Source organism: Malus sylvestris, chromosome 13 (genome assembly GCF_916048215.2).
Source record: "Malus sylvestris chromosome 13, drMalSylv7.2, whole genome shotgun sequence".
NCBI lineage: Eukaryota > Viridiplantae > Streptophyta > Magnoliopsida > Rosales > Rosaceae > Malus > Malus sylvestris.
Window position 1 is genome coordinate 37,368,072 of NC_062272.1, and position 72,089 is coordinate 37,440,160.

At 37.7% G+C, this 72,089-nt stretch overlaps 1 protein-coding gene across 2 annotated transcripts; it reads left to right on the forward strand.

Annotated features, from left to right (window-relative positions):
- Positions 1-13,906: 13,906 nt before the first annotated feature.
- LOC126596425 (histone-lysine N-methyltransferase ATX2-like) lies at positions 13,907-33,018 on the forward strand. Of its 2 annotated transcripts, none has more exons than XM_050263012.1 (25): positions 13,907-14,770; positions 14,884-14,935; positions 15,058-15,132; positions 15,264-15,483; positions 16,338-16,461; positions 16,578-16,682; positions 17,272-17,477; positions 20,664-20,756; positions 20,887-20,984; positions 23,240-23,416; positions 24,197-24,340; positions 24,575-24,622; positions 24,806-24,923; positions 25,006-25,071; positions 25,150-25,211; positions 25,433-25,489; positions 26,642-26,710; positions 26,881-27,079; positions 28,130-28,405; positions 28,749-28,810; positions 28,882-28,959; positions 29,797-29,892; positions 31,855-31,958; positions 32,036-32,183; positions 32,629-33,018. In XM_050263012.1, the coding sequence occupies exons 1-24, from the start codon at positions 14,175-14,177 to the stop codon at positions 32,175-32,177; spliced, it is 3,267 nt and encodes a 1,088-aa protein (XP_050118969.1). In that variant the 5' UTR covers positions 13,907-14,174; the 3' UTR covers positions 32,178-32,183; positions 32,629-33,018. The 2 variants fall into 2 exon arrangements, with proteins under 2 accessions (XP_050118969.1, XP_050118970.1); XM_050263013.1 differs by having other exon boundaries at positions 14,622-14,770; positions 14,884-14,946.
- The last annotated feature ends 39,071 nt before the right edge of the window (positions 33,019-72,089 follow it).

Below are 72,089 nucleotides of genomic sequence, written 5' to 3' on the forward strand. Positions count from 1 at the left end.
GGTGAATGATGGAGTGACACCCCTTTGTGGCTGAGCTCTTTGTCCTTTTTACATTAATTCTTCTTTCTCTTTAACACATTCCTAGCCTCTTTAGTCTTCAATTTCGTCCATCCACCTTGCTCCATGCATGTGCTATTCATTCCAAGCCCAAAACTGCTCCAAAATGCACCAAAATGCATCTTATTGCTTTATAAGGCATATGGACCTACAAACACACGAAAATAGCTTAAAATACATAATTAACTAAGAAATAACAACATAAATGCATGAGAACAAGCTAACTCAGTTGCATAAATATACTCTTATCAACAGCCACAACTTCTTGGATTTTCTATAACAAATTATCTCCATGCCCAAAATCTACTTGGCTACCCCTAAGTCCTTCATGTCAAAGGATTTAGATAACTCTTCTTTGAGCTTTTTAATCATAGAAGCATCTTGACCGGCAATCAACATGCCATCAACATAAAGCAATAAAATGATGAATTTACCTCCAAAAAATTGTTTGATATAGACACAAGAATTAGCATGAGTTCTCTTGTACCCATTACTCACCATGGATGAGTTGAACTTCTTATTCCACTGTCTCGGAGCCTGCTTAAGACCATATAAGCTTTTCTTGAGCTTGCACACCAAATTTTCTTTACCTTTGACTTCAAAGCCTTTGGGTTGCTCCATATATATCTCCTCTTCTAAATTGCCATGAAGAAATGCAGTTTTAACATCTAACTGCTCGAGTTCAAGATCCATGCTTGCGGCCATACCAAGGATAACTCGAATGGAAGTCATCTTCACCACCAGTGAGAAAATCTCATCAAAGTCAACTCCTTTCTTTTGACCAAAACCTTTGACAACCAAACGAGCCTTGTACCTTGTCATGTTGTTGTCTCTTTTCAATTTGAACACCCACTTGTTTTTCAATGCTTTTCTTCCCTTTGGAAGCTCTACCAGCTCATAGGTATCATTATTTAATAAGGAATCCATCTCTGACTCCATTGCCTTCATTCATATGTCACTGTTGTTATGAGCTCTGGCCTCCTTATAAGTTTCAGGCTTTCCATAATTAGTCAACGTGATATACTCTGATGAAGAATACTTGGTAGATGGTCTTCGACTTCTGCTGGATTTTCTGACTTGGTCTTCTCTTGCGGGGCTGGAGGCTCCCCCTAATTAGGTTCTTTTTTAATATGCTCTTCAGGGTTCCTCTGATCAGCAATTTCATGGTCTGGCTCATCTTGATCAGGGTCCCCCTGATCAGCATTATCTGGTTTTGCAGTCACTTCATTGGCAGTTGCTTCAGAGATGTCACCGTGACTTTCTTCATCTGAAACTAATGGATCAACTCCTCTGATTGCACCATCTGGTTGTTTCTTTTTATTTGAATCCCCAATTGTTTGATCTTTATAAAAGATTACATCTTTGCTTCTGATAAACTTCTTCTAGTATGGGCCCATAATCTGGAACCAAAATCTTCACCACCATAACCAAGAAAGATGCACGGTGTAGCTTTGTAGTCTAACTTCGATCTCTGTTCTTTGGGCATATGCACAAAAGCTTTGCAACCAAACACCTTCAGATGAGAGTAAGACACATCATTACCAGTCCATACTTTCTCTGGAACATCAAGACCTAATGGTATTGATGGAGATCGGTTGATCAAGTAGCATGCTGTCCTTACAGCTTCACCCCAGAACTGCTTAGATAACTTTGTAGTCCTTAGCATACACCTGACTTTCTCCATGATGGTTCAGTTCCTTCTTTCAGCAACACCGTTAGGTTGTGGAGTTCCAGGAACTATCTTCTCATAACGTATGCCATGTTTCACACAATACTCTCTAAATTGGTGAGATATGTACTCGCCGCCGTTGTCGCTGCGAAGGCACTTGAGAGGTTTCCCAGTTTCCCTCTCTACCATGGCATGGAACTCCTGGAATGTCTGAAACACCTGGTCCTTTGGCAAAGGGAATGTGAGACTTCTTTGCCATAACTTGTAGGCCTTTCTCGCTCATGTGGCCTAGCCTCTTATGCCACAAGTGTAGAGATGAGTCATCCACATCATTCAACTCACCTTTCAAAACCTTGGCATTTGACCAGTACAACGTACAACACAGTCGTGCTCTTGCTACCACCATTAAGCCTGTAGTAAGCTTCAATTTTCCTTCGCCAATATGGTGATAATAACGTTGTCGATCAAGGGTACCGATGGATATCAGATTAAGACGTATATTAGGAATATGTCTCACATCTTTCAACATCAACTGGCAGCCGAGATTAGTTCTTAGGCAAATATCACCAATTCCAAAAATTTTGGAATAGCTTTCATTCCCCATCTTCACTATGCCAAAGTCACCTTCTTTGTATGTACTGAAGAACTCCCGTTTGGATGGAGCATTGAATGACGCTCCATTGTCAAATATCCATTCAATGTCCCTGTCAGAATCACCCATATTCAGACATTCACCAACAGACAATATTTCTGGTACATCACCACATATGACAACTGTGGTATTGCCAGTATCATATTTTTTCTGATTGTTTCCTTCCCTTTGTTCTCTCTTCCAAACTCGACAATTTTTCTTCATATGGCCTTCTTTACCATAATGGTGGCATGCACCGAACCTTGACTTAAATCGGTTAGGACTCCTGCCATGACCTCTAAGCCCTCTAATTTTGCTTATTTTGCGGTTCTCTATGACAAATACTTGGCTGCTATCTGTGCCAAAAGTTTTTCTCCTTGTTTCTTCATTGCTATTTTTAACATTATCCAGAGTAAGAACACCATTAGGAGTAGAGTTACTTACACTTACCATAAAGATCTCCCAACTATCTAGCAAGGATCCAAGTAACAAGAGCGCTTGCAGCTCGTCCTCAATCGTCATGTTCATAGTAGCCAATTGGTTGATGATATTTTGGAAATTGTTATCCTTGTACTTCACATTGATGAGCTCTTTGATCAAGAAGGCTTTCTTGGTTGGGGTCTTCTTCTTGAACAAGGACTCAAGCTTCGTCCAAAACTCGCGAGCATTGGTTTCATTAGACACATGGTGAAAAACACTATCGTCCATCTATTGTCTAATCATGTTAATTGCCTTGCGATTCATCTTCTTCCACTCAGCATCAGACATGCTCTCGGGCTTAGCGGCATCTCCTTCAAGTGGCTCATATAGATCTTTGCAATAGAGAATGTCCTCCATCCTTGGCTTCCATGTTACCCAATTGGAGTTGGTGAGTTTGATCATAGTGCCACTTCCTTCCATCTTGTAGTACGAGCCAACCGGGCTCTGATACCACTTGTTAGGAATGTCGGTACAACAAGATAGAGAATGCACAAAGTAAAGTAGAAAGTGGATACCAATAATTTATGTGATTCGGCAATTTATACCTACGTCCATGAAACAAGGATCAATCTTCACTATATGAAAAAGATGAGTACAACAAGAGTAGTGTTACTAAGCCAAAGACAAGGCTTGATGGATACAAGAAAGTATAACACACACTTTCTATCACTCTAAACTTCACTCACACAATGTGTAGTGGAACACTCCCACTCTCACTCTTGGAGTGGAACTCTAGCTTTGGACTTGATCCTTTTCTACTCACTTCTTTCTTGATTGGTTACATCACTTCAACATCACACCCATATTTATAGGTGAGGACTTGGCACTCTGCTAGTTTCTAGTTCCTTCTACAAACTATAACTAGTTTCTAGTTTCTAGTTTATTCTTCAAACCTCTAGCTTAATTCTAGACTAGCCACAAAATTGTAGCTTTTAGATCTTTCCATTTGCAACCAAGGAAGCTAGTACTTTCTAGCTTCTTCCACCAACTTAATAACTTGCTAGAATTGTCTAGCATGCTCCAGCCACCTCGCTTGCTTACTAGAATAATCTAGAACATTCATCATGGATATGACCATATACCAACATAAAATTCACTCCAACCGAATTGTTTTAAATCTACGTGGATTGACGTCTTTCCTCTTGCTGTCAATTTTGACAGCAACGTCTTTTTATTTTTATTAACCAGAAACTCCTCATGTTGCTTCTTTGCCATTGATTTCATACCATCCATGTTTGCTTTAATTAATACTAGCATTTGTCTACATACTTTGTATGTACGAACATAGTTTTTAAGAAAATGAGAATGAGAGAGGGAGAGAAAGAACGTGGGGGGGAGGAGTGGAAGGTTTTTTTTTTTTTTTTTTTTTTTTTTTTTGTAAATTTTTTTTTAAATATTGGAGATAATTTAATATCACCTGTAGGTGAGGTTTCAATAAAAAATAGTAAAATCTGGACCTGTGAAATTACATTATTGCCTATAATTTTTTTTTTGTGTGATAGAAGGTTAAATTGTCTTTTCACCCTCTTTTAATTGACAAAGAGGATTTCATTAATTAGTAGAGATAAAATATAATAGTTTGGCATATGAGTTGGAACCAAGGTATTAAATATCGGTAATATCGGAAATATCGGTTGTCCGAAAACACGGAAATATCGATGGAAATATCGGGATAATATCGATATCGATAAAAATTACATGGAAACCATGGAAATTGTAAGAAAAACTTGGAAATTTTTATTGAAACTTTGCAGGATGTTTATTTAGTCAATTATCTATTAGTTTATCACAAAAAATTGGAAGGAAATGCATTGCATGATGGATTTAACATTATCAAGTTGATTATATAGCGAGCTGACAAACACTGTGAGTGTAGAAAATATGTAGTAATTAATGAAAGAAGTCTAAACACACCATAATCATTTATATATAATGAATTAGTACAATATTTTACACTTTATACATTGCCTGGTAAGATACATGAGTGACTTAGTACCACATAGAGTTCCTATAAGGTTCAAATTTTTCACTATCTTCATCAACTCTATGTGTAGAGTGAGTGTATTGTGAAGAGTAGTTATCAAATGATAAATCCCTAAAATAGTTTTGCATGTAATTGTTAACATGCCACCCATATGGATCCGAGATTGGTTGACGTTGTCCATAAGCAAAATCATTTGAAGATTGAGTCTCGGATTGTTTCCATGAGTCGCTCGATTCCATCCCAACAGGAATGAGATATGAAAGGTAGGGAAATGGTTGGTTATGAGTATTACCATAGTTACTACTTCCCACTCCAACAGAGTCTGAAGTTCTAGATAACGAGTCATCTTCTTGACTTGACAAAATCCCCTTGCCTCTTTCTCTACGAGTATAGTCCTTCCCTATGACACCAATTCCTAGTCCTGCTCGCCTACTGCCATGGTCATCATCTTGTGTTGCATGCGTGAAGATTACCTCATCAGTGAAGGGGCTTATAAATCCAGGAGGTGGTCCAACATAGTTTCCATATCCACCACCACTACCTCCAGCTCCACTATATCCTTCATCATTCCCACCTCCAGTGGTAGGTGAGTCTCCTGATCTTGTACTAAAGCTATCATTAGTATCAGCACGATGTTGTGGTTGTGTAGGATTGGAAGAAGGTGGAATTCCAGTGTTTCTTGGTCTTGGGCGCAAAAGTTCTTCCAAAGAGTTAGCGCTGCTAGATCCCACCTCCTCCTCTAATACTCTTTCTACATTTATCCCTTCATTACGTGCTTCTTCAGCAACTCTAGGAGTTGGGTTGCCTTCATCATCATCTAAATGAAGAGGTCTAATCCATTGATAAAGTTGGTTACCATCTGTATCATCATCTTCACCAACAATATCAAACACATCTAGTGGGTCACCACGGTCGACATGATCTATTTCTGCTTCCTTATCTCGAATTTGAAGCTTCATGTTGTAGTAGCAATAAACTAATTTTTCCAACCTACTATGAGCCAACCTATTTCTTTGCTTTGTGTGTATGAGTGCAAATGTGCTCCAATTTCTTTCATAAGCAGATGAGGAAGCTGTTTGTGATAATACTTTGATTGCTAACTTTCTCACAGTTGGTGCATCGGTCCCATACATGATCCACAATTCAGCTACAATGAAAAACAATGTTGATAAGCCTAATAACTCCAACAAATTCTATTATAAACTTATAGTGAAATATGTTTACACTCACTAGGAAACATTGTTGTTCGAGCAGCAATTGATGTTGGTTCTCCAAAAGTTCTTCTTGCATCTTTAAACCATGTTAGCTGAATTCAATAAATCGTGTTAGTTTAATCCAACAAAGTAATTATTATAATTTAAGTAATTGTGTACCTTATTTCCAAATTGGCCAACTGCTGATGATACAGGGTCTAATTTAGAGTATACATTATGTACAACACGTATAAAGGTACCATCATCTCCAACACCGGGTCTGTATTGGTATCGAGGATTCAAATAATATGCTGTTCAAAGAAACACATACTCTAATAAGAGAAATAATACTTATGCAACTAAAGAAATGAATTGCAAATTATGACATAATTTATACCTGCTGCATGCAAATCGTGGTATAATGTTTTATACCATCAGTCTTTAATTATCTTTATGACCCACCTTGCACCATGTTTTCTTTCCAATTCATCATTCACTACACGCATCAACTCATATACTGCCCCCCATAGTAGGATACACTTCTGTGTTAACGATCCGTAAAACTTTGTAAAGAGGTTCAAACACTTGGCACACATGTTCTGATTGAGTCCAAAAAGCATAATCAAGCAATATACTTTCCACCATACGACCTGCATTTGAGCGGCTGAAATTGTGGTTGGCCCAATCGTCACTTGTGAATAGTTGCTTCAACCCTGCTTTCTTCTTAAGTAGGCTGTCTAATGCAATATAGTTGGTGGCGAATCGAGTGGTAGCTGGACGAATAATTTCTCCTTTGCAAAATTCACGCATCTTTGCCAACAACCAACCGTGATTGTAAATATAATTTGTGATTGTTCTAGCTCTTTTGACCATAGTAGCAACATTCTCTCTCTTCCCTATTGCCTCAAACATGAGATCAATACAATGTGCTGTACATGATGTCCAAAACACATTATGATGCTTCATTAACTTTTTTCCAGCTTTGACAAATGCAGAACCGTTGTCGTGAAGGATAAAATTTGTCCTAGCTAAGAACAAGTAAGAACATTTGAATACATATGCAAACTATTAACACATTAAAGTAGGCATGCATTAAAAAACAATTCATAAAACCCATGACTTTCAAAGCCTAGTAAATGGTGAACCATAAGATTCTTTAACAACATTAAAGAGAAGGTAAGATTTAGAGATTTATTACCCTTGAAGCTCATCCTTGTTTACACAAGGGATTCACCCAAGTGGAGGGCCTTCAAGTCACCTCCTAGTTCCTTGGATCTTCCTTGTGATTTCCTTCCCTTTTGTGCTCCTTTGCTCCTTGAGGATGTAAGGAAAGGATCTCCAAAAACACCAAAGGTTTGGTATCTCTAAGTCTCCACACCAAGGATGAGGTGTGAAGATGAAATGGATGACTTAGAGAAGAAAAGATTGCTAGCTAAATCCTCTCTAAGTGGTCGGCCTCCTTGTAGAGAAAAGAGAGAAAATGTTTCACCTCTTTGTCTCAAAGAAAACCCTAATGAGAAATAAAGCTATAAAGTTGATTTTATACTTCATTTCAAGTGAGTGGCAAACTTGTAATTAATCCAAGTTTGCAACCATCACCCTTATAGCCGACCTTACTTAAATGATTGGGCTTATTGCCCATTTTGTTTTAGTTGTCATACAACTTGAACATAATGGGCCTTGTGGACCAAAACACTTTTGGGCCCCAAAACCCAAAACCAACTTAAAAGCCCAATACGAACCTTTCATTAAATTAATTAACTAATTAATTAATCTTGACCATTTTTCAATTAAACCATTTAATTGCATATCCATTTCATTTATATTTCTTCACTTTCATCCTTACTCGGTGTACGATCCATTAGGTTCCAATTAGCGAGGCAGTGGGCGATTGTTACTCTTAACGATCGATTATGAATTGAAACTACATTTCAATTCTCCCTTTGATTAAGATTAGTGTTTGTTAATCTTCAGGGCTTCCACAAACCATGAGTGACACCTAGCAGCATGTCATGGTTACCCAAGCTAAGTAGAATTGGTTGGAGAACCTATCCAGTTACAACTACAACGCAATACGGTCCTTCTCTAATACAATACTCTTAATCACATTGTTTGAATGATAGTTTGTTTCATGTCTACTATCCAATGTGATACTTCTCTATATGATTCAATTGAATATGATTTGGAACAAATTTCCTAAGTCATATTCATATGCTTTGGCCAAAGACTCTCGAATCATATCTTAGAGTATTCTCCTTCCACCATGGAAGGTTAGAAATCCCTTGTTGTGCATTCATATGCTTACATGACTAGATAGCTTGACCCCAACAATGCCGTGGACACTCTCAATGGAATGCCTTTGACATGATCAAAGATCAAGGACCTAACCATTAGACATCTATGATGCCTCAGGTCAAAGGACTACTTTGCATATTGCAACTTACGAGTTCTTACATGACATGTATGTTCGAACTCTCTTTTGATCGTTGTTCAGTGTACTCGATTACTCTTTCGAGCACCTACGTGTTTGTCTTAGTGTCAAACACTAAATGACTTGAGACTAGTCATACTCACGCTTGAGTCGACATAACACATACTAACCTTAGCGGATTGTCAATGCCCAATTGGCAATCCTATGGCTAGGAATGTTTTAGGAATGAACATAAGAGAAATGTCTCGTTAATCTAACTTACTTAAATCACTTATCTCTTAGATCAAATACATTCCTTGGATTCCCTTATTGCTTAAACACATGATACAATAAATAGTGATTAACAATAAGCTTTGCCCTTCATTAAACATTTAATGGTTTAATACATTAAGTATTCCAAAAGCTATTACATCAAATGAGTGGCTTTGTGGGCATACTTCCAACATGTCGGTCACGACTTGGACAACATTATGCTCTCCCACCTCCATGATTACATCCCTCAATAATTTGTAAATATACTTGTAGTTCTTTATATGGTCTGAAGCATCAACAGACTTCAAAAAAATTGTCTTTCCCTTGGAGTAAACCATGAAGTTTATGATAGAAAATCTGGTCGGGCCAGTCCATCCGTCACACATGATTGTGCAACCATTAGTTTCCCACTTTGACCTCAACTTGTTAATATACTCGCCAATGTCTTTATACTCCATATCCAAAAATTTGTTTCTTATCTCATAGGGAGTGGGAGGTTATACTCCAACACCGGCCTGTTAACATCCCACTACCATATTTTTGAAATGATGTGATGATGCTTTCTCAGCAGGGACATTTTCATAGATAAAAAACTTGCTAATTAGACGCCCCATTCCCTCCTTCACATTACCTCCAGTGAAATAACTCCAAACACTCTATTGACGTGCTTTGGATGACTTATATAAACTTGGGGCTATTGGTGGTGTTGGTTGTGATTCTCTAAGACTGCCTCCCCGTCTCATTTGTGCACCACCACTTGTCCCGGAACCTTGTGCTTTATTAGGAATTTTATGAAGGTGTTCTTTTTCCCATGCTGACTGTTTGGAGGCACGTAATGCTTGTTTCAAACTGCGTCGTTCTTCAGGTCCGATGTCATCATCACATTCGTCCTCATCGTCATCATCATCACTGTCAACCGCTTGGCCAATGACTTCTCCTCGTAGCCCAGCTCGAATATTTTCCATTCCATTTGTTATCTTTTCCTTCTGTTGTTTTTTATTTTTTAATAATGTGCTGATGAATGTCTTCACTTTTGGGGGACATTATCGCATCGTTGGACATTTTTTGCTGGATCTAATCAACGAAGATGGTACTTAAGCCGTGGCAATCCGCCACTCTTCATTACCCGACCACAATATTTGCAAATTGTGCCATGTTTGTTTCCGTCTATTAGGTCTCCATGTTCCCAAGCTGGATCACGTTTAGTAACTCCACTGGACATCTTAAACGTACCTATATTTATTTTTCATGAAAATTAGACAATTATTTTTTGATAAAATAAGAGAACCTAAATAATAAAGTTATTCTACAGAAGAATTAAATACGAAGTAAAGAAAATGATTGTAAAAATTTAAGTAATTATACAAATAATATGGAATAATAAAACCTAATATTAATGAATAATAATCCAATTTGATAAAAAAATAATCCTAATATAAAACATGGTGATGAATAATAATCCAATTTGATAATAATCCAATTTAATGAATAATCCAATTTGATAATAATCCAATTTAATGAATAATAATCCAATTTGATAATAAAAAAACCTAATATTAATGAGTAATAATCCAATTTGATAATAAAACCTAATATTAATAAAATAATAAATAACATTAAACATATTAAAATTATCCTAGGGAATAATTATACAACATTACTTAATTACTTAAAAAAATTAACATGTAATTGTTAACATTACTTAATTACTTACAAAAAGTAACATGCAAGTATTAATTACTTAAAAAAATTAACATACGAGTCTACACAAATTTATTTGTTGTTGTATAAATTACAATAATATAAATATAAGTTTGTAAACTTACCTTAAATATGGAATCCTTTGTGTTCAAGCTTTGGAATGGATCTGAAATGGCTTTGAAAGGGGTAAGGGAAGAAGAAGAAACGAAAATTCTCTGAATGGCTCTGATACTCCACCTCTAAGAATGTGAAAGAATAGAATAATTATACAACATTACTTAATTACTTAAAAAAATTAACATGTAATTGTTAACATTACTTAATTACTTACAAAAATTAACATGCAAGTATTAATTACTTAAAAAAAATTAACATACGAGTCCACACAAATTTATTTGTTGTTGTATAAATTACAATAATATAAATATAAGTTTGTAAACTTACCTTAAATATGGAACCCTTTGTGTTCAAGCTTTGGAATAGATCTAGAATGGCTTTGAAAATGGTAAGGGAAGAAGAAGAAACGAAAATGCTCTAAATGCCTCTGATACTCCACCTCTGATAAGGTGAAAGAATATAACATACAATGGCACACTGTTTTGCATGTGAAAGAATATCACGGACTCACAGTGGCACACGATTTCATTATGAAAGCACTATTATTTGTTGTCCATGGTCTGAAATTGCAAAAAGTTATTGACATATTGTAAAATCAGTCAGGTGAGTCAGATGAAATGACCCAACCACAGACTGAAGGAAGATTTTGTGAAAACAAGTTCATTTAAGCAACATCAATAAGCATGCAATTAACAATTAAAGGCAGAATCATGCTTGCATGCACTTAAAAACAAAACATTAACCATGAAATTCAAAGTCTAGTAGATTGGTGAACCAAAACTCAACTCAAAACAAAGTGAGTTGAAATTGTACCTTTGTAGATTCCTCTTTGCATAAGCAAAGGCTAATCACCCAAAGAGAGGGCCTTCATTCCTTGCATCTTAAATCTATGGATTTGGATGGAAGAATAGGGTTCTCCAAGTTCCCAAAATTGAGAACCTCTAAGTCTCTTCACCAAGGAGAGATTGGAGAAGAAATGAGTGACCTTGGAGTAGTGGGATTGCAAGATGCACCCCCCAAGGGGCCGGCCTCCTAGAGAGAAAATGGAGAGACAAGTTCTCACCAATTTTCTCTAAAAGAAACCCTAATGAATAAAAGGCTATAAAGTCATATTTATACCTTTATTCATTTGAGTGGCAAACTTGTAATTAAAGCAAGTTCACTACCCTTCCTCTAAATGGCCGGCCATGGGGTGTTGTTTGGGCTTTTGGGTCTTAGTGAATCATTATTCATTAAGTTGTCATACAACTTAAGTCAATGGGCTTGACGTTCGAAGCCCATTGGGCCTTAAGGTCCAAAACCTATCCCGAGATCTTTAACGAACTTATTCGTTTGATTAATTAACATATTAATTAATCTTTGCCATAAATAAATGATTAAACCATTTAATCATTCTTACTCATCTCCATTGTTTCTTCAATCTCCTCCTTACACGGTGAGCGATCCATTAGGTTCCTTTTAGCGAGGCAGTGGGCGATTAAAACCATTTTACATCGATTGTGAATTGAAACTTACTTTCAATTCTCCCTTTAGTGATTACACACGTTTAGGGCTTCCACAAACCATGAGTGACACCTTGCAGCATATCATGGTTACCCAAGCTAATCAGAAGAGGTAGAGAAAACCTATTCAGTTTGGGATTACAAATGCAATACGGTCTTTCTCTAATCTAATACTCCTGACCACATTGTTTGGTTTGATAGTTTATTTATTCATGTCTACTATCCAATGTGATTCGTGTGCTTATATGATTTCCTTGAATGTGATTTAGAACGACTTTTCTAAATCTCATTCATACTCTGGCCAGAGATTCTAAATCATATCATAGAGTATTCTCCCTCAAACGGTTTGAAGGTTAGAGATCCCTTGTTGCGCATTCACTTGCCTCCATGACTAAGTGGCTTAACCCCAATGATGCCGTGGACACCCCGATGGGGTGACTTTGACATAATCAAAGATCAAGGACTTAACCACAAGACAACTGTGATGCCTCAGGTCAAAGGACTAATTTGCATTATCCCAAACATGAGTTCTCATGTGACATGAGTATGAGAACTCTTCGTTGATCGCGTTCAGTGAACTCATTCTCTACTGAGCACCTACGTACTTGTCTTGATGTCACACACACCAATGACTCGAGACTAGTCACTCTCCCTGAGAGAAGACATAACACGTACCGATCTTGACGGACTGTCAATGCCCAATTGGCAATCCTATGATCAGGAACATTTAGGATGTGTCTACGAAAGAATGGTCTCATGAATCTAACTACATTAGATTACATTCTTCCAATCACATATTCCTTGGACTTTATCGTTTAAGCATATAACATTTATATGAGACGGCTCAAACAATAATCTTTGCCCTTTATAGTTAAACTAGATTAGTTTAACATGTAAAATGTCCGTAAAGTATCATCATATGATTGGCTTTAGGGCACATTTCCAACACAGACATGCCACCACACACGCACACAACACATGCACACTCACCTTACACGCATACAGTCTCTCTCTCAGTCTCTCGAACCTTCTCTCTTCTCTGACTCCCTTCTCCCCCTTCTCCATTCTCCCACACACACAGATCTCCCACTCCCACACACACGCACAGAGACCCAAGGTCTCTCGATCCTTCTCCCACACACATGCACAGAGACCCACATTGGCTTCTGCTTCTCCCTCGTCGCCGCCGTCTCTCTCCTTTCTCTCTGCACCGAGGGTCCGAGACCCACATACACACACGCACACCCATCATCATTAGCAACCTTGTCTTTCTCCCTCTCCTTCTCGTCTCTGCAACTCGGCGAACGGAGGAACTCCGGCAAGTTTCTTGAATTTCTCTAGTTAGGTAAGCTTTGGGTTTGCCTCTTTCTGTTCTAGATTGAACCTTATATGTGAAATTTAAGTTCAAAATCGTGTTTTTGCAAGGTTTTTGGGACGAAATCGGCTCGGGAATAGGCACACCCATCTTCGGCGAGGCCGTGGATGTCGACGAACTTTCCGAACACCTCCGACCGTTTCACGGCAAACAGAATATATAAAAACGTTCATCTCGTCTTATATTTCATTTTCATTCCTAGATCGGAGTCTAGGGTCCTGTTTTACAGTCGGCTGGAGCTGTAGAAGCTCCGGCGTTCTTCTCCGAGTAGCCCAGTTCCGATATTATCGATAATTTCGAAAATATCGCGATATTATCACGAAAACCATTTGGATAGTTAAAAATTATCGGTTCTCATAAAAACCGTTAATATCGCCGATATATCACTGATATTATCGATGATATATTTTGTACCATGGTTGGAACACATATTTGATGAATATGTCAAATTGCCACGTAAGCTATTAAATTCTATTTGACATGTTAAACTTGACATATCTTTGGAGAAGCTCTTGGAAATTTATCCAAAGGATTCCGTACATCGTTTTAACACGAGTTTCAGAAGTTAGTTCCATCTCTCTGTATCTCTCCTCTTACTGCAGGCGGGAAACTGATAGTTGGGAGCAAAACCCTCCCTCCCAAAAACTGCTGAGACACCTGTCAGATCCCTCCCTCTTCTTTCCTAAAATCCCCAACAACCCTAATCCACCCAAACCCACAAACCCCCCAGAGAGATTTAGAGAGAGCAAAAGCGAGAAAGCCCCCCCCTCTTCGCTCTCTCCATGGCAGTTCCCCTCCTGCACCAAAACGACGACGCCTCAACCGACATCCACGCCTCCACCCCCCTCCGCTACCTATCTCTGAACCACGTCTATTCCGCCACCTCTCCTTGCGTCAGCGCCAGCGGGTCCTCCAACGTCATGTCCAAGAAGGTCAAAGCTCGCAAGCTCGACGACTTCGACGATGGCGATGCCGGCGATCAGAATCTTCAGAAGCCCTCTCCCAAACCCTCACTTGTCAATGTCTACTCCCGCCGGGTCAAGCGGCCTCGCCATTGCTCCTCCTTCTTCGATGCTTTGCTTGCCCGGAATGAGCCGGCGGCGGTGAAGATTGAGGCGGTTGATGATGTCGATGGTGAATTCGAGAGGATTTCAGAGACCAAGAAGAAGAGGAACCTCGGCTTTAACGAGTTACTCAAACTGGGGGTTGATTCTAGTATTCTGTCTAATTTGGAGGGTCCTCGGTTGAGGGATTCTCGTAGCAATCCGAAACTTGATGGCAGTAAAAAAGGAGAGAAATTGGGCCTCAACAAGCGGAATTCTTCTTCTAACTGCGAGAAAATTCTTTCGGATTCGCCTTCTGTGAAGAAATGGGTCGGGTATGTGTTAGTTTAGGGTTCCAATTATTTATCTTTTTGTTATTTGGTCGAAAGGGTTTCTCTTATATGTTTGAATGATTATTGGGAGAGTGTTAAGGGTTGATTTTCGACAGGTTGAGTTTCAAAGATGTCGATCCCAAAACTTTTATTGGATTAGAATGCAAGGCAAGCTCTCTGTAAGCTCTTTTTGACAATTGTAATAGTTTTGATCTTTATTTGAGTATGTGAGGAGCATAGCATTGCTGTGCTTGTCGCAAAATTCTGAACGTTTGCTTTGTTGAGTACAGGTCTATTGGCCATTGGATGCTGATTGGTATTCGGGTCGCATTGTGGGTTACAACTCTGACACTCATAGACATCATGTATTGCTCTATCATATTCGTCCCATCCGGTTTTGTTTAATCATTTTTATGTTCAGAGCGCCCGAGACAATTTGCGAAAGTTAAAGCATGAAAACTTGTTTGAGCCATAACTTATGGATTTTGCAATGTAGATTGAATATGAAGATGCTGATGAGGAGGATTTGCTTCTATCAAGCGAGAGAATCAAATTTTATATCTCTCGAGAAGAAATGGAAAGTTTGAGTTTGAGTTGCAGTCCAAAGAGTACAAACAGTGATGTCTATGATTATAATGAAATGGTTGTGTTGGCTGCGAGTTTGGATGACTGCCAAGAACTAGAGCCTGGGGATATCATATGGGCCAAGCTTACTGGTGTGTGATTATCTACTCTTTTGATTTTGTTCTAACTTGTTATTATATTTCTTATGGCTTGAGGGAGAGGATGGTCATATATGATAACAAATCACAAGGTAATCCCCTTGCATTGGAAAAAAATTGTTTCTTGGGCCTTTCAGGCGCCTACACAAATCAGATGGTTTGTCCTAGATGAATCAGAGGCTCCTCTGTAGATAGTAGGTACCAGTTTTTTCTTAAGATTATGTTTTCTAATTTCCAATTAATGTAAGGTTCAGTGGACGAAAACAGGAGTTAAGTGATCTTTGGCCCGACTGAACATGCTCTATGTTTGTTTTTGATTTAGGAGCAGCATTGGGGCTCTGATTGTGTTAGGCCTGAGTGGTTCCTTGCCTTCTGATGTTAACCACTGTAGAGTTAATGTTAATTATCCCTGCGTTTTCTTAATATATATTTGTTTTTGTGGATAAGAACACAAACTTTTATTGAAAAGAAAGAAAGGAAAGAGTCAACGGTGTTCATCAAAATCAGAATCATGAAATAAATATCATATCCCATTGATTGAACTCAAAACTAGGTCGGAATTGTTAACAGTGATGTATCCAATTATCTGCATAATCTAATTTCTATTGCTTTGTTTTTGAGTGAAAGCGTAAAACTATGGCTATTAGATCATTTCGTCTTCCCTGACTGTTGTCTGACTTAATATAAAAACAATAGGTTTTTTGAATCATAGATACAAATATTCAGTTACATGTGTTGTGAGTTTCTTCCACTGTTGTGCATCTATTTTTTATTCCTTTGAGCTCAGACCAACTGGTGATTTCAATTATTGGATTTCACACAAGCTTCTATCAACTGCTGTCGTGCAGGTTATGCTATGTGGCCAGCAATTGTGGTGGATGAATCCCTTATTGGTGATCGTAAAGGCTTAAGCAAAATTTTTGAAGGAATATCAGTTCCAGTGCAGTTTTTTGGTACCCATGACTTTGCAAGGTAATTCTTTGACATCTAAGGAACTTTTATGTATATTTTGTGCACTTAATTGCATATTATACCTGAATTTTCCATTTTTAACATGACATTGTTTTTTACTGTTGTTATCTATACAGGATTAAAGTGAAACAAGCAATCTCATTTCTCAAAGGACTTCTTTCTTCTTTCCATTTGAAGTGCAAGAAGCCTGGATTCATGAAAAGCTTGGAAGAAGCAAAAATGTAATCTTATGTAATTTTTTACAATACGTTTTAATTTCTTCATGTTGCTAAACTCATAAATTTAATCAATTTATAATCATGCAATTGTTCTCATTTGTTAATATAACCTGCTTAAATTGTTCGCATTTGTTAATCACGCATCCATCCCAAATTGGGCATCTTGAGATTATTGTAGTTTTGACCCTATCTCTACACACTTTGAATATGTTGTGCAAGTATATAATGACCTAATAGGCTAGGAGGCAAGTTTTGATAGGACTCTGTGTACTCACTCTAATTAATATTTATGCACAAAACAATTATGTGTTTGAGACATTATCATGCATGCTTTTAGACTTGGAGGCTATGAGATTTAAATGAGTAATTTTTTAGTATGTGCATCCATCACCCTACATAGCTTTAAGTGGTAATGACTGCATTGAGTTTTTTTCTTATATTTATGTAACTTCTTGTGTTTGTAGTTTATACCCATTCAAATTCTTCCAATCATTTGTATGATACAGGGTTTAACCTGATTATATTTCTTTCTCAGTGCAATATGTAGACCTTTTAGTTATTGCATAACTGGGTAATCTTTTGTTTTCATCAGGTATCTCAATGAACAAAAGCTTCCAAGAAGAATGCTACGGCTGCAAAATGGAATTAACATTGATGAATGTGAAAGTATAAGTGGAGAGGATGAAGTGAGTGCAGATTCTGATGAAGGATGTTTTGATGATGCAGGGATTCCGAGAACACTGGATTACCTTGGAACTTCTCCATTTGTGATCGGAGATTTGCAGATAATAAACCTAGGTAATTCTTTATACTCTTGTACTTCTTTGATGACATTATATAATATAATTTGGATGGTTCCCATGCATTGTCCACATTTTGATGTTATAATTGTTGAACGCATTTTCATTCTTCAAACTAGATTTTCTGAATCCCAACTTTGTGAGGAACTGCTACTAGTTTTGTAGCCAGATTTGTACCTTCCCCCCATCAAAGGGAAGGTATTGGGTTCAATCCATGCTGAGCCCTGGGGGAGGGGGATTGGGAGAGGGAATGTTATTTTCCATTTTGTAGGCTCCACTTCATGAGGAAAAACAATGATGAGAAAAGGTTGCCCCATCCTGATTGCCAACATTTTTTTCTTTTCTGTTTTTAGCATTTAATTGATTTAGAGATATTCAGACAAGAAATTATGGATTAATTTCAATAGTTTCTATAAAATTATTCTTTAAGATCTGGTAGTTCATAGAAATTATTCAATAACTGGTAGTTTATTAATTATTGACTTCTAGTTGGAAGAAGGCTTTCCTATCCAGAGGAGGTAGATTAACTCTAATTCAATCAGTCTTGGGAAGCTTGCCGATTTACTATATGTCATTGTTCAAAATTCCTGGCGGGGTAAGAAGACGTCTAGAAAAATTAATGAAAGGGTTTCTCTGGGAAGGCGTGGAGGAAGGTAAGAAAACCCATTTGGTCAAATGGGAGTTAGTTACTAAAAACAAGGAGGAAGGAGGTCTAGGGGTGGGGAATTTGAGGAATCAGAATGAAGCACTATTGGCTAAGTGGTTGTGGAGATTACCAAGGGAGTCTCATTCCCTATGGCACAAGGTGATAAGAAGCAAGTATGGGCTACAAGTTAATGGATGGAATGCACTTCCTCCAAGGAGGGTTTCAAGTTGTAGCCCATGGAAAGACATTTCGAGTGGTGCTCATCAGTTTCTTAGATGTTGCAAGTTTGAGGTGGGCAATGGAGAGAGGGTGAGGTTTTGGGAGGATGGGTGGTGGTTAGCAGGGGGACCGCTGAAGGAGCAATTCCCCAGATTATTCTTATTATCGAGGAAGCATAATCATAACATCTCTAGCTTTGTGGAAGCTTCGTCAAGTTCCTTGAGTTGGAACTTTGATTTTAGGAGAAATCTGAATGAGATGGAGATAGAAGAGGCGGCCAGCTTATTACAGAAAGTGGAAGTGGTTCGCTTGTCTCCATAAAAAATGGATAACAGAAGGTGGAACCTAGAAGCTTCAGGTTTGTTCACATGCAAATCCTATCGTTCATTACTGAGCAACAATGGGATTGTGCACTATTATCCACCCTACTCTCAGATTTGGAAATCAAAAGCTCCTCCGAAGGTTAAAATACTTGTATGGCTTGTGGCCACTGGGAGTCTCAACACTTGCGACAAAATTCAAAGGAGAAACCCTCTGATGTGTTTATCCCCACATTGGTGTAGTTTATGTAAAGCTAAGGAGGAGAGTGTAAATCACATCTTTCTTCATTGCTCCTACTCGATCCAACTATGGTGGAAACTGTTTCAGGAGGTTAAAGTAAGTTGGGTCATTCCTAAAGGGTGTTTTGAGCTACTAAGCACCAATTTTAAGGCACTTGGAAAAGGGAAAAAATCCAAAGCTTTGTGGGGTTGCCTGGTATCGGCAATTTTTTGGAATATATGGCTGGAATGCAACAGAAGGATTTTTGAAGACTATACTGGAGTGGGGGCAGAAGTACTTTGGGGGAGAGTAAAATATTGGGCATCTTTTTGGGCTTCGGTTACTAAAGAGTTTAATAATTGTTCTCTATCTTAAATACTGTGGGATTTGTTAGCAGCAGATAAGTGAGCTAGGTCTAGAATTGGCTACTGTAGCCAAATCCTATTGGGATTTTCCTTTCTAATTTGTTGGTGGACTTCTTATCCACGTCTGTGTTTTTCACTATTCTTTAATAAAATTGTTTCTTCTCAAAAAAAAATAATTATTGACTTCTGTATAATGAATTATATCCAATTAATTTCTGGTATTTTATTAATTATGACATTGTTAACTTCTGTATATAGAATTGTAAAATATTAAACCTTCTTTGTCCTGATTTGAATTTATCCTTGAGTGAAGGATAAAGAATGTTATGGGTAGGAAATCTAGTAGAGGAATGTAGCTTTGGTTGGAAAGTGGCTGTTGGAGATTCAAAGCAGAATTGACTTCCCTTTGGTGTGGTGTAATAGGAAGTGTGGGGTGAATGATAATGGATGGGCTCCAGAGATTGCGGCTAGAGGCTCTAGTTAGTGTCCATGGACAGATATTTCTAAGGTGTTTCTGTCTTTTGCATCACTCTGCAGTTTTGGGAATAGATTTGGGGTGGTCTTATTCTTTATCCTCATCTCTATAGATTTTCATTGATATTTTGTAAGGTGTAAATTTGTCTTCGTTCCCTCTTAGTTGGGATCTTGGGTTTCTAAGATATTTTAATGAACATGAATGAGAGTGCTCCAGTCTTGACTGTCAGACCTTGAAACGGTCTTGCTGGTCCCAAATAGAGTTGATAAGAGAATTTGGAGGCTTGAGTCATCAGGGATTTTTCGTGCAAGTCCGTTTCCTGGTACCTTTTGGATATCTTACTCTACCTAATTTCATTCCCTCCCTTGTCATATGGAAAACTGAAGTATCTACTAATGTATGGGTGTTGGCTTGGCTAATCACTCTTGGGAAAAGTAATAATTGTACATGTTCTTAAGGCGTCCTTCATTCTATTTCTCCCTACTGGTGTGTCATGTGTAGGAAGGATGCTGAAAGGTTGGATCATCTGCTAGTGATGTCAAGTTATTCTTTGATGGAAATCATAGAGAATAGGAGTGTTTCAAGGACGTTTCCATTGAGGAGCTGGGCTGTTTATAGGGTGGAGTTTGTTTTAGTCTTCTTTGCGGGAATCTACTGCATCAAAGCCTAGAGAGTTATCTTTTTTTTTTTTTTTTCCTGTTATTTGTTCTGTTTGAAGAGCAGGTGTTCTGTAATATACAGGCTTCTCAGTTGTGGACTCCACTTTTCTTGTACCTTTTATATCTTATTAAAAGTTTCTGTTTCCTATGTATAAGAAAGAAATATTTCCCAATTGGTTCTTGAGACTTCCATTCTACTCAGCACTATCTATAAGAAAGTATATCCAGTTGGTTCTTGAGGCTTCCACTCTACTCACCACCATATTGAATTTTCTTGCAGGAAAGATTGTCAGGGACTCAGAATGTTTTCAGGATGAGAAATACATTTGGCCTGAAGGTTATACTGCCTTGAGGAAATTTACTTCAATTACAGGTGGGACTCTCTCTTTTATATAGACAGCCTTTTCATACTAAAGTTATTCTTTTTATTTATGTTAAGGCCAACTTTATTGCAATGATATTACTCTTGTAACAATCTTGCTTCTGATAAATTTTTGGATCAGATCCAAGTGTACTTGCCTTATATAAGATGGAGGTGTTGAGAGATACCGAATCAAATATTCGACCTCTGTTCAAAGTGACAATTGATACAGGAGAGCAGGTTAGGCTTTCTCCAGTTACAATTTTGAGTGCATTTGATAGTATGTGATTGTCTCTTTAAGTTCCTTCACCAGGTTATCAGTTTGTACCTCAATAATTTACTTATTTTCTTATTGATTCATATGTTATTAATCACTTTTGATATCTCAGACGTCTGAGTAGGACTCGATTGCATGTATAATATATGCTGTGTATAGCTCAGAGCAACAACTTTACCGGAGTTGATGACTCGTGTGCCATCTGGTAATCCCATTTTAGCATAGACAGATTGTTGGGTGGTATTTGGGATTGGAAATTTGCGCCCATGGATTACCACTGTTTCCCTTGAAGGTTTTTCATTTGTGCTTTTTATTCTTCTCCGCACTTTCTTTTGGGCCTAGCTCAGAGTAACAACTTTACCGGATAGGTTGATGACTCTGAATTAGAAATTGTTGCTTCTTGCCTTCTTGTCTTCCAAAAAGGCTCAGTTCCTGGATCACTTTGATACTGAATATTGGATCTTACATTTCTCAAAATCTAAAATCAATCTAGGTGGTTAGTTTCATCTATTGTTTGGGAAGTGAATAACCAACTGTCCTCAATCATTTTATGTTTATGTGGATCTTGTCCGTGTACTTCTTTTCCCGATGTGTAATTATTTGTGTATAGCTTCACCACCTATTAAGCTGTACTTAGGGCTGGTTTGGTATTGTTGTGCTTTGAAAAAAAACTGCTTCTGCTGTGCTGTGAGAATAAGCAGCAGAGTGTTTGGTAAATTTTTTTGTAAAAGTGCTTTTGAAAACAAAAAAGTAAAGCAGTATTATAGTGTTTGGTAAACTTTTATGTAAAACAGCTGTGACTGTGTGAAATGGCCAAAAAAGGTATAATACTAGATGCGCCATTAATTTAATTTTCTTAACAAATAAAGGTGAATTACTAAATATACTTTATTTTTAAAAGAAAAATATTTATAAAATTTATCTTAAACATATAATCTAACGTTTAACAATAAATCATAATCCAATGTTTAACAAGAAATCATAATCCAACATTTATAATATCTATTTACTATACAACTATTACTCTTTATCTTTTCTTTTATTATGGAATCATAATTTTTTATTCTATCTTCTTTTCTAAGGTTTGGTTCTCCTCTTTTGCAAAACCTGTATTTTCTTTCCTTTTCCACCATCCACTCCTTCTCTCATCCTTCTCTCTCGTCTCTCTCTGCCATATCCTAAGGAAGGCTGGGTCACCGACAAATTCCACTCCCTTATCGAAGACCACCACCGCAGCAACACCAATCGCAATCCCTCGAACACAATCCCTGCTCTCTCGACGGAGATTTGGGAGAAGTCGTGGGAGAGTTCCCTTCATGTTATTGCCCACAACTACCACCACTTGGTCGTCTTCCACTCACCGGCGTCGTTTTGGAGCTTTCAGCATGTCCTCAGCTCCTTCTGGGTCCAACCCACGTGGCCCTTCATCTTCACTCGCGAGGTTGGCGATGAAGTTGACGGGTATAATGTATAATTTATTTAATTGCTAAAAACCATTTTGGGTATTGGAAAATTTCATTAAAGGCCTTAGCGCCTCTTGCGAAATCGGTTTGCGTAGAAGCTGGGCAAGCAAAAAAAGCCGGTTTTTCAAAGCTGGGTTTTGCAGCTATGTGTTTTTGGCTTTTTTTCACGCAAAATTGTGAGAAAAAGCTAAAGTTGAATGTTTACCAAACGTAAAAAGGCTCCCAGCTTTTTTTGATACCCACTTTTTTCAAAAGCACCCCAGTACCAAACCAGGGCTGATACCTCTTACTTCCACGAGGGTTTTCTTGCTGATAATCTTCTTGAATTATATAGTAAATGCACTTATGTTTTATTCGTAATGTACATAAACTCGTTACGCATTTGATCAACTGTTAATTAACTTGTCCTTGCTAAACCTGTTAGGCATCTGATCAACGGTTAAGTAACTTATCATTGCTTAGTTTAAACTTTAAATCCCCTAAATGTGGTCTACAATTACAATCCCGAATACATATTTCTTTACAATTCAGAATACATATCCACTTGCAATGACAGCAGTGTATGCTCTCTTTCTAATTATGGTGCACTGCCTAGGTAGTACGTAATAAAAGGACGTTGTCTTGTTATATGTTTCATCTTCTATTTTGTGATTCCTTAGTTGAGTACAGGTGTATGTTGCACAAAGAAGTATCTGGAATAAATATCTGCCGATGTTGTTGTGTTATTTATTTTCCCTTCTGCTCATCTCTTCCAGTTCAAAGGATCTACACCATCAGCTTGCTGGAATAAAATATACAAAAGGATAAGGAAAGCACGAAACACTTCATTTGATGGTTCTAATGGCAATGCTGACGGCAGATTAGAAGGGACCTATAAATCTGGTTCTCATATGTTTGGTTTCTCTATACCGGAAGTTGCTAAACTTATTCAGGTATCTAAGCTGAGTTGTGCATTAGCACTACTAAGTTTCTACTACCGTTATATTTGTGAATAAAATGTGATCCTTTTATTTTTCATTTTTTTCTTGGGCTTTGATGCCTAGTTTTATTTATTTGTTCCATCAAGATTAAGAATTTATTTTATTTTTGTAATAACGATTGTTATAACTTTTAATTTTTAAGCATGTTCAACTGTTTAGTACTGCACCTCTCTAATGAGTAGTATCAAAGTAAGGATTGGGAATCTGGCCGAACTACTGTACTCTTGGGTTGGATATAGAATAAATGCCATGTCAACCATGTAGATATATTATAAATTGTATATGCATATGTTTGCTTGTATAGATGCATTTGTGCGCACACATGTAATTTCAGATCAATATTCTTCTTTATTATATCATTTTTGCAATATACTTATCTGTTGAAAATAGAGGTCGCACTTGGTGCGATGGCAAGTGCCTTCGCCCATGAGCGGTAGGTCTCGGGTTCGAGACTTGGGAGCAGCCTCTCCATAAATGGGGGTAAGGCTAGCCGACATTCACCTCTTCCAGACCCTGCGTAAAGCGGGAGCCTTGTGCACTGGGTACGACTTATCTGTTGAAAATGTGGAATCTTTTCTGTTGCTTAGTTAATGGTTCTTGACTAATAGTTGTTTTGGATACATGTTGTAAATTGTTGAATCCCATTCCATTTTAAGATGCTACACAGCTTTTTCTGCTTCTGCCCTTATTCCTTGATTTCTTGCCTAATATAAACATTTGGGGTTTTGGCAGAGGTTATCAAAATCCAGGCTTTCTTCAAAATTACCCAAGTGCAAGTTAGCCTCTAGGAGATATCGAGATGTTCCTGTTGGTTACAGACCTGTTCGTGTGGACTGGAAGGACCTTGATAAATGCAGTGTTTGCCACATGGATGAGGTAATCTCCAAAAGCTTTTCCACATCATTTTATAACTGACATTCTTTTTTCTGCTGTTCTGCATAATAGTTGTCTGTTGGTTTGCTGTATTTATTTTATCTTGTTTCTTTAAAAGATTTACTACATATATATTGTTTCTCTGTCTTTTCCGCTAGTTGCTGTGTTTTATTTTTAAGTGGGAGTTCGTTTAAACTCTTTTCCCTATTGGTTTGCTAATTGGTGTTTTGTTTATAGGAGTATGAAAACAACCTGTTCCTGCAGTGTGACAAATGCAGAATGATGGTAAGGGTCTTTTGGTAGTGGGGATCGCAGTACTGTTAATGGTGGTTAAACTATGAAATTCAAGATAGATTTTGTCATATTCAACCAAATTTCTTTTCAAGGCTATTTGAAGCGCTTCATTCTCTACTTTGTCGTGTGTTTCCTGGTATGTTCCTTTTTTTGATCAGTAGTAATGTTTTGCAGGTCCATGCAAGATGCTATGGGGAATTGGAACCTGTTGGTGGGGTACTATGGTTATGCAACTTATGTCGGCCTGGGGCTCCTAAACCTCTACCACCTTGCTGCCTTTGTCCTGTAATAGGTACTTATAATTCATTAAATCTTTGAACTTTGTAACGCCATGGATTTCACATCATTAAATTATTGAACTGATTTTCGTCCAGGGGGTGCAATGAAGCCTACAACTGACGGGCGCTGGGCTCATCTAGCTTGTGCCATATGGATACCAGGTTCATGAAAATACAGTTTCCATTTTTTTTCATTGAATATGTATTTATTTTTCTATTAATGGTCTGAAAATGTTTCAGAAACCTGCCTATCTGATGTTAAGAGAATGGAGCCAATTGATGGGCTTAGTAGAATCAATAAGGTATTTCCTTGTTCACATTATATGTTTCCACACCACTATGGCTGCCTCCTTTTGTTCGCCCCTCCCCCATTTTCTTTGACGTGTGTCACCTTTTTTATGTTTATCTTGTGAGGATTTGTGTGGCAGTGATCTCATATACTTTTGGTCGTTTGGGATCAAAATGGCAAAAAACCATACTGTCAAGGTATTCCTGCCTCCACTAATCTTCTGTTTTGTAACAGGACCGTTGGAAGCTATTATGTAGTATCTGTGGCGTTTCGTATGGAGCCTGCATTCAAGTAAGTTCATTTATATTCCTATAACAATAAACTGCTGGTCAATTTGTTGAATTTATAACATGTATCGTGATGTCAAACTGGCTGAATATTTTGTTGCAACCTGCGGGGAAGAAACACTTTGAATGTTTTTTCGTCTTTTTGGAAATTCACTGAATGAATGATTCATATTGAGGGATTTCTAGAATATTTTACTTATATTTTGGTCATCAATCTGCTTTATTTATTACGTTTTTGAAGAAAAAAGGGTACCTGGTCCAAGTGAAATAATTAACATAATAAATGCTCCAGAGGAGAAAAATATACTTTTAATCCATTTTAGAATATCATGTGTTGCATTTCTAGAATCTTCGTATGCTAGTAACCAATCTTCTTTATTCAGTGTTGCATTTCTTGGAAAAAAGGGTTAGTCTGTCTTAGAGGAGAAAAATATACTTTTAATCCATTTTAGAATATCATGTGTAAAGCTTAAATTTGTATTCTTTTTGTGCCGTACATAATTGTAGCATCTATTTAGAAATTGGTTGGCTTTCATATGCTCTTTACTTATTTTCTATGATATATCCAATGTTTTAAAAGGCTTGCCTCAGGGCGTGCCTAGGCGCCCTCTGAGGCTAGGCTTGAGGGTTTTCGCCTCTATTTTGAGGGAGTGGGCGTAGGGCTTCGCCGGAGCCACCTAGGCGGCGGAAGGCGCGCCTCAGGGCTTTTTTTTTTTTTAACTCCCAAACCCAAATTTTGGGTAGGGTTTTAACTGCCTCATACCTCTTCCTTGCACTATTGTCTCTCTGCCTTTTTTTTTCTGATTTTTAATTTTTATATAATGGATGTGTGTTGTCTGCGTGCATATATATGTATAATATATGTGTGTGCTTAGGGTGATTATTGGTTAATAATTTTTTTTTTAATATAATATATGTGTACGCTTAGTGTATATATTAAAAAATTTAGGTCCAGTGAGGCTTCGCCTCATGCCTAGGCCAGGCTATCCCTCGGATCCCTCGCCCACGCCTCACGCTTTTAATACACTGGATATATCTACCTTCCTATATATATATATTACATGCATCTTTGTATCTTCCCCGATTAATTTTTCCTTCTTAACTGTATAAAGTCAAAATTCATTGATAATAACCATCTGAATTTTGTCCCTTCCAGTGTTCAAACCATACCTGTTGTGTGGCATATCACCCACTTTGCGCGCGAGCTGCTGGTCTTTGTGTTGAGGTAGTTTTTTTTTCTTCTCATTTTTACTTGACATTATTGGTTTTTTGTTACTCTTTATTTTTTTCAGTAATTTGCTGGATGCATTACTGAATTTTTTCAATGGAATTTTTTCCTCAAGTAGTTCTTAATTTGTTCCTATTTATTTTTATTCTATTATTATAACTACAAAGCTTGAGGATGAGGACAGACTACATCTACTATCTGTAGACGATGATGAAGTAGAGCAGTGCATTCGTCTTCTTTCCTTCTGCAAGAAGCATAGGCAGGCAACAAATGACCGTTCAGCTGCTGATAACTGTATTGGTCGAACTGGGCGCCAGTGCTCAGAATACACTCCACCAACAAATCCATCTGGATGTGCTCGTACGGGTATGTAAATGTATAATCAGTCTACTTTAGATGAAATTTGATAATCCTACTGCAAATTACCTCACAAGTTTGTTTACATTTCTGCGTCGCTTTTGGCACACTTGACAGATATGATGTTATAATCATAATGTACTATGAAGCCATGAGCTGTGGCCATAATTGTTTATTTATTTTTTATTTCTACGACATAGTGTGTGATCCATATTTGAGGTTGCCACCCGTTATTTATTGAAAGAGTCAAAGTTGATTATGATTTAATCTGCTTGTTCGTGTTTTGTATCATGTTCTAAACGAACTTGACTCTATTGTCTGTATGACTTCCTACATATCTCACCATCCCTCATCATCTCTCACTCATTTACTCATTTGGCCTTTGCTGCCACCATCGCTTTACTTCTTTATTCCAGATCATACTGAAAGATGATTAAATGCTTTACGAGATCGATACTTAATTCCATATTTTCTACTGATCTTTTATGTAACTAGTCTTTATTAAACATCGAGTCCAGTGTCATATGCTGTAGGATAATAAACAATCGAGTGCCTGTTTATCTGTCCTGTTTAATTAATGAGATTCGGTAGTGTTTGCGATCTTATTTTATGAATGCTCCTATAGTGTATGCACTATTGTTGTACCATATTTGGGCCTCATGATTTAGCCCATGGACTATGTATAAGGGGAGGGAAACCCTTGTCGTATAAAAGGGATCCCTCACCCTCGCTCTAGACTCTAGAGTAAAAACCCTAGCCTCTCTACTCTTTTAAAGGCAACAACAAGCCTCTATTTACATTGTAACCCACATTTACACAGCGAAACTAGATCTACACCAACATGGATGTAGCCTCTACTCAGGGTAAACCCTGATATATCCTTGTGTTCTTGTGCTTTTGTGTGATTTACGGTTGGATCTAAGTTGATCCAAAGTCCAACCGATTTTGTGCATAAGCAACTATCATTGAATCATTGATATAGATACTCAGTTTGTTGAATTTATTATTTTGAAATTCATTAATTTTTTGTTGCAATCTCTCAATCCAACCCTTGGGCAGAACCATACAACTACTTTTGTAGAAGAGGGAGAAAAGAGCCTGAAGCCATAGCTGCTGCATCCTTAAAGCGTTTGTTTGTCGAGAACCAGCCTTACTTAGTAGGTGGTTACAGCCAACACCAATTGTCAAGTAATTCACAGCTTCCGAATGGCTCTAAGTTCTGTTCTAGCCTTCAGAGGCTGAAAGCCTCCCGGCTTGATGCTCCTAATGACATACTTTCTATGGCTGAGAAGTATAAATACATGAGGGACACCTTTCGAAAAAGACTAGCATTTGGTAAGATATAATTTTCTTACTCATATGGTTATCCGAGATTTCATTGAAGAAACATTTAAGAATGTTGTATGTAAATAACAGCTTCTCCTATTTATGTTCAGATTGGTTATCTTCACCAATCTCCAACCTGTTTCTTTAGATTTGTAATTTATTTTGGTAACAATATTGTGCTGCTACTTCGAAGCTACTAGTAGATACCTAGGTCTTTCAGGGAGCACGTTGTAACACTTTGAGCATAAATAGTAAATGCATATATAATTTTAAAAATATCACATCATTTAGTGTTATATTTTAATTGTTATTCTGAGTTCGTCTTTCGGAACTTCTTTTCTTTTAACTACAGGAAAATCGGGAATTCATGGTTTTGGTATCTTTGCAAAGCACCCACATAGAGCAGGGGACATGGTAAAGTAATTTTCTTAGTATATTTTGAACCTGTAAAAGAATACTTTGAATACTGATCATATCTCTTGTAGGTGATTGAATACACGGGCGAACTTGTTAGACCTCCTGTAGCTGACAGGAGGGAGCACTTCATATATAATTCATTGGTGGTAAGTTATGTACTAAAGTCATTGCTGTGCTAATTGGAACTTAGGCTTTATTATTTTTGCATGCATTTTATGTTGCATGACAAATCACGTCAGAATAGATATCAAAATTGTTCATGGATAATTACTAGGCAATCTAGGCTAGATGGAAGTCAATGTTGCCGTCTTCCCTTGAGCGTGCAGGTCTCCAAGTGTAAACCAGTAAAAGTGTCAAACCAATGTGATCTGTAACCTGCAAGTGTAAACTATTAAAATGTCCAACCAATGTGAGCCTTAGTTGTAAAGCGCTAGCGGTATTAATAGACTCATACTTTGTTTAGGGTTAGAACTTCCATAAACTCCCCAAGGTTTAGTGAAAGAGGTGAGCTATTGTCTCTCAAGATTGAAGAATTCCTTTAGCCATGTAATTTTTAATTCTATTTGCATGGAAAAGCAGCTTAGCTAGGTGCATCCTCTCCTAAATTGAAGTCCACTAATCATGCGCTCAGGGACCTACTATTTTAGATTCCATCATGCTCAACAAAATTTTTTAGGTTTGCACATAATTCTTAGGGTTGCATCCCAACTTTGGGGGTTTCCTCAAAATTGTTGAATTTTGTTATTGCCCACTTAAGCTATAGGAATATTCATTAAAATCTTGTCCAAATTTATGGAGAATTGAAACAATCAGGCGTATCTATTAGGGGTATGTTTGTTACTCAAGTTTTGGATTTTCTAGTATTTGTAAGGTTCTGTAGTACTTCATATTTATCTCCCGTTTAGAAACTTTTACATTTGTTGATGCTTGAGTATGAAATGAGAAAGAAATGGCGCTCTAAAGCCTTACCGTTTCCCATGCAGGGGGCTGGGACTTATATGTTCCGGATTGATGATGAACGAGTCATTGATGCCACAAGAGCTGGAAGCATTGCTCACCTAATTAATCACTCTTGTGAAGTGCGTATTATCCAACCCTTATCTACTTATTTAGTTTTACTTTTGTGAAGTATTTGTCATCTTGAATTGTCTTTATCCTGAACATAATCCAGTAGAAACTGAACTTCACAAGGATGCCCAGAATCAAACTCTCCCGTAAATACATGCCCATCCCCACCTCCGCACTCAAAAATCTCCTACTTGTCTCAAAACTTAAAACCCATAAAAATATTGTCAGCACAGCACATCAACCTAGCAACAAGTCTCTTTTCCTCCCTCTAGAAACTCAGGGCATGTTTACTTATTTGGAATGGGAGAAGTCATGAATGAGAATCATACATGGTTGTTCAGGTATGACCAAGGTATTAAATATCGATGATATCGGAAATATTGGAAGTCCAAAAACACGGAATATCGATGGAAATATCGGGATATTATCGATATCGATAAAAATAATATAGAAACCACGGAAATTGTAAGAAAAACTTGGAAATTTTTATTGAAACTTTGCAGGATGTTTATTTAGTCAATTATCTATTAGTTTATCACAAAAAATTGGAAGGAAATGCATTGCATGATGGATTTAACTGGTTTAAGTTGATTATATAGCGAGCTGGCAAATTTTTCACTCTTTGAGGTTCAAATTTTTCACTCTTTCCCTTAAATTATATATTTTCACTCTTTCCCTGAAATTGAGTCATTTATCCTAATCTAATCTGGACCCCAGATTAATTTATATTCACTCTTTCCCTGAAATTATATAAATTGTGCAATTGAGTCCTTTATCCTAATCTAATTTGGACCCTTCATCTTGATTCTCACTCTCCGTCACGCTGCCACGTGGCAGCCCACTAACCCTCACCCTATCTCTCTCTCTCTTTTCCCGAGTCTCTCTCGGACCCCTCACTCTCTCTCAGTTCTCAACTCTATCTCTCTCTCGAACTCTCATTCTCTCACTCCATTTCCCCGATCGCACCCACACCCAGGCACACCCAAATTCGTCCACCCCGATGCCAGTGCAGCATCTCCACCACCCTCCTGAACTCTCCCTCCCTCTCCTCCATCTTTGGGAAGCACGGCGACGCGCAGAGGACTCCATTTCCTCGATCGCACCCACACCCAGGCACACCCAAATTCGTCCACCCCGATGCCAGCTCAGTATCTCCACCACCCTCCTGAACTCTCCCTCCCTTTCCTCCGTCTCTGGGAAGCACGGCGACGCGCAGAGGAACCCCGATGACCCCAAGGACACCCAACCCATATTCCGGCCACCTCTGGAGAAAAGAGATTGCTCATTTTGATGGGTCTGAGCGTGGATTGCAGAGAGGGGCGCAAATCTTGGCAGCTACGACGACGGAGCCTCGGCGATATTATCGCTAATATCGATAATATCGCGATATTTTGACGAAAACCCGTTGGAGACCTATTAAAATATCGGTAATGTGAAAAACCGATAATATCGGCAAAATATCACCGATATTATCGGCATTCCGGACATTGGGTATGACATAGCTACGTTCAACATGCACTTTTTCATTCATGATAAGTAGACATCCCTTTAGGCTTCTCACAAAGTAATGCATCACAAGATTCTGGGAGTCAAAATGTAGATTGATTTGATATCGTTTTCATTTAATAAACAAGCTAATGCGTAAACATAAGAAATTATGGGAGAATGATGCCTCTCTTTGATACATAATGAGTTAATGAAAGAATTTAGTGATGAGAAATTTTCCTTTTCCTATTGATTCTTTCGGAAACAAAATTTCATCAAGGGAGAGGTGTTTGTTCTCAAGTAACCTTGTATAACATTTTACACAATGGTTTGTTGCCATTTCAGATATGGTGGAAATCATAAAATTTATATTTTTAAATTGTGTACACTTTTGCAATTACTGAGTTTAAATTGGATGGCTTCTGCACAAGCTTTTTATTTGTTTATTTAACCTTGTACTTACACACCTTTACCTTTGTTGTGTGCAGCCAAATTGCTACTCAAGAGTCATTAGTGTTAATAATGATGAGCATATAATTATATTTGCAAAGAGAGACATTAAACGATGGGAAGAACTTACATATGACTATAGGTTATCCTCGATTCTTGTTGTATGCAATTTTTCTTATTATTTCATTTCATGGGCTAACGTTCTTCTTATTATCGCAGATTCTTTTCAATAGATGAACAACTGGCATGTTGTTGTGGTTTCCCAAGATGTCGGGGGGTGGTTAATGATGTTGAATCCAAAGAGCGAGCAAGCAAGCTTTGTGCCCCTCGCAGCGAGTTAATAGATTGGAGTGGAGAATGATATAAGGTAGGTGAATTGTAAGTGTGTTGACTAAGGTGAATAGTAAGATAGGTAACCAGTAGTGCACTTTCTAAAATATTGCACAAGTACATTATGAAATATAAGGGTCAGCGCGGAAGGCATCAGTCTTTTAGGTTCTCTTTGGTTAACTTAGGTTCCCGCAACGGACCATTAATCAGGTAGGGAAGTCTGTTTAGTTTCAGTTTTCACACAATTTTGTTTTCAGGCATACCCGCCCATGTGTAATAAAATTGGAAGTAGGGTTGCTGTAAAGTTAATTGAAATTGTGTTTCTTGGTACACAACTAAATAAACACGATAAGTTTCAATATTTTGGTATCTGCTCGCTGTTTCTCACTGTGTATTTTTCTCCACTGTCAATTATCACGACTGATTTGCATTGATAATTGTTTTCCTTGTGCTGATCGTTCCCTCAATTTTTGTTTGTGCAGAAATTGTCTTGTTGTAAAATGTGTTCAGTTGAGATCCGGAGGTGCGGATTTCTCCCAACAATCTGCTATACCTTTTTATCTCTCAAGGCAGATGGCTTGTGGAGTCCCCCGTTCTCTTGTTTTTACTTGACAAAAAACCATGCGATTCAGCTACCCGTTTTTTCTCAAGCTGATCCTCCTCTTGGTTCGGGCATGTAAATTTGAAGACGTCATTGAGAGATCCATAGCTGATGCGGTACAAGCTAACAAGGATACAAACGTAAACCCCAGAAGAACATTGTTTTGGAAATCTGAAAGGTGTAATTTGATTAATTCTTGAATGTGTATTACAATAGAAGCCGAAAGGCTTAATAAACTTAAACTCAGTCCTGGGGAAGTTCAGGGATCTTAGTTTTTGGGGTATAAATGATCTCGGATGGCTAAAATTTATCATGTCATGGAAAAGCAGTGAGCTTGCAACGGAAAGGTATTGTGCATCCAAAACGGAGTTCGAACGTCAAATCTACTCGACCGTCTGTTCTATATTAGTACTTTCCACTTCAGAAGATTTCGACCTCGAATCATGATCTGGATAAATACCCTCGTAGTCGTTGAATTCAAATGAGTTGGCAACATTGGAAGTATTGGAGATCCTCATATAATCGGGCATGCATGTCAATAGCATGAGCATTGTCATTGATTCGCTTACGAACTTTAAAACAAAGTCCGCTTTGAAACACTAATTCGCGGGGGTTTATAGGCTGCACCTCTGTGCTTGGCACTAGTCTGCTTAAAGCCTTTGTCTGACCTCATCAGGAACTGCCACCGCATCTTTAGCCATGTTCTCTGCAGCAACACTAAATCTCGGGCCTCTACGCGGTTTCACCTAATCCACTACATGGTCAGTGACAATAGTGTAAACAATGAAAAATGGTGACTTCCTTGCTGGGTTATGAGCATCACTCTTATATGCGAATCCCATATGAGGCGGTGCATATTGTTTTGGGTTTTCTCTACAGATACTACGAACTATGTTACCAAGAGTCCTGACGGTGACATCCGTCTGCCCATCAGTTTGTGGTTGGGCAATACTACAGCGATTCGAGGCAGTACCAAACAATCTCCACAAAGTAATCTAGAAATGGCTCAAGAACTTGGGGCCTCAATCATAAGTTATAAACTTAGCTACTTCATGCAATCGAACAACTTTCCTAGAAAGCAGTTTGGCCATGTTTGATGCATCAGCGATCTTCTTGCAAGCGATGGAGCAAGCCATCTTGGAGAACCTGTCATCCAACAAAAACAGAATCCACACCTCGTTGCGTACGAGGCAACCCGAGCACAAAGTCCATAGCCATATCCTTCTAAATGTTGTTGGGAACATGCGAATGCATGCATAGACCAGTGTTTTAACTTGTCCCTTAGAAACCTGACAAGTATAACATTTTCGTACAATTGCTCCAATGTCCCACTTTAACCGTGGCCAAAAATATATTTCCTTCACACACACATGCTATTGTTTTATCACAATCCAGGTGACCACTTAAACCTCCTCTATGCAAATCCCGAACAAGCTTTTCCCACAAGGAAGACAAATGAATCCAGTGTTGGAACCAAATATGCATGCCGCGGCGGATGGTGAAGGCACATATTTAAGTAATCTACAAAACAAGAAACAACTGTGAGCAAGTCAAAGACCGGAGAGGGGGAAGGGGGGGGGGGGGGAATGTGTGCCAGTCAAAGGCTATAAGTATGCTAAGGATGGGTTACTCGAGATGAACCCTAGATGGGTGTATTTATACTAATCGGGAGAGAGACCTTTTTATGATAGAATCCTTGTAATAAACCAAAAGAATCCTAGAGGATATCTAGGACTAGATATTGCGTCATTTTAAGAGTGTGATTACTTGCGACGCACGATAATTCCTAGACTGTAGGAACTCGACTTATGAGAATTTAATTGTGTCCATATCCGGATCAAATCTCATGTCTTGTGGAACAAGCATGGTCATCCGGTAGAGTTGCTTCGAACTTTGCCTATTGCCCTGGAACAAGGTGATGGTGGCACCGCTTTTCCGTCTGATACAACTATGCTCGGACTCGCTGAGTCCATGATCGAACTTCTGAGGTAACAGTATCCGGATCAGCCTTACTCTGTCTCTAGAAAATCATGGTCCCTCAATTGCCCCTAATTATGCATTGGAAAGACAACCTATTCCCTTTAAGGATGGATAGTTATCCAAAGACCATGACTTCCGGAGTAAGCTGGAATATGTACCATTTAGTCTTCTTTTTTTGTTTGGTTATTCGACATGGAATGCAATGGAAACGTTTCAGATTCTTATGTGTGATCTTGAGTGTCATGCCATAAAGATTGTAATGATTATGCATATTGAGTGGGCACACTTTGCAAGTTTGCTTCATAGTCTTTATAGGAAATTTTTGTGCCAGGGGTGAGGACTTATCTCCCAACCAATTGTACTTTTTCGTGCCCCTTCATGGGACTTTGATGATAAACATGTGCTTGCATGAAACTTCACCAGATTTCTCTTCTTTGCGTTCTTTATCCTTAAAAAAAATCTTAATCCGATAATCCTTCCAAAGTAAACGAACTTTTGAAGAAGACAAATAATAGAGCAGAAAAACAAGTAAGTTTGTGGGTTTGGGCTAGAGCTTAAAAGCCCTCCTTGGCAACGTTGATTTGGAAAAACGTTACCTCCCAAACTTAGTATCCGTAAAGCTTTTCATAGCAATATCCGGACTACCACCTTACTCGGATACCAGGAATTAAATATTAAACCCATGAAGAATCTTTTGCTCTGTACTTGTCAAAACGCCTTTATCGGACTAAGGATAGGAAAATTTGGACTTGTACCTAAAATAATTTTATGAAAAATAAAACACTCTCTTATGCCTTGTCCTAGCTCTTTGACCAAGGAATTCAATACTTGCAACATGTTGTCAAGGAAGGATTTTTCCCTTAGCCTGAATTGTGTGTTCGTCCCCAGTGAATCTTAAACAAGTGTTCTTTGGGGACCTGGTCTTGACATGTGGGTCGGAAACACTTTTTGAATCCTTTTGCCAGACCTATGTGTGGGACCTGAGTGTTCCCAATTGGACTACCTTGATGGCTTGGTCAAAGCCCTTCCACGTATTGGAGCTCCATTGGAATAAAAATTCTTCTTGGGGATAGAAGTAGTAGTACTCGGGGTCGAAGTTTAGATCACTTTCAGATGATTTTCGGATCGCCCTTTTGACTCTTCCCTTGCATGGCGTAGAGCTTGGGTTTGAATGTTATAACCACAACTTTTCTAGTTGTATAAACTTTTCGGAGGTCGGATAATGCATTGGACTTTCGAGTTAGGGTGTCATGTGTTTGTGCCCGCAGCCCGCCAATCGTAACTGGGCTTATTACGGTTCAAGTATCCCATGCTGCTAACCGTATAATACAGGATGTGCTAAGAAAAACTCTTCTAACAATGTTTGAGTTTTTAGACTTGTAATCGTGCTAAGTTTTCAAAGTTTATGCTCTGCTTAAGTGAGTGAGATATCTTCAGCATTATCAAAAAAACAAAGAGGAAACAATAGATTTTGAACATAAAACAAACAAATTTCATAAATTTTTTATGGAGGGAAATGTAGATGATTAATAAGGGCGTGTGATTGAATTCGAAAAGGATTGCCTACATATCTCTAGGAAGGAGAATCAAATCACTGTTGTAGTTTTAAGAAAAATATGATATGATGTAAGAATTACATCATGTATCACTTTTGATGATAAGCCTATGGTGGGACGTTAGGAGATGAGTTCTGTGTGGACTTGTCTTGGCGCAAATGACGGCGTTTGCGATTGGGTCAGGAACAGACTACCTACATATCCTAGGAAGGGAATCAAACTGTATGTAGTTCAGATTATGGTTGCTCAACTGATATGGAGAGGCTCATGAGAGATCTGTCTTTCGGTGAGGGTGCTGTTTTCTGTCAGCAGTTTCCTGGTTTTTTTGTTCCTGTGGGTGCTGTGCCTTTTATAGATTTATTTTGGAGTCAAGCGACATGGCAACACATAATTAGCTACAAGGAAGGAATCCATGTTCTGTGACTAGTATCGTCTGAGGATGGCGTTGTAGGGTGCTGGTTGATCCATGACATGGAATCTCATAGCTTAGTTGTGCAGTTTTGCTGGGACCATAAGTTTTATTGTTTTGAATATTTTAGAGATGTAGTGGATATTCATTTTCTTGTTTATGTGGAGGAAAAGCAAAAGTAGATCAATTCATGGTTATGAAATTTGAATGGGGAAAATCTGAAATCCAGCTTCTGAATTTTATTATTATTTATGTCGTACAATTTTTCATTAAGTGAAAAATGACAAAAATGCTCCTATTTGGTTAACGTAATTATACAAAGACATATTTTATCCTCATATATTTTATCATATTTCTAGATATATTTGAACAGAGGACGACCCTACAAGCGTGTAGGCGAAAACCGTTCGACAAACGGAGTTATAACGAATGAAATAGAAACAAACGAAAGTAGGGGGCAAAATAGTCGTTTTTGCCTATTGGAAATGTGCCCTAAAACCAATCATATGATGATACTTTATGGACATTTCACATTAAACTAATATAGTTTAATTTAAAGGGCAAAGATTATTGTTTGAAGCCGTCTCATATAAATGTTATACGCTTAAACGATAAGTCCAAGGAATATGTAATTGGGAGAATGCGATCTAAAGAAGTTAGATTCATGAGACCATTCTCTTTCGTATACATATCCTAAACGTTCCTGATCATAGGATTGCCAATTGGGCATTGACAGTCCGTTAAGATCAGTACGTGCTTTGTCTTCTCTTAGGGAGAGTGACTGGTCTCGAGTCATTGGTGTGACTGACACCAAGACAAGTACGTAGGTGCTCAATAGAGAATGAGTTCACTGGATGCGATCAACAAGGAGTTCTCATACTCATGTCACATGAGAACTCATGGTTGGGATAATGCAAAGTAGTCATTTGACTTGAGGCATCATAGTTGTCTTATGGTTAGGTCCTTGATCTTTGACTATGTCAAAGTCACTCCATCCGAGGGTGTCCACGACATAATTGGGGTTAAGCCACTTAGCCATGGAGGCAAGTGAATGCACAACAAGTGATCTCTAACCTTCAAACTGTTTGAGGGAGAATATGTTGGAAATGTGCCCTAAAACCAATCATATGATGATACTTTATAGACATTTCACATGTTAAACTAATATAGTTTAATTTAAAGGGAAAAGATTATTGTTTGAAGCCATCTCATATAAATGTTATACGCTTAAACGATAAGTCCAAGGAATATGTAATTGGGAGAATGCGATCTAAAGAAGTTAGATTCATGAGACCATTCTCTTCCGTATACATATCCTAAACGTACCTGGTCATAGGATTGCCAATTGGGCATTGACAGTCCATTAAGATCAGTACGTGTTATGTCTTCTCTTAGGGAGAGTGACTGGTCTCGAGTCATTGGTGTGACTGACACCAAGACAAGCATGTAAGTGCTCAATAGAGAATGAGTCCACTGAACACGATCAACAAGGAGTTCTCATACTCATGTCACATGAGAAATCATGGTTGGGATAATGCAAAGTAGTCCTTTGACCTGAGGCATCATAGTTGTCTTGTGGTTAGGTCCTTGATCTTTGACTATGTCAAAGTCACTCCGTCAGAGGGTGTCGACAACATAGTTGGCGTTAAGCCACTTAGCCATGGAGGCAAGTGAATGCACAACAAGGGATCTCTAACTTTCAAACTATTTGAAGGAGAATACTCTATGATATGATTAAGAATCTCTGGCCAGAGTATGAATAAGATTTAGGAAGTCGTTCCAAATCACATTCAAGGTAATCATGTAAGTAAGAGAATCACATTGGATAGTAGACATGAATAAACTATCAAACCAAACAATGTGGTCAAGAGTATTGTATTAGAGAAAGACCGTATTGCATTGTAATCCTAAACTGAATAGGTTCTCCACCTCTTCTGATTAGCTTGGGTAACCATGACATATTGCTAGGTGTCACTCATGGTTTGTGGAGCCCTAAACGTGTATAATCACTAAAGGGAGAATTGAAAGTAAGTTTCAATTCACAATCGATTTGAAAGAGTTCTAATAGCCCACTGCCTCGCTAAAAGGAACCTAATGGATCGTACACCATGTAAGGTAGAGATTGAAGAACCAACAGAGATGAGTAAGGACAATTAAATGGTTTAATTGTTTATGGCAAGAATTAATTAATATGTTAATTAATCAAACGAATAAGTTCTTTTTAAACCTTGAGTTAGTTTTGGGCCTTAAAGCCCAAATTGGGCTTCGAATCGTCAAGCCCATTAGCTTAAGTTGTATGACAACTTAACAAATAAAATTCAAGAAGCCCAAAACATCCCAAGGGCTTGGAAAAACCGGCCATATAGAGAGGGGTAGTGAACTTGGCTTAATTGCAAGTTTGCCACTGCATTGTGAGGTGGTATAAAGGCAACTTTATAGCCATTTCATCCTTAGGGTTTCTTTTAGAGAAAAGATGAGAACACAAGCTTCATTGGGTGATTAGCCTTTGCTTATGCAAAGAGGAATCAACAAAGGTATAAACTTTCTCAACTCACTTTGTTTTGAGTTGAGTTTTGGTTCACCCTTCTACTAGGCTTTGAATTTCATGGGTAATGTTTTGTTTTTGAGTGCATACAAGCATGATTATGCCTTTAATTGTTAATTGCATGCCATAGATGTTGCTCAAATGAACATGTTTTTCACAAAATTTCCTTCAAGTGGTATCAGAGCCTAGGTCTAGTAGTTGGTGAATCCTTTTGGGTTTTGTATTTTCATAGTTTATGATTTGAATGTTGTAATTGTTACAAGCTTTATTCTTGCTTCTTTGAATGTAAATTTTGTTAGAAAATTTGCCATCTCAAATGTTGTAGATGTAGTTCATATGAGCATGAATTTTGGAGCTAAAATTTGGTGCCATGTTTTTGGGGAAATTCGGCCAAATCCAAAGGGTGGATTTTTTGGTTCATGTTTGTCTTGTTAAAAGTGTTTCAAAGTGACATTAGGAACGCCTAAGTACCCTAGTATGGTAATATGTTTTTTTCCCTTAAGTTTGAGAGTTTTTGGGGTGTCTTTGGGTGAAAAATGTTCATGGAGCTCTTATGGGTTTTCATGGATGTTCTTCATTGTTCTTGTTATTTTATAACCAAGAACAAAAATGTTTGGTGTTTTGATTCAAAGTGTTTGATGTTTTTCATAAAGTTTTGTTTATGGTGGTTGGTGTGACTTTATTGTAATAAATGGTATGACATGATTTGTCATTTTTCAATCAACACCATACCAATCACTTACACATTTTCCTTGTTTCAAGGAACCATGTTTTATGGAAATCACTTTTTCAAACCTACCCATCACCTTTCACTTTTGTTGCAAAATTCAAAAGTTTTATGACACCATCTCTCATCCAAAATAGGCCACCCTATTAAATAGGGTACTTTTGGGGCTTTTATACAATTACATAAAGTTTTGATACTTTTGTGTATTTGTACTTTGACTCGAAAGTTTACATTTTTACGTAAAGGCCCAAAATCACTAAAGGACAAATTGTTTTGCTCCTTTAATGAAGTTTTTGCATTTGTTGAAATTTTTGGGTTCTAGTTGTAATTACATGAAGTAGTGGACTTTTGTATTTTTACAAAGGGACCTCAAAAGTTTGTGTTTTGCAAAATAGCCCAATGGTTGAGGTTATTGCTTTTCGGCCCAAATTAGTTGAGAACAAAATAGTTTTGTATCTTTAAATGAGAATTGGATTTTCATTTCATTTAGCTCTATTTAAATCAATTCTATGGAAACAAAAACCAAATGAAAATGTTGCATTCAAGTTTAATTAGTTAAAGCGTTAATTAATTAAAGAAAGGGTGATTATGAACGTAAGCCTACGATAATTAAGCTATGTGAAAGGCCTGTCTCAAATTTGTTTGAACCATGGGAATGTGTAGATTAGATTTTGGTTGTAATTTGATATGATCAAATGTTGTAAAAGAGCATAAGCTCTTCTTTACTTTAAAGTAATTTGTTTTGATCAAATGTTGTAAAAGAGCATAGGCTCTTCTTTACTTTAAAGTAATTTGTTTTGATCAAATGTTGTAAAAGAGCATAAGCTCTTCTTTACTTTGAAGTACTCATTTCTTGTTTTATTTGATATGAATGAAATTGGAGTAGTTGGGTCCAACGCCCAATAGGAAAAACACGGCTTAATGTGATTAAACGCGTAACTAAAATCAATCACCATCCCTAGACTGAGATTCAACACTAGGCTCGTGTTGGATTGAATCAAAGGTTCATAGTCATTCTAAGGCCCTAAGGCAACTATATAGTCCATCAATGAATGCAAACCTTATGTTAGTAGTACCATATACTCTTGCTTTAAAAACCGTTTTACAAGCATAGTGGGAGTATCATGTACAACTAAATCAATCACATGGACCAATAGTTGTAATAGGACCAAATTGTTTTAATAAGATTAAAATGCATGCTTATATGTGATGAGACCTAAAACCCTCAACCAAACCATTATTAAGTTGATAAGCGTGAGAGTGCTTTGAACACTATTTCGTGGCCTTCCACCATGGTAGGCTCCGATCGTTTGTGACTTGTACCCCGATTTCACCCTATCATAGGGGAGTACAAAGTGCGTGCTTACACTCAAGAGGAGTTCTATATGCATATATGATGTTGTGAAGGTATGCAACGAGAATGATCAACATCATATCATTGTGAGGTTGTTCTTGAACCCCTACTCGAACTTGCATGGTGGGAACGACTTAACTAAATGCAATGGAGCCAACATCATATCATTGTGAGGCTTCATTCTCTAGAGGCCAAATAAGATGGGTACTTGCAAGAGATGCAAATGAGTAAGCGTACTCTCTCATTATTATTGATGCTAGCCAACATCATATTATTGTGAGGTGGGCTTGGTAATGATGAGTCTCCCATACCCTACTAAGAGTTTCCTCCAAAACTCTCGAATTCCGATAAGGGATATGGAATTTGCCAAAAATAGTGGGTGGTGCTATTTGATTTAAAGACGCGGATCAAATGGCTTAAAATCAATCAATTTATATTCATTATGTATTTATTTACCAATATATTTGCAAACGCTATCCAAAACTTGATAAAGAAAAAGCCGAAAGCTTTAGTTTCCGGACTTGGTACCACAATCCCATAGATTGTCGTAGATGGATTGTATATGTACCTAAGTAGTCTCATCCTCACAATCTTCCTATTGATAATGTATCATTGGAAGAACATGTTAGATAAGTCTATCATAAAGAGGACAACACTTTTAATGTCATAATTCTTCAATTACAAATTGTTGTATGAAGAAGTAAGAGTTGCTTTGAACAATTCTTAGTTAACGCAAACATTAGTGCTTGTTTCTTTGTTACATGAACAAGGAACTTGAGAAGTAAGCACAAGGGCATGTACACTTTATGTGCCATGATTCTTCACTTACAAATTGTTGTATGCAGAAATGAGAGTTGCCTTGAACAACTCTTGAAAGTTTGTAATTATGTTTAGAACATAATGGTTGGTTGACAAAAATAGTCCATCAACATGGACTTATGATGATTTTGAATCATTGAGTGTTGAAGTGTTAAAACCACTTCACGAGACGAAAACTAGGCAAGGACTTCACTTTTGTGTCCCTATCCAAATGGTTCACTAAGTTTATTGTAAACTATATAGTGAAAAATAACCACACGCTCTCCAAATTGTGTGATGTGTATCACACAATTGAAATAAGTTTCAAGAGAGATAGTGGGAGTTTAGGGACCATGACTATTGTAGTCAAAGGAGAAGTTAAATGAAGAAGGCGAAATAACTCCAAGGGAAAAAACTTTCTTTATGAAAGGATGGACATCGGAAGGGGTATTTGCAAGAAATGTCTTGCAAGTGTCAAGAACACGAAAGGTGTTGTAAATTGTTCTTGAATAGTTCAAAACAGTTGGTTCTTCTACTTGAATGCTTGATTCCGTATTAGTAACTGTGTTTTACAATCGTTGTAAAAGTGTGGCTAATAAGAAGTAGAAGATTCATGAGAGAAGAGAAAGTACTTCACATTCGGAACGTGAATCAAATGTAGATCTCTGCGAAAGCAGGTAGTACTTACTTCCTCATATGAACTACCAAAGAAAATGAAAAACAAGGATTGTCTTTACATTCCAATTGATTAAAGGAACTTAATTCCGTATGAGAAATGGATAAATGTTTTTTTTTTTGACAAAACATTGTTCTTTATTAATGAATTATTAGATTATTGTAATCTAATTGATTATCTCCATAGTAGAGATGATATGGTAGTGTTAATTGTTTAGAATATAACGATGCTTAAAACCCAAAAGGTTGCAAGGTAGTGACTAATCCCAACTGAGTTGTGATACCTCTAAAACATAAATTACGAGTTGGTCATAGATAGATGCTTTGGATCATTAGATCCGGATCCAATGCCTTCTTGTTAAAATTGTATAGAGGCAAAATGTTTGAATCTTTATTCTTTTGGAAAGGAAGAAAGAATCACAAAGTTGTTGAGGTTAATTCACTTAGATTTTAGTGGCACTTGTCCACAACATAATACTACTCATGTTGTATGACATTCACCGAAGATCGCTCTTGATTGGACTATCGTTAATTTTGAATAAACACAAGTCCGAATACTTTGCAAAAGGTTTCAACGAATTCAAGAATGTAATTTGATGAGTAAGACGTCTAAAGTATTTACCTCCTTAGATTTGATCCAAGGAAAGGTAACACTTTGGAACAGTTTGCTTGAAAGATATCAAGGAAAGAAGCATCATAAGATAATGGATTTCTCCATTAGGAGAAGAACGAACTTGAATAAGATTTAGTTTGTTGGATGTTATCAATTACCCATATATAGGATATATGCTTCTAAGACAATATGATTGTCAATTAGAAGATCTCCCAAATTTTCATGACTCTATATGATGTAGTTGGAAAGAAAGATAAGTTTTAATCGTGTTAAGATTTTGGGTTGTGTGCTAATAAGCAATATTTTTTTGAGAATTATCTTGTGGATATCCTTAAATTAACCTTTGGATATCACTTCTATAAACTAACTGTTGGGTAGTTCATTGTAATCCTACAATATGATTTGCCTAAGCGCAAAGGAACTAGAGATAAAACTCAAAGAATGGGTTCTTTGAGAGACAAGATGATAATCAACAAATATCACAACCTAGTTCCTACACCACAAGCTCCAAGGTAGTCGAGAAGGATTTATAAACTGTCTCAGTTGAATGGTTTGAACTTTATGACTATGTCATAGAGTCACACCTCTTAATTCGAAAGAAGTAAGAATGAAAATCCTTATGACTACATTGAGTGTATATACGACATATACTCAAGGAAATGGTAAAGTACCATTTGACCCGAAATAATGAAACCTTCATAGCTAATTGGTAGCTTAAGGTGACTACAATTAAAGAGAATGGTTGACTTGGAAGAAACCATCTTTGACATAGTCTTGGTTTCAATTAATTCAAAGATTGCTAGCTACAACTAAATGGTGATTCAATGTTTGTACATAATATGGGTTTCCGAAACCATTATTAAGATAGTCTTGATAATATATGTCTAAAACTATGAATCACAAGACATGTAAGTTGTAGAGATCCATCCATCATGAATCTTAGCAAGCTAGTGGGGGCTTTAAGCGTCTTATGAGAGAAAGATCAAATCGTTTGATTTCTCATAAAGATGTAAATGAATCTTTTGTTTACTAGGTTTACAAAAGATTAGTGGGAGTTAATCATGTTCCTAAATTTGAATATATATATATATATATATATATATATATATATATATATATATATGTACATATATGATATATTAATTTTGGAAATGAAAAGAATACTTCTTCGTTAAAGTTATGACTTTAAACATTCTATAACGATAGAATGTATATGGGAGACATAGTCTATAAACATGGGATGGAAATCTATAATGATAGATTTCAGGATATAATTGTATTATATCAAGCCCTAATGATAGACAAAAGATGCTAGGAATTTTCTCTTATGATGATAAACTTCAATTAGAAGGACAACTCTAGTGAGACTAGGAAGTTGCTCTTCTCAAAGGGAACGTACCCTTTTGACTCCTAAAGAAACATAATGCATAAATAGAATCCTTTATGCATACGCAGAAAGGTGATTTACGTATTTCATATTGTATGAAAAACATTGATATGAGTTGTACCAAGATCGGTACAAGACGATATCAATGCAAGCCCAGGATTAGAACCATGGCAACTGTCAAGTGAGTCCTTAAGTATTTAAGAAATACTAAAGGATATATTCCTCAAAGAATGAGGAAGAATTAGAGTAACTTAATGGAAGCGTAAATGTATTAGATTATGAATCTAATCCATCATTGGATGTTTCTTCATTATGAATGAAGAGATAATCAGATATCCTTTTATTATGACTAAAGAGATATTTGGATGGAAACATTAAAAGTAATGACTTTAGTGTGTTCCATTGTGAATGCAAAATATATTGCCATATAGAAGCTTACAACAATGTTGTTTGGATGGGAAAGTTCATTTATGAACTCTCTATTCGGTTCCAACCAAAAAGTGTCTCCAGTGTACTGACACTATGACACTAATGGGGCGATAGCTCAAGCCAGGGAATCAAGGTCTCATCAGGATCCGAACTCAAATGAGAGACTAAACCACATGATTAAGAATCATGTATAATGGTGACGTCGTTATTCTCAAGGTTGCTTCTATGGATAACATAAAGATATCCATTGTCTAGGCCTACTACTCAGCCATTTTTGAAATGACTACAGAAGAGGTATCATCATTGATGACCAAGTTGATTGGCTCTAGTGCAAGTGGGAGATTGTTGGAAATGTGCCCTAAAACCAATCATATGATGATACTTTACGGACATTTCACATGTTAAATTAATATAGTTTAATTTAAAGGGCAAAGATTATTGTTTGAAGCCATCTCATATAAATGTTATACGCTTAAACGATAAGTCCAAGGAATATGTAATTGGGAGAATGCGATCTAAAGAAGTTAGATTCATGAGACCGTTCTCTTCCGTATGCATATCCAAAACGTTCTTGGTCATAGGATTGCCAATTGGGCATTGACAGTCCGTTAAGATCAGTACGTGTTATGTCTTCTCTTAGGGATAGTGACTGGTCTTGAGTCATTGGTGTGACTGACACCAAGAAAAGCATGTAGGTGCTCAATAGAGATTGAGTCCACTGAACACGATCAACAAGGAGTTCTCATACTCATGTCACATGAGAAATCATGGTTGAGATAATGCAAAGTAGTCCTTTGACCTGAGGCATCATAGTTGTCTTGTGGTTAGGTCCTTGATCTTTGACTATGCCAAAGTCACTCCGTCAGAAGGTGTCCACGGCATAGTTGGGGTTAAGCTACTTAGCCATGGAGGCAAGTAAATGCGCAACAACGGATCTCTAACTTTCAAACTGTTTGAAGGAGAATACTCTATGATATGATTAAGAATCTCTGGCCAGAGTATGAATAAGATTTAGGAAGTCGTTCCAAATCACATTCAAGGTAATCATGTAAGTAAGAGAATCACATTGGATAGTAGACATGAATAAACTATCAAACCAAACAATGTGGTTAAGAGTATTGTATTAGAGAAAGACCATATTGCATTGTCATCCTAAACTGAACGGGTTCTCCACCTCTTCTAATTAGCTTGGGTAACCATGACATATTGCTAGGTGTCACTCATGGTTTGTGGAACCCTAAACGTGTATAATCACTAAAGGAAGAATTGAAAGTAAGTTTCAATTCACAATCGATTTGAAAGAGGTCTAATCGCCCACTGCCTCGCTAAAAGGAACCTAATGGATCGTACACCGTGTAAGGTAGAGATTGAAGAAACAACGGAGATGAGTAAGGACAATTAAATGGTTTAATTGTTTATGGCAAGAATTAATTAATATGTTAATTAATCAAACGAATAAGTTCTTTTTAAACCTTGAGTTAGTTTTGGGCCTTAAAGCCCAAATTGGGCTTCGAATTGTCAAGCCCATTAGCTTAAGTTGTATGACAACTTAACAAATAAAATTCAAGAAGCCCAAAACATCCCAAGGGCTTGGGAAAACCGGCCATATAGAGAGGGGTAGTGAACTTGGGTTAATTGCAAGTTTGCCATTCCATTGTGAGGTGGTATAAAGGCAACTTTATAGCCATTTCATCCTTAGGGTTTCTTTTAGAGAAAAGATGAGAACACAAGCTCCATTTTTCTCTCTAAGAGGCCGGCCACCCTAGAGGATTTTAGCTAGCAATCTTACTTCCTCTGGATGACTCATCTCTTCTTCAAGTCTTACCCTGGTGTGGAGACTTAGAGGTTTTCAACTTTGGGAACTTGGAAAATCCTTTCAACCATCCTCATCCAAGAAATCCATGGAGCTAAGAAGCAAGAATGAAGGTCCTCTCCTTGGGTGATTAGCCTTTGCTTATGCAAAGAGGAATCAACAAAGGTATAAAGTTTCTCAACTCACTTTGTTTTGAGTTGAGTCTTGGTTCACCCTTCTACTAGGCTTTGAATTTCATGGGTAATGTTTTGTTTTTGAGTGCATACAAGCATGATTCTGCCTTTAATTGTTAATTGCATGCCATAGATGTGTTGGAAATGTGCCCTAAAACCAATCATGTGATGATATGTTACGGACATTTCACATGTTAAACTAATCTAGTTTAATATCAAGGGCAAAGATTATTGTTTGAGCCGTCTCATATAAATGTTATACGCTTAAACGATAAGTCCAAGGAATATGTAATTGGGAGAATGCGATCTAAAGAAGTTAGATTCATGAGACCATTCTTTCGTAGACACAACCTAAACGTTCCTGATCATAGAATTGCCAATTGGGCATTGACAGTCCGTTAAGATCAGTACGTGTTGTGTCTTCTCTCAGGGAGAGTGACTAGTCTCGAGTCATTGGTGTGTGTGACATCAATACAAGTACGTAGGTGCTCAATAGAGAATGAGTTCACTGAACACGATCAACGAAGAGTTCTCATACTCATGTCACATGAGAACTCATGGTTAGGATAATGCAAAGTAGTCATTTGACCTGAGGCATCATAGTTGTCTTGTGGTTAGGTCCTTGATCTTTGATTATGTCAAAGTCACCCCATCCGCGGGTGTCCACGGCATCGTCGGGGTTAAGCCACTTAGCCATGGAGGCAAGTGAATGCGCAACAAGGGATCTCTAACCTTCAAACCGTTTGGGGGAGAATACTCTATGATATGATTAAGAATCTCTGGCCAGAGTATGAATGAGATTTAGGAAGTCCTTCCAAATCATATTCAAGGTAATCATATAAGCACACGAATCACATTGGATAGTAGACATGAATAAACTATCAAACCAAACAATGTGGTCAAGAGTATTGTATTAGAGAAAGACCATATTGCATTTGTAATCCTAAACTGAATAAGTTCTCCACCTCTTCTGATTAGCTTGGGTAACCATGATATGCTGCTAGGTGTCACTCATGGTTTGTGGAAGCCTTAAACGTGTATAATCACTAAAGGGAGAATTGAAAGTAAGTTTCAATTCACAATCGATTTGCAATGGTTTTAATCGCCCACTGCCTCGCTAAAAGGAACCTAATGGATCGTACACCGTGTAAGGTGGAGATTGAAGAAACAATGGAGATGAGTAAGAATAATTAAATGGTTTAATTATTTATGGCAAGGATTAATTAATATGTTAATTAATCAAACGAATAAGTTCCTTAAAGACCTTGGGATAGTTTTGGACCTTAAGGCCCAATGGGCTTCGAACGTCAAGCCCATTGACTTAAGTTGTATGACAACTTAATGAATAATGATTCACAAAGGCCCAATTAGCCCAATAATACCCTAAGGCCATCCATTTAGAGATGGAGTGAGTTTTGGACTTATTTACAAGTTTGCCACTCCAATGAATTAAGGTATAAATATGACTTTATAGCCAAAATTCATTAGGGTTTTCTTTTGGGGAAAGGATGGGAACATAAGCTCTCCTTTCTCTCTAAAGTGGTCGGCCTCCTTGGAGGGTTTAGCTAGCAATCCTACTACTCCAAGGTCACTCATTTCTTCTCCAATCTAACCTTGGTGAAGAGACTTAGAGGTTCTCAATTTTGGGAACTTGGAGAACCATTTCATCCATCCAAATCCATAGATCTAAGATGCAAGGAATGAAAGCCCTCTCTTTGGGTGATTAGCCTTTGCTTATGCAAAGAGGAATCTACAAAGGTATAATTTCTCAACTAACAAATGTTGTTTTAAGTTGAGTCAAGGTTCACCAATCTACTAGGCTTTGAATTTCATGGGTAATGTTTTGTTTTTGAGTGCATACAAGCATGATTCCGCCTTTTAATTGTTAATTGCATGCTATAGATGTTATTCAAATGAACATGTTTTCACAAAATTTTCCTTCAAGATGTTGCTCAAATAAACATGTTCACAAAATTTCCTTCACAATACTCTATGATATGATTAAGAATCTTTGGCCAGAGTATGAATGAGATTTAGGAAGTCGTTCCAAATCACATTCAAGGTAATCATATAAGTAAATGAATCACATTGGATAGTAGACATGAATAAACTATCAAACCAAACAATGTGGTCAAGAGTATTGTATTAGAGAAAGACCGTATTGCATTGTAATCCTAAACTGAATAGGTTCTCCACCTCTTCTGATTAGCTTGGGTAACCATGACATACTGCTAGGTGTCACTCATGGTTTGTGGAAGCCCTAAACGTGTATAATCACTAAAGGGAGAATTGAAAGTAAGTTTCAATTCACAATTGATTTGAAAGAGTTCTAATCGCTCACTGCCTCGCTAAAGGGAACCTAATGGATCGTACACCGTGTAAGGTAGAGATTGAAAAAACAACAGAGATGAGTAAGGATAATTAAATGGTTTAATGATTTATGGCTAGGATTAATTAATATGTTAATTAATCAAACGAATAAGTTCGTTATAGACCTCGGGTTAGTTTTGGGCCGGAAGGCCCAATGGGATTTGAATGTCAGGCCCAATGGGATTTGAATGTCAAGCCCATTAACTCAAGTTGTATGACAACTTGAAACCACAAAGGCTTGAAAGCCCAATGAACCCCTAATGGCAGGCCATATAAAGAGGGGTAGTAAACTTAGCTTAATTGCAAGTTTGCCACTCCATTGTGAGGTGGTATAAAGGCAACTTTATAGCCATTTCATCCTTAGGGTTTCTTTTGGAGAAAAGATGAGATCGTAAACTCCCTTTTCTCTCTAAGAGGTCGGCCACCCTAGAGGATTTTAGCTAGCAATCTTACTTCCTCTAGGTCACCTATCTCTTCTTCAAGTTCTACCTTGGTGTGGAGACTTAGGGGTTCTCAACTTTGGGAACTTGGAGAATCCTTTCAACCATCCTCATCCAAGAAAGCCATGGAGCTAAGAAGCAAGGAATGAAGGCCCTCTCCTTGGGTGATTAGCCTTTGCTTATGCAAAGAGGAACCAACAAAAGTATAAAATTTCTCAACTCACTTTGTTCTTGAGTTAAGTCTTGGTTCACATAACTACTAGACTTTGAATTTCATAGGTAATGTTTTGTTTTGAGTGCATACAAGCATGATTCCGCCTTTAATTGTTAATTGCATGCCACAGATGTTGCTCAAATGAACATGTTTTTCACAAAATTTCCTTCATTGCCATGAATCTGGAAAGTTCTAGATTTGGCTGGAGGAGTGTTCTGGTAGAGATAAGCCACGTGTGTGGCTGTGGCCAAGGGGGGGAAGAGAAGACTAATGAGAGGGAAGGAGATGAGGGAAATAAGGGATGGAAGGAGGACACCAGATCTAATTGACCCGCCGATCTGCCTCGACTCCATCTCTTTATTCCAGCCACTGATGGTGATGGAACCGGTGTCAAAATGACCTGCACTTCGGGCTCTCTCGACATCTCTTTCATTTTCACGTCAATTTGAGTCATTAGGCTCGGTTTATCGACAAACAAGCACCGGGGGCATGCGAATTGGTGTACGTGTCATATCCCGGCCCAGCCCCCACCACATTCGCAGGATCGACTCCGCCATAGCACGATATTGTCTGATTTGAGCCCTGACCATGCCCTTACGGTTTTGTTTTTGGGAACTCACACAAGAACTTTCCAGTGGGTCACCCATTATGGGATTACTCTCGTGTGAACTCGCTTAACTTCAAAGTTTCAATGGAACCCGAAGCCAGTGAGCTCCCAAAAGGCCTCGTGCTAGGTAGAGATGAGAATATACATATAAGGCTTACATGATCCACTCCCTTCAGCGATGTGGGATGTTACAATCCACCCCTCCTTAGGGGCCTGACGTCCTCGTTGGCACACTTCCGGCCAGGAATTGGCTCTGATACCAAATTGTCATATCCTGGCCCAGACCCCCACCACATCCCGGGCTCAACTCCACCGTAGCACGATATTGTCCGCTTTGGGCCCTGACCACGCCCTCACCGTTTTGTTTCTGAGAACTCACACGAGAACTTCCTAGTGGGTCACCCATCATAAGATTGCTCTCGTGCGAACTCGCTTAACTTCGAAGTTCCAATGGAACCTGAGCCAATGAGCTCCCAAAAGGCATCGTGCTAGGTAGAGATGGGAATATGCATATAAGGCTTACATGATCCACTTCTCTGGGCGATGTGGGATGTTATAGTACAGCGACGATCCACCAACCGTGAAGCTAACTCAGTCAATTTCCACCATCAATAGACTCACCTTACCCTCAGGAACAAAGCCCATGCATTGGATGGGGCGTTAGAGTTGTTCTGGTGTCGAATCAAAATCATAAAGTTCTAGGGTTTTACATGGATTGAGGCTAATTTCAAGTGTTTTCCAGCCAAATTGGACTTCGGCCTAGGTATGAAAATTATTCCCTTAGTTGTACTCTACATTCCTGTAAAATTTGGTAATTTTTGGAGTTCATCGAAAAACTGGGTTTCCGGCACGTGGCTAGAGGGCCGATGTTGATATTCTGAATTCATATATGATATGAATTTTGTGTGATTCATTTGTTTGAACCTAGTTTCGTGATTGGTAGTCACTTGAATGATTTAGAAAATGGATTAATATTGTATTGTGAACTACGACTGGCTTGATTTTTTCGAAGGGTACGTGGGCAATCTAACAAGAAAGTTAGAAGTAACCATAAAATGTACGAGATTAAATATTAGTGGAAAATTGTCAAAGAAAGAAATATTAGTATGGTTAGTAACATAAAGGGTAACTAGGACATTTTTGGCCTACCACTAAGAGTAAATTCTGAATTAGATTGGCAGGGCATTACATTCCATTGAAGGCTTGGAAGGTAGCTCTCCTCGTCTTGACGTCACCAAGAACATTCATTCCCTTGGCCACCCTCTTAAAAAGGATATTAATTTCTGATCAGTTATCTACCAAGACTCGTCCAACCATGGAGTTGGCAATTTGAAGTTTGGCAAAAAAAAAATGTTGTTGTGGAGACGGTGACAATTTCAACTTCAGGATTTCAGAACTTTGTGGTGTCCAGGCTGATTAATGGTGACTTCTTAGTCGATTGAAGCTTGCGGCACGCTTCTTCTCATTCAGTACAAATCTCCCTTTGGCGTTCATGCTTTCTATTCAGGCGGTTGATTCCGATGCGAGACCCTTTTTGGGGGTATTGGGTTGGAAAGGGAATTTGTGTCTTTCTCGGCTTCCCACGTTGTGCTTCAAGTGCCGCCTAAATCGTCTGCTGTTCTAGGTGAGATATGGTGTTTTCAACATCATTCATACGCTCTTTAAGTTTCCTTAGCCTTGCTCATTCTTTAGCCTGTGAGCTTCTTCGTACGTCTTTTATCAACGCATGTATTTTCAACATCTTCTCCCATAATTTATTCATAAAGGAAGCCTTTTCATCGAGCGAGCTAGTGGTGCCGTTGCGACATGATCGCTTATGAACAGTTTTCATGATGGCTAGAGTGACTTGGGCCAAGAGGAATATGAGTCCAACTCTCAATGAAAGCAACAATTGTTGGAACTAAATTTGCGCCTGCTACTATTGGTGGAGTCATAAATTCAAGTAACCTGCAAAACAAGAAACAACCGTGAGTAAGCCCAAGACTGGAGGGGGTGTGTGGGTCAAAGGCTCTCCGACGGTCAAGTTGGTAAACAATTTTAGACTCAAGCAGTGAACAAGAGAATAAGTATACTAAGAATGTGTTACCCGAGAAGAACCCTAGATATGTGTATTTATACTGACCGGGAGAGAGACCTATTTATGATAAAATCCTGGTACTAAACTAGAAGAATCCTAGAGAATATCTAGGGCTAGATATTAGGTCCTCTTAGAAGTGTGATTGCGTACAGCGCACACCAATTCCTAGATTGTAGGAACTCCAAGATTATGAGGATCTGATTGTGTACATATCTAGACCAGATCTTGTGTCTTGAGGAACAAGCATGGTCATCCATTGGACTCCCTTTGGACTTTGCCTATTGCCACGAAACAAGGTGATGGTGGCACCACTGTTCTGTTTGATACAACTTCGCTTGGAGCCGCTGAGTTCATGACCAGACTTTTGAGGTAATAGTATTCAGATCAACCTTACTCCGACTTTAGAAAATCATGGTCCCACACACAGTTGATTGCCCTTGAACAAATAACCTTCCTTGATAAAGTAATTTGTAATTGGTGCATGATTACGAATTTCTCCAGATTCCTTGAAAAACATCATATGATTCAAACAAGTCCTTCAAGTATTTGAACCCCAAAACTTCTTGGGAAAGGATGCCCATCTACGTAGGGCATTGACAACAAGGTTTTTAGCACTAGATTTGTGCTTTGTAACAAATGGGATTTTTTGCAAAAAAAATAAAGGTTACTCATTTGATATGCATTTTATTAACATTTTTTTATTGCTAATAAACTTCAAATCCTGATGAAAGCTTCTTACATCGTAGATTGACTTCGAAGTTGGCCAATCTCAGATGGCCTTGGTCTTCTCATCATCCACCTTAATTCCATTCTTGCCAACCACAAATCCCAAAAATAGCAATTTACAAAAAATACATTTCTTCACATTCATATACAACTTATTTTCTTTCAACACACTCAAAACTTTCAAATGCATCAAATGTTCTTCTTTGGTCTTGATATAGCTTAAACTATCATTGAATAAACTCCAACAAAGAGACCAATAAAAGGACAAAGAATTGATTCATAAGTCTCATGAAGGTACTTGGTGCGTTAGACAATCCAAACGGCATCACCAGTCACTTGAACAACACATCCTTGTGTTTGAACGCCGTTTTTCATTCATCTTCTTGCCTAATTCGAATCTAGTAATAACTGATGCGAAGGTCTAATTTTAGAACCATTTTGAATCTTCGAGCACATCCAACATATCATTCAACTGGGGTATAGGAAATTTGTATTTTATGTTCATTTTGTTAATAGCTTGACTATCAACACACATACGCCACATCTTTTCCTTTCCCTTGGCCTTCTTTGGGACTAAGAGGGTAGACACCACATAAGGGCTCATATTTTCCTTAATAAAGCTCTTCCTCAGCAAATCTTTAATATGCTCCCTCAATATTTCATTATATACGGGACTCATCCGACAATGGAGAAGATTTTTAGGCTAGCTTTGGGTACCAAATCAATTTGATGTTGGATGTTCCTCATGGGGCAGAAGTTCATTAGGCAACTTGTCAGAAATGAGTTCTTCAAACTCCCTTAATAACTGTTGCACTACCGAAATGATTGGTTCCTTTTTTTTGGCCTTATGTCAACAAACTCTTCTTCACAATTGGAAATGAGTCATCTTCTTTTATCTCATACTCATTACTAGTCAGAATTAAGAAACTAGTATTTTTCGTCTTCGGCACATCGGAAGGCGAAATATGAGCCTTTACAATCTTGTGGTTGTTCCAAGTGAATAACACCGCATTATCATGATTGTTCAATTTCAAATCCACATCAAACTGCCAAGGTCTGCCTAATAGTAGATGACAAAAATTCATATCAATTACATCACATACTTAATCATCTTGATAATGTGTACCGATGGAAAGCTGGACATGACAAGTTTCTGTGACACGAACCAAAGACCCCTTCTTCACCCAACCAAGTGCATGGGGAGTGATGTGTAGCTCAGTAGGTAGCTGTAGGCAATCCACCATTTTCTTGGCCACAAAATGTTTGCAACTCCCATTGGCTACAATCACCTCGTAGATATAGCCGTTAATAGAACACATAGAGCAAAAATATAGTGTTAATGCCCAACCTCTTTTGGCGCCAAGAGAACTCGCTGCAACACCAAAGTGAGGTGTTCTATTCCTTCTTTAGTTGCAAACTCAACCCCTAATTAGTCACCATCGGCAACTTCATCTTCTTGTTCTACATAATTCCCGTCAGCATCCAGCATGTTAGCTTAACAGCGTTTGGGACAAACGTTGAACCGATGCCTGGATTTCTTACACCGATTTAAAATGTTTGTTGAAGGTTTGGCATACAGATTCTCCCTACAGGTTTGGTTTATGATCTGCCCTCCCTTGAAAGTTTTGCTACTTCCTTCATTAGATGCATGAATTTTCCCTATCTGCTGGTGAGACAATATAGGTTTCGAAATACTCTGTCACATTCCTCCGAAATAATTATGACGCCTCTCTTTTTCTACTAATTATTCCCTAAAAACCATGTTAATAGCCTATTAAAAAGGCCACAAATTCTACAATCCAATCTTCTCTTGTATGCAGAGTTTTAGCTTATTCACATACCTCACAACTTTCTAGTTTTCTATCTCTGTCAGATGGTTACATTCTGCAAGTCACATGAAATTATCTATATAATTTGTCACTGTTCTATTGCCTTGTATAGCTAATTTACATGCAGTACAAGATTTGCTTATGATCAGCAGATAAGAATGGATCCATCATGAGCTGCTTCATTTTCCTCCACGTTCAAACCCGATTCTTTCCTTGCCTCTGGTCGAGTGTTCTATCCCACGAAACATTATCAGTTGTTTTGAGATGGAAGGTAACCATCTTCATCATTTCGTTCATGACTTGGAAGAATCTATCTACTTCTACCACCCAATCCAAAAACTCTTCGACCTTTAAATTTCCCTTATAAATTTGAAATATCGGTTTTAATCCGTCATCATAGTTGTTGCGATTTTGATGATTTGGATTGTTAGTTGGGGGCGAGTCTACAACTTCTTCTTTGGAATATGTGACATGATCCGACCCCAATATTCTCAAATATCAGGATAGGCACGTGCTAGCTGACACCTAAGGGTGACGAAGCCATTATAAACATGCATCAACATATAATGAAAGAATGAACGTAAACAAAATGTGGAAATTTGAATATGATGAAGTAGGCAATTGCAAGAACGTGTTTAGAGCATACAACTAATTAAGACTAATGTGAAAGAATTATTATAAAAGGGTACAAACGAAGGAATGGGTCCTACACAGAGAAGACTCAAAGATACCTATGCGGAAGTGTCTTGACGCTGGGACTGTATGCCTTGATTCTAACTCCTGAAGGGGGCGCAAAACAAAGGGTGAATGGACCAAAGTTTATAATAATAATACTAATAATAAGAAAATCATTTTCCATTTTAGCATACTAACCCCCTGTTTTGAAAACACATAAAATAATACATAGTAGGTTTTCTAAAAACTCTAGCATGCCATGAAAACGTTCGTAAAACATGTACGTGTAAAACAATGCTCAATAATGGTGATATCGCCACCCAAACACAAATCCATAAATCTCATCAATGAAGTACTCAACTAGGGGTTATCATAGTCGCCCAAAGGCATAACTTGTCCATCACCCAAAGGTGAAGCTGTATGACATTGAGTTATGCCAGTGAAGAAAATAGAGGTCCATAACCCGAAGGTGAAGCTGTATGACTCTGGGTTACGCCATAGAAGAAACATATACATATAACATCACACAACGACAGTAGCCGTGGCTAGTGAAGCTATACGACACTGGTTTTGCCAGTGAAGTTGGGGGTATGGCATAAATATCCTTAACTATGTCCTATGGCCATAGACATCTACATACCCGTGTTGTGTGGATGTATTGTATGATAACCCACTAGATAAGTACCAAAAACATATGTCAAACCTCATATCAAATCCGGAGTACAAAAGCTCAAAGTCATATCTCGTAAATCCAAATAAATCGTAGTCGTAAATCCATAGAGTTTCATATACGAAAAATCCAATGATTCATAACCTTTCACACAATGTAAACTCAATAAACCATAATAATGCATAAAACATAAAATCATGAAATCATGCTTTTTGTGAATGCAAGCCTAATATTTTATAAAAACATGCAAGTTAAGAAGGTGTCTATTCACAGATATTCCATTGCCCGGGAGTCGCTCGAACTAGAGAGGATGGTGTCACTTCCCACCGATGCACCTAAACATATATAGAGGCCATTTAATAAAACTAAAACGACAAAATTTAGGAAAACGGACAGCAGGTTCAGATTCGGCATGTCTAAAAACCTAAGGAAGGACCTCGGGTTCCCCTATGTGCCACCACGGGGCAACAGCCCGGGAGACCATAACAACTATGACAACCCGCCTTGCGCACCCATGCGGGGCCCACGCGCCGACCATGGAACTGGCTTGGGTCTAGGTCGAGTCGAATTTGGGCTTTGGTTGCTAGGTTGGGCCTGGGTTACTGGGTTGGGTTTGGTTTTGGGTTGAGGCTCATTGGTCATAAATTTGGGCTGGATCTTGGATTGAGTTTGGGCTGATTTTGGGTTATGAGTCAGGTTTGACCTGTTTAGGCTAACGGCTTGCACCTGCCGGAGCCAAACGTAGAAGAAGGCTGAAAACTAGGGAAATCTTCCCAAGCTTCGATCAAGGTCAAAACTCAACCATTTTCAATGTATAAATAGTCAAATTGAAGCTAGGGAGATAAGAAGTGAGATTATACCATCGTGGTCTCTCGTTATGCCCGGACTTGGCCGAAAAAAGGGTTTGAAACCTTCAGACTTAGCTGTAATCTAGGAATTAGTTTCCCCGAGCTATGTTTTGTCATAAAACAAGTCAAAAACACACAAGCATGCTTAAAATTGAACCATGAAGATGAATGTATAAGATTTAAACTATTACCGAGGCTCACCTTAGCCAGGATCATGAAGAACTCGCCAGAGTTCAAGAGGTTAGGTGGTGGTGGTGCTACCTTTGTGTTTGCAGAGTGAAGGAGAGATAGATGGCCACTAAAGGAACATCATGGATGTTGGTGACTTGCTACGAGGCCTGCAGTAAGTGGGTGATTCAGCTGTGCTCATCGGAGATGGAAGATGGTGACAATGGTGGTGGGTGTTGTCGGAGAGAGGAAGAGAATAATGAGAAGGAGGGAGAGATCGAGAAAGTCCTTGAGATTGGGGGAAAAAGGTACAGGGAAGAAGGAAAGGTGGGGTGGGGGTCGCCGGAGCTACGAGCAGTGAGTGGTTGTGCAACGTGTGTGTTTACTGAGAAGGAAAGAGAGAGAGATAGTTGAGAGAGAAGAGATGAGAGTTGAGGGATGAGAATTTTTCTTGGGGAGAGACAAGGAGAAAGAAAGGGAAAAAGAGAGAGGGAGTGAGAGAGAGAGAGAGAGAATCAGGGAGAGATGACATGTGGCAAAAAGAGAAGTGGGGTGTGGGCCCCATGTGACATAAAATCATAAAATCATAAAATATCTAATCTTAATATCTAGAATAGTGAAATTACTATTTTGCCTCTCGACTTCGTAGTTCTGTAAAATTCTCATCATAGCTCGAAATTTGATTCCAGCTGCGCCCACACATTCGTAGTGACGAGTGCTACAAGGATACGCCAATGAAAAGAGCCTTATGCGACACGACAAGGTGGTCAACCAAAGTCAACGTTTTTGCCTTTAAGGGCATTTTCGTAAATTCACACTTTAAAATTATAAAAATCGTAATATTTGGGGATGGGTCATTACAATGTGATTCACTTTCTTAGATACAAACAATGAAGCCTCCGACTTCCTTGAATATTGCCTCTGGTAGCTCTTGTTATTTGACCCAATGGCTTGATGCATCTCACGAAATTCCTCTGAATAAATTGGCCAAGTATTTAATCCATAATTATGAGCGTCCAAGTCCACTCGAGTGATGTGGGTAGTAGGATCATGATTACCTATGGATAAAACCAATGATGCCAAGACGGGAGAAATCCGCTCTGGTACAATTGATGCACCACAAGCTAACAAGTGATACAAACGTAAATCCTAGAAGAACAATATTCTAGAATCTAGAATTTAGGAGAAAACATAAAGGTGCATTTGATTAATTCTTGAATGTGTATAACAATAGAAGCCGAAAGGCTTAAATAAATGTAAATTCAGCCATGGGGACTTCATGGGTATTAGGTGATCTACTTATTAAATAGTCATTAGATGCCTAAATGATTTCGTATTTAATTAATTTTTTAATAGATAATCTTTGCCAAAAGCCCTTTTTTCCTTCCCATTGCATGTGACATTGTAGACATGTAAATTTCATTGCATACAAATGATGCATCATAAAGCTCCAAGTGGCATATGATTCATCACAAATGGACAAGTCATCAATGACATGTGGCACAAATCAAGCAAAGGAAGCTCAAAAACATTCCTAAAATGCGGCAAAAGGGAGAAAATCTCTCTTAAATCGGCAAAGGGTCCAAATTGCTCCCAAAACTGGAAAGAAAGCTAAAGCATCTTCACAAAACAAGCAAGAATTGAAAATTTCTCTCAAAATAGGTAACAAGCCCTATAATTCGGCCGAGGTAAGGGAAAGTGGCTAAAATTAAGACACAAAACATGCTTAAATTCACCCATGGACGAATCAAGACACAAATCAAAGCCAAATCCATCCCAAGGCAAGCTTTGAGAAGTCTATAAATACAAGGTCCTTGGACATGCATAAGGGTTAATTTCTACATAGTAGCCGAAGTATTCTTTCGACCAAAGCCAAAGCATTCCCTTGAAGAATCAACAAGCACCCTGTGCTGATTCCTTCAAGACTTTGTTACAAGCTCAAAACTTGTAATGACATTCAATTCAAGATCAAGTCGCCAAGACCCTTGAGTCAACGAAATCCTACATCAACACTACCTTTGTCGCAACTTTGAGGTGAAAACTATCACACATTGTTTCATGCTCAAAACTTGAAGCAATCGTTCAATCGTTCGTCCTAGATCAAGTCATTGCGACCCTTGGATCAACAATCTACGCATCTACATCAAATTTGAACACTGAATCAGAGGAAAATTGTAAACAAAGATGGTAACCCTACAAATTTATCAATACATATCTACTTTGTACACGTGTTCTCGTTTCATTCGTTACAGAATTTTCATGTTTACAAATTTGGCACGCCCGGTGGGATATCTCCACCTCTCATCTCTATCTTGAAATCCACAAGAAGCATAAATGGCATCAAGAAAGGATCAAGCTGCTCCCACAACCAACGCGAAGAACAATAACATCCTTGCCGAAAGTGGTGGCACTTTTGGTGTTACAACCCAAATCAAGGCAAGAGTTCTCTCTGCCGTGCCTTCCACCCCTACACCAAACCTGCCAAATGAACAAAAGCACCTGAGGCACGAGCCCGTGATCACCTTGGCCTCGCTAAGGGCTCCAAGGGAAGAAAGCCCGAGGAGGTGCTCTGAGTCCTTGACTTTCGATGTCGACTTAAACAGCAGCTTGTATCATGTAGCCATGCAAGTCATGATTACTGGTGCAACTTGCATTGAAGAGCAGCTGGCTCAAATGAATGAAGGAATTACAAGGCTAAGGACCGTCAAGGAAAAAGACTTGTAAATTGCCGCACTCGTCGATTGACAAGAGACGCAGCATGACGAAAAAGCTAACCGTGACCCAAAGGTTAATCTACAAAAGAAGGAAACTGACGAGATGATGAGCCTTCGATGATAAAAGTCAAGGAAGAGTCGTACCAAGCAATATCACTCATGGGATCTCTCTCTATCCAATAGCTGCAGGAGATGATCATTAGCACAATCAAGGCGCAGTACGAAGGAAGCTCACATGACTCCATGCTGTACTCAAAACCCTACTCCAAAAAGATTGGCGCCTTGAGGATGCCAAAGGGTTATCAATCGCCCAAATTTATGCAATTCGATGGAAAGGGCAATCCTAAACAACATATTGCCCATTTCATTGAAACCTGCAACAATGCTGGGATGGAGGGAGACGACCTCATCAAGCAGTTTGTGCACTTGTTGAAGTGTAATACATTTGACTAGTACATTGACCTCGAGCCTAAGTCCATCAACAGTTGGGACCAGCTTGAAAGGGAATTCCTCAACCGCTTCTACAGCACCCACCGCACCGTAAACATGCTGGAGCTGAGAAGTACGAAGCAATGGAAGGATGAACTTGTCATTGTGATAGGAGCATATTTATGCGACTGAGTTAGCTTGTTCTCATGCATTTATGTTGTTATTTCTTAATTAATTATGTATTTTAAGCTATTTTCGTGTGTTTGTAGGTCCATAGGCCTTATGAAGCAATAAGATGCATTTTGGAGCAGTTTTGGGCTTGGAATGAATAGAACATGCATGGAGCAAGGTGGATGGACGAAATTGAAGACTAAAAAGGCTAGGAATGTGTTAAAGAGAAAGAAGAATTCATGTAAAAAGGACAAAGAGCTCAGCCACAAAGGGGTGTCACTCCCCCATTCACCTTTCCATCATTGTCGTGCATCACCATTGCACTCCCTTTGGATTCCTATGTCGTGCATCATCATCCATGTTCCCTCATTTTGACTCCTTTGTTGCATCATTCCACCCCCTTTTCCTTTCTCTACCATGTGCACAATCATTCATGTTCCCTAGCTGCAACACCACTCCATTTTACCCCTATGCTTTGCATCATCACTTCACTTTCACCTTTGAATCATTTCAAACACCACTCATTGCACTCAATTGCTACACCATTCCTTGTTCCCTCCATCATTTCAGATTTCATGCATCATTACATTGAATCATTGCACTTAATTGCTACACCATTTATTGTTCCCTCCATCATTTCAGATTCATGCATCATTACATTAAATCATTGCACTCAATTGCTACACCATTCCTTGTTCCCTCTATCATTTCAGATTTCATGCATCATTGCACTCAATTGCTACACCACTCCATGTTCCCCTCCATTGCCATGCACTTCCTCTTTAAAAGGAAGTGTGTGTAACATAAATTTAGTTCATAAGTGGTTAGATCATTCACTCCCATTTCAACACAACCTTCATCCAAACACATCCATTCCTCCATACAAACAAACCTTCAAACACTCACCAACACCTTGTGCCGTAGCAAAGGAAGGGAAGGAAAGTGCTTAGACGTGCTTGCTGTCCAACTTGGATCGTTGGAGCGTTTAGGTGTTTTCTTTCTTTTGTTTCTAATGTTTAAATTCATTTCCTTTCGTTTTGTTGTAAATATGAGTGGCTAAACCTCTCTTGGCTAGGGGTGATTTCAAAGCCATGACTATGTGTGCAATATAATTTGATAAATTCCAATTATGAACTCTTGAATTGTGAATGCAATTGGTTTAACTATTTGATTGATAACTTATTTGTACTTGTTAATTAAGGGTCGACACTTAATTGGCATGCATAAATCCATTGCTAGAATATAAGGAAGTTTCATATAATCGTTACAAACTTATATTCACATGTAGTGAAGGTCGCTTATAAACGATCGCGTTAAGTTCAATTCCTAGCATGAGTGACATGATGTCATAGTTGCAAGTGTTTTGTCAATGCTTATGATTTTCATTAGACGTAATGATCTTTGATTGTATCCCTATTATGATGTCATGTAGGGAACTTTTGAAGAATGTTTTGGGTTGTCGAATGATGTCATCCAATCCAATAAAACAAGGAAAATTTGAGAGTTAACTAGTGATGTCACGATTAATTTGGGGCATTGTCATTCATAATTCAATGAAGTAGTAATTGGAAATCGAATTATTTGCATACATGTCATGTGTGGAGAAAAAGCCTCTAGCTATTCCATCCATCATCTTATTTCTCAAATTTGTTTTACAATCTGCCTAGTTTTTCATACTTGTTTGTTTGTTTCAACTTCGTCCAAAACTCAATCTCCCTTTACTTTAGTGTGTCTAATTAGTTAGAATCTATTTTAATTTGTGTTTTTAAATGTTTTGATTCAAGTAAAAGTCAATTTTCGTCCAAAGTCATTCCTAGTGTCTAGTTTAAGTTTATTTGGTTGTTTTACGCTGTTTTGAATATTTTAAGTTTGCTTTGAGTCTTGTGAGTCTTGTTAAGTGTTTTTAAGTTTAGTTTTATGTTTTTGAGTCAGTTTAGAGGTTATTAGTAAGCCCTCCTAATCCCCAGTCCAGAACGATCCCTACTTATACTTGTACTACAATTGTCAAAAGACGGTTAAATTTGTGTGTTAAGATAATTTTCGCATCACGTTGACTACATCAATAGATGACATTCATTAAGTCTGGATTGCAAAGATCGGCTTTCAAAAACCTCCGCCATGCACTGGGGGCTACATTACATCCTCTAAGGCATAAAGTCGAGAACATTTGAGAAGCTGGCAACTCGATCCCATGACATGAAGCTAAGTATCAACAATCATGGGAAGAAGAAGTTGATCACCAACTTAAAAAAGGATAAGGTGTTTACCCCAAAGGTCGACAAGATTGGGAAGAAACTCGCCAATGAAGCTTTTACCATCAATACTACCCCTATCAAGACCTCCACCGCACCCGTCAAGATCTCATCCAAGAACAAAACAAAAGGAGAAATCCTTTGATCTCATGCCTCTCTAAGTGGCGCATGACCACTCATGCTCATGCTCATGTTGGAAATATGCCCTGAAAGTCAATCTTTGGAAGAAATCTTTCAGGACAAATGAATCGATGTATGGATGATTCTTATACATCAAATGGCAAAGATACTAATTAGGACTATCTCAATAAACGAAATATGTCCTGAATAGTGAATCCATGGACAATGGATCGATTGAAGAAGTAATCTAATGATGTTAGACTACAGAGACCTTCTTCACATAAACAGATGTCCAAAAAGGTTCCTGGTCATTGGATTGTCGGAGGGATACTGACAATGCGTAGACCGGTACATACTATGTCTGCTTCAATTGGAAGGATGGAAAGTCTCATCCCATTCGTGTTGTGACACTAAGACAAGTATGTAGGTGCTCATTAAGGGAATGAGTTCACTGAACACAATCGAACGGGAGTACTTGCATGGAGGTCTACTCACATGTCAAGCAAGTAACTCTAATGGTTGGAAAGATGTAAGTAATCCTTAGACCTGAGGCATCGTCGTTGTCTTGTGGTTAAGTACTTAATCTTTGATTATGTCAAAGTCTCCCCATTCGAGGGTGTCCACGGCATAATTGGGGTTAAGCCACTTAGTCATGAAGGCAAGTGTATGCGCAACAAGGAATCTCTAATCCTCGATAAGAGAGGAAGAATACTCTAAGATATGATTCGGGAATCTTCGGCCGAAGTATCGAGCGTAATAAAGGAAAGCGTTCCTAAACGACTCAATTGGATCATATAAGAAGGAATAATCACATTAGGGGTTTGACATGATATATCCATACCCTAATGATGTGATTGAGAGTATTGTATTAGAGAAGGATTGAATTACATTGTAATTCCAACTGACTAGGTTCTCCGAATAAACTTCTACATTAGCTTGGGTAGCTATGACATATGGTTAGATGTCACTCATAGCTTGTGAGTTCTTCTAGATGATTAGATGTAGTCGTCAAAGAAGAAAGGTGAATTAAAATGAGGTTTTAATTCACTAAGTGATTGAATTAAATATAAGCAATTGGATTAATGCCAATCACCTCACTGCCTTGCTAATTAGAACCTAAAAGGTTGTTCACCAATACACTATTGTAGTGAGTAATTAATGGATGATGGAAACAATTAATTGGATTAATTATGTGTTATGATTAATTTAGAAAAGTCTAAAGAAATCATAAAAGCGATAAAGATCGTTTTGGGCTTAAAGAAACGTTCGGGTTTAATTAGGCCCATTGGGCTTTTATTCAAGCATTGGATGACTTGAAATAATAAAAGCCCAAAGCCCAAAAAACAACACAAGAGGGCCGGCCATATTATGTGGGTTTTGGAGAGATATTTAGTCAAGTGTTGACTAGGTTTTCTTTTTGTCTATATAAGCAACTTTATAAGATATTGTTCATTAGGGTTTTTGTGAGTTTTGAACAACAAAAGAGGCAAAAGAAAATAGCTCTCTTGAACCACAAAAGCCGGCCACCAAAGGGGGTTTTTACTAACATCTCTTACACCCTTTTGGTTATTCCTTCATCCTTCTCAATACACTAGTGGGTGAGGATCTTTAGAGGTTTCCTACTTTGGGAACTTGAAGAGAACCTAGGAGCACTCATTGTAACAAAGTGGAGGAGGCAAGGAGGGAAGCTAGGCTCAAGGATTTCAAGGAGCAAAGGCCTTGGAGGTGGTCCATCCTTGGTCTTAAGTCTAGATCAAGAGGTATAAGACTAACCTTCACTTTGTTCTTGTTTCTAAAAATTGTTTTGATGCATTATATATAAACCTATGAACCTTGAAGGGGATTTGCATGACTATAGCTTTGATAATATGTTATAAATGCTTCCGCTGCTTTCGTATATTAAATTTTGATTTGTATATGCATGATAGTCATTATGAAATCCCATTCTAGAATCTCATAATATTCCCTTCAATTGGTATCAGAGCCAATGGTTTATATATAATGTGTCCTTTTGGATTTTATGCATATGGGTATTAATGTTATGTATGACATATTATTGTTTCATTCAAAGTATGTTTATCTTTTGTTTTTCAATAGTTGAAAAATGTTAGTCAAAAGTTGAGAAAGATATGTATGCAAAAGATGTTTTGTATGCATGAATGAAAAATGAGTTTAAAACTAGTTTGACAAATTATTTCTTCATTTAAAAGTATGTTTGTCTTTTGTTTTTCAATGGTTGAAAAATATAAATCAAGAGTTGAAAAAGATATGCATGTAAAAGTTGTTTTGTATGCATGAATGAAGAATAAGTCATGAACAAAATTTGGGGTTTTGTTCAAAAGGGTAGGCACGGTTTTGGGGGTGTTTTTTGGGTTGTGTTTGTGTTTTATTGTAAACCACTCACACATCCTATTAAATCTTAAAAGAAGTGTTCTTGTCACTTTTGTTTTTGGGTTTGAAAAATCACCAAGAATGTACAAATCTTGATATTGTGTTCATGGTTTTGTTCTTGGTGTTCATGGTTTGGTTTTGGGTGAAAATAGTTTTAATTGGTTTTCATGCATGGTTTTATGGTTTTGGATGATGTTCTTACCATCCATAACCATATTAAAACTTTTATAAAACCCTAGACTTGACTAGGAGGATTTCCATCACCCATCTCACCTAAGTTTTAATTGCAAAACCAAGTGACAAGCAAAATTTAATTTTTCTTACATAATGTGGCTTTTAATGCATGTTGTGTAAGATTGTGTAAGAGAACTCCCATCCCCTTAATGTGGCCGGCCTCCCTAGTGGATTTATCCACTTGTGGGGCTATTTTGTAATCTTTGAAAAGTTGATATTTACTTTGAAATATTTACGGTTTTACCCCTAACTTTTCATATTTACATTTAGGCCCCTACTAACTAGAAAGTTAAAATATTTGATTTTAATTTTGTTAGTTGTTTAAACTCATAATACTATTATGCCCATATGCACTAAATCTAAATGTTTATGTTGCATTCCATTATGATTATTTAAATGTGTTTAAGTAGTTATAAAATGGGTGACTTTGGACTTATGCCTTAAACGATAATTGAGCTATTTGACAAGGCGCTAAAATCAAATTGTTTGAACCTTGGGAATGTGTTTTAATTACTGTTTAATTGGACCTTGTCACGTTTGACGTTAATCTTTCTCTCCCCTTTTAGTATATGTAATTTATAGGAATTTGTACAAATCGGTTTGTAATTCTTATTACTTCTTAATCTCTATTCATTAGTGGATTCCCTCTAGTGCTAGACTAGAGTTTCTTTAACTATTGGTAAGGAGACATAACTAAAAGAGGGTTTTGACATGAGATTAAAGATTAAAAGGGTCCAATGCCCAAATTAGCAATGTATGATTGTCTTACATTTCTAATGGCTCAATTAAAATGGTTTTAATTGGATTGATAAGCACGTAATTAAATTGACACAACCTCCCCGAGTTTATATTCAACAATGATGGCTCGTTGTTGCAATAACCTAATAAGTCCATAGTCATCCAAGAGCCTAAGATAACTATAAAGTCCAATTTCAAAGGAATGCAAAAACCATAGTAGTAGTAGTTACTTCCAATATTTGAAAATTTTGTTTTTGATATTGATTTGTTTTTCTCAAAACAAATAGTGGGAGTATCATACGCTACTAGACTATAATGAATACAATTAGTAGTTATATAAATATCTCCAATATTTTGAAAAATGTTTTGATATTGATTTGTTTTATGAAAACGAATAGTGGGGATATTATATGCTACTAAATTCATTAACTTTGGACTAGTAGTTATAATAGGACAATTTATTTGATTGTGATTAAATAAATAAAATTGATGGGACCTTAAAATCCCTCAAACAAACAATATTAAGTTGTAAACGTAAAAGTGCTTAGAACACTTTTTCGTGGCCTTCCACCGTGGTAGGCTCCAAGCGTTTATGACTTGTACACCGCCTTCACCCTATCATGGGGAAGTGACAAAGTGCATGCTTATATTCAGGAGGAGTTTATTTAAAACATTTGATGAGGTTAAGGTAGGCAACGAGTATGGCCAACATCGTATCATCGTGAGGTCATGCTTGAACCCCTAGCTAAACCGGCATGGTGGGAAAGAACTTAACTAAGAAACATAATGCCAACATCGTATCATCGTGAGGTATTATTTTCTAGAGGCCAAAAAGATGGGTAATCACAAGAGGTTGTTGTGAATGGGTACTTGTACCCTCTCATTATTATTGTTGCTAGCCGACATCGTATCATCGTGAGGTGGGCTTGGTAATAGTGAGCCTCCCATAACCCGCTAGGAGCTTTCTTTGAAATCTCCCGGATTCCATTATGGGGGATATGGAATTTGCCAAAAATGGTGGGTGGTGTCATTCGGTTTAAAGACCCAAATCGTTTGACTTAAACAACAATCAATCTAATTATTTTATTTGTTTATGTATATAGATATGGTTGGAAGCACACTCGCGAAAATACTCGACAAACATTGCCTAGAGGGGCACAATTTCCCATCATGGTATCGTAATGTCAAGATTCTCCTAACCTTGGAGAAAATTGTTTACGTACTAGACAAGGCTCCACCTCACATACCTCTTGGCCCTGACGCCACTGAGGATGAACGTGCTAAGTATGACAAGCACGTTGAGGATGATACACAAGCCAAGTGCTATCTGTTGGCTTCCATGAATGAGGAGCTACAGAGACAGCACGAGGGCATGGACAGTGCATCTTCCATAATACTCCATCTTACGGAGTTATATGGTGAAGGGACGCGCAACCGTCGCTTTAGCACTGTCTGTGAACTTGTGAAGACCAAGATGGTCAAGGGGGCTCCAGTGCATCAACATGTACTGAAGATGATAAGATTCATTGAACAATTGGAGAACCTTGGTACTCCACTTGACGGGGAATTAGCCCAGGACTTCATATTGGCTTCTCTTTCTGATTCATTCTCGCAGTTCGTAATGAACTACAACATGAATAAGATGGATATCACTCTCTCCGAGTTACTAAACATGTTAGTAACCGCCGAGAAGACCATGAAGAAAGAGAACGTTGTAGGGACTGCTGCAGTAGCCTACAATAAGCCATCCTCTTCCAAGGCCAAGCCGCAAGGCAAAGGCAAAGGGAAGGAGAAGAAGTCCCCCACTCCTAAGCCGAAAGGAGGAGTGAGGAAAAAGAAGGCAATGGAGCCCAAAGGGACTTGCCACCACTGTGGAAAGGAGGGGCATTGGAAGAGGAATTGCAGGTTATACCTTGCAACTCTTAAGGACAAGCCACAAGGTATGGTTTGTGTTCTTATCTTCAATTCTAATTGTTAGATCTTCTAAATATTTATATTTGATATAAAGGGCTAATCACTTGTATAATTGTATATAGGTGGAGGAGCCAAGTAGAAGAAGAACAAGCAAGAAAATGTGGTGAAGTGTTCGGCCACTATGTTTTTTGCTAACTACTTAGGAAGTTTTGTTAGGCATTTAAAGATTGTCTTTAAACTTTCTTATTTTGTTAAGAACTAATTATATGGCTTCATTTGATGGAAGGCCACTATTAGTGCCTAAATGTATAAAGGCATTTATATTAGTCTCTAAATGTATAGAGCTAATACCTTTTGTATTAAACATTATGAATGTTTGAACTATCATATTAATGTAATGTGAAGTATGCCCTTTTAATACTATTTCCTTAAAGTAGTGTTATGAATTGAAAATTGTCTTGTTGTATCCTAGATGAGATACAAGAGTTATATCACTTAATTGTAATGTGATAAACCAAACTTTAGATTTATCAATTATGGATAGATCTCACATGTAGGACATAAAAGGATACAATGAATCTTTAGATTTGGTTCCATTTGTCCACTTATGAGTTCTATATGAATTGACAAAAGTCTAGAGAATCCTTTCTTGAAGAAAAGGAAGATCACATTACAATGATATAAGTAATAAGAAAAACGTTTCTTATAAGGTTATCACTTGAAACACAATGATCAAGATCACTCTTGATTCAATTAATAGTTTTGAACAATTAATTGGGCATTCTTAAAATTGTTTTAAAAAGTAAATTGTGTTAGTGATTAAACCAAGAAAGAAGTGTCTAAATCTATAAAAGGTTTAAAGACTTTAGTCACTTAAATAACAAGACATTAAACTTAGTGAAGATTGAAACAAATAAGCTTGAAATGTTTCAAAGCTACTACACAATGTCTTCTACCAATATAATCCACTTTTATACATTTTGAATGTATGAAATGATTTCTCATTAAAGTCATGAGAAATAGTGGGAGGTGTGAAAATGGATATAAACTTGAATGTGATTGGTTTATAGTTATCTAAAGAATAATAGTACTTGACTATTATTAAGAGTTTGTAATTTTAATTGTTAAAAGGACTCAAGCTCTTCAAACGTTAAAAATCTATGTTGTGTAACATTTAAAGAATAGTCTTTGAATGTTGGTTTCGTCAACCTAGCATAAAATGGTTATATGTTGGGAGTTGTCCATCATTCTCTTTTATGAGAACATGCTAATAACAAAGCATATGGACAAGTTGATGAAACAAAAGGGAATAAGTTTCAAAATGAGTCACAACATATGGTTTAACAACTAGACAATCCAAATTCAACATCTCATGTAACAATATTGCTCTATGTAGTTTTGATAGAGAATTATATCAACCACCTAGAAGGAATGGTTGAGAATCTATATCCTTAGTAGGAGCCATACTTCCACTAAGGAATTAGATAATTCTTATATGACTACATTAAAGGTCTTAGTATGACTAAAACTTTTAGTATGGTGTATGACATCGTATAATTAAATGAATAGACTTGATAAAACAAGTCACATATTCAAAAGGAATTACTTTAGAAGGAATTCTTTTGTATGTGATTCATTTAAATAACTTGTGTTAACTAGGGTTGTTGATGGTCTCAAAATTGTTGAGAACATCATCAATAAGCTAATGGATCCAAGACAAGTTAGTGGGAGCAACACGCATTCAAATCAAGAAAATATAAGTGTTAATTTTGAATGAATGCTAAGTTACAACAAGGCCAGTGGGAGTGATGTCATAATTTGAGCAACAAGATGTGAATAAAGTCTATTTGATAGACTTGATGAAACATAGATGTTACTCGAAAATGACAAAACATGACACGGTCAATTTTGAAGTATAGACTTGAAATTGGACTTACTGATATAGCAAGGCTATCTCAATAATGTTATATGGGAATTAAATCTCAAATGTTGAAGATTTAAGAAAGCATTTTCCTATGTGATAAGAAATCACTTTCACAGCCCTTATAATGAATGTGTCATAAAATCACAAAAGGGACACATGTGTTGACTTGTGAAGTAGATATCCAAAGGTGAAGAAACCACTGAGTTTGTCACTTTAAGATATTACTATATCCCAGGATCAGAACCAAAGCAACTGATAGAGTATTATTGCCTTTAAGAAAGAAACATCAGAGTGGGACTCTGGAAGGGTGCATTCACTTAGGTTGTTAACCAAAGTGAAAATAAGCCATTTTAACAAATGGAACTTCATGATGGATGAAGTACTAATCATATGAATGAATTGTTAGTATTGTACTACAATGGTCTCAAGCTTGGAGCAAAGTTTGTATAAAGTATACAAACGAAATATATGTCGATATATAGTTTTAGAAACTGCTTCAAAAAGGTGTTTTGAATGAAAGGGGTTCTTTTAGAACCCATGATTGAATCCAAACCATAAGGTCGTTAGTAGAGTACTACGACGTAATGGGGCGATAGCTCAAGCCATGGAATCAAGGTCTCATCAAAGTATTCGAACACATTAAAGAGACATCATCAAATGTCTTGGAAACATTTGATAAGTAAATCTCTTTTAATAAAAGAGATTAATACATAACCAAGTTAACCTACGAGCATAAACTCTCTCGACAAGATGTATGAGATACACTAGTGATTGACTTTAGTGCAAGTGGGAGATTGTTGGAAATATGCCCTGAAAGTCAATCTTTGGAAGAAATCTTTCAGGACAAATGAATCGATGTATGGATGATTCTTATACATCAAATGGCAAAGATACTAATTAGGACTATCTCAATAAACGAAATATGTCCTGAATAGTGAATCCATGGACAATGGATCGATTGAAGAAGTAATCTAATGATGTTAGACTACAGAGACCTTCTTCACATAAACAGATGTCCAAAAAGGTTCCTGGTCATTGGATTGTCGGAGGGATACTGACAATGCGTAGACCGGTACATACTATGTCTGCTTCAATTGGAAGGATGGAAAGTCTCATCCCATTCGTGTTGTGACACTAAGACAAGTATGTAGGTGCTCATTAAGGGAATGAGTTCACTGAACACAATCGAACGGGAGTACTTGCATGGAGGTCTACTCACATGTCAAGCAAGTAACTCTAATGGTTGGAAAGATGTAAGTAATCCTTAGACCTGAGGCATCGTCGTTGTCTTGTGGTTAAGTACTTAATCTTTGATTATGTCAAAGTCTCCCCATTCGAGGGTGTCCACGGCATAATTGGGGTTAAGCCACTT

Coding starts and splice junctions, on each gene's coding strand:
- LOC126596425 (XM_050263012.1), top strand. CDS start 14,175: ATGGCAGTTCCCCTCCTGCACCAAAACGACGACGCCTCAACCGACATC. Junction 20,985..23,239: donor CAATTGATACAGGAGAGCAG/GTTAGGCTTTCT, acceptor CATCTCTTCCAG/TTCAAAGGATCTACACCATC. Junction 26,711..26,880: donor CTGCTGGTCTTTGTGTTGAG/GTAGTTTTTTTT, acceptor ATAACTACAAAG/CTTGAGGATGAGGACAGACT.